The following is a 72089-nucleotide window of genomic DNA, read 5'->3' on the forward strand; positions in this document are numbered from 1 at the left end:
AACGCACGGTGGGGTTGAATTCGTGTTTTACGCAACCGTTAATTAACGACCCAACATGATGTGCGTAGTACAAAATTGAACAAAAAACTAAAGAGAGATTTGTAGAGCGCATTTATAGGCATCTTTTGGTTGGACAAAACAATACACTTTATTACGTATTTTTTTAAATAATAAGGGAAAACCCGTAGGAAAACACAAGTTTTAGACTCGTTTATCCCTAAAATGTGTCTAAATGCCGCTTACCTAAAGTAGAAATGACACTTTTTAAGTAGGACCAAGCTGTCCAATGGAGGCAAGAGTTTTGTGCTAAATGGCATAGTTTTCGAGTTAGAGCCAATTTATGGCAAGCATAGACCAAAACAGAAAAAGTTCAATTAGGCAGTAATCTTTGAGGTTTTATCATATGCATAGAACAATTTTTTTACTTCAAATATGGTCTTCTATCGCCCTTAAATTATTTGCACTAAGGAACCGAACACCCTGTATAAGGTCAAAGATTTCAGCAAAGTTGTTCAGTGGATCATCGACTTTTGGTTGGTGGACAGACGTTCAGAATTTTCCAACTCATATCTGTTAATTTGGTAAAGAATGAAAAATATAAAAAAAAATAAGATAGGCTCAATTACGAAGCCATGGCAGGGCTGGCAAATGTAATTTTCGATGAAAGATCTCACGCGATATTTACAGAAATACTTCAGTCACTATCAACGGATGAGAAAACGATAAAAGAGATTTTCTTCAAAATCTCATCGACGTTTTTGTCATGAGAGAACGGAACAGTATTGTAATTGTCGTAATTACTAGCTCATTTATCGCTATTAATGTTACTTGTACTGATGAAATCTTAATAATATATTCACCCCACTGATTACATACGGTTGCTTGCTTGAATTCATCTACATCCGTTAGAAATGTTGATGTCAAAACCGCATAAGAATTATTCTCATGAGTGCTTGATCATTATAAAATGATAGGACCTGTTTTCTCATTGTCACATGACGGCCGTGATATTTACCAGCTCTGCTCCTGGAAAAAACACTGGCTCACTTACTCTATATCTTGGGATCCTGGCCATATAGAAAGTTTCTGTCTTTGGTGAATTTGTTCAGTGGGTTAAGTACTTTTGGTTGGTGGACAGAATTTCAGAATATTTTCACTACGCGGTGCTAGCATAGAGGTAACTCTAAGACCAGAAGGTCCCGAAATAACGTGCTCAACTTGTTGGCTCAGCTCTGGTACTCTCTTCGGTCCCAAGCTAATCGAATCACCCCTCGAAACATAGGAAAAACCAATAACCCCTCATTTTAACTGTCAAACTTTCATAGCGAATTAAAACAAACATTGTGTAGTACTAGAATTTCGACTAGAATGTGATACGTTAACCGTTTGCTTGGGACCAATAGGCTAGTCAAGTAGTGAGCCAATTTAAAATCGTTAGTTTCGTATTGATTGTTGGTGCTAGTGTGCAAATGAATTTTCTGTATTTCACTACGCGGAGCTAGTACACAAGTGAATTGCCTCAATATTCTATTTATAGGATTTCTGGCCATGGAAACTAACGATCTTAAATTGGCTCACTACTTGACTAGCCCATTGGTCCCAAGCAAATCAATTAACGTACCACATTCTAATCAAAATTCTAGTACTGCACAATGTTTGTTTTAATTCGCTATGAAGGTTTGACAGATAAAATGAAGGGTTCGTGGATGGTCCTATGTTTCGAGGAGTGCATTGATTAGTTTGGGACCGAAGATAGTACCAGAACTGAGCCAAAAAGTTGAGCACGTTTCTTTGGGACCTTCTAGTCTTAGACTTACCTCTATGGTGTAAGTGTTTAGCGCCAATTCATCTCCATTTCTCGATGATCTTTATTTCGATATTCCTTCCTATTTGAATTGTTTCAGCAACTCTGATCACACAGCAAAAAAAAATGTCAATCATGTCGAAAATATTGTGTAAAATTACTTGCCAAAAAGGACAAAATTAACATTAATACAGTGCATGAACTTAGTGGGGCCTCATGGCCTGGTCAGTAAAGGCACGGTATTACCAAGCCGAAGGCAGCGGGTTCGATTCCCGGTCCGTTCGAGGGAATCTTTTGGGTTGGAAATTTTCTCGACCTCCCTGGGTATGGAGTATCATTGTGCTTGCCACACAATATACAAATTCATGCATTGGTATTGGCATCGAAAGCTCTCAATTCATAAGTGAGGAAGTGCATTTAGAACACTCAGTTGAGAGAAATTAATAAGCCAATATGCACTAAGCAATAAGCTTGAAATTAGAATAAGAAAAAGAACTGACATCACGCTAATTTAACTGCATTTGTTTATTTTTGTGGCCATAAAAATTACATGAGATTTTCCACATGACTGAAGCATTGAGGTAACTCTTAGACCAGAAGGTTCCGAAGAAACGCGCTCAACTGTCTTGCTCAGCTCTGGTAGGGGGATCCGTCGATGGCCCGGAGGCTTGACCGGGTACTGCAGCGGCAGCCAACTGTTGGTTGAGCGGGAGCGGCGGCAACACTGGAATTGGCCGTGATTGGACCGGTGATAACGGAGGAAAGTTCTGCGCGTTGTTTTCTGGAACCTTCTTGCGACCGGGCTGGTTGTTGGACGAGGCCTTCTTCCGGATCTCGGCGTATTCGGCCCGCTTCGGACAGGCCTTACTCGTGGCCTTGTGGGCGGCACCGCAGTTGGCGCATGTGGGAGTGGCTTCCTCGATGCTGTCGCAGTTGTCGATCTTGTGGTTTTTGCCGCATTTGATGCAGCGGCTGGCCATGCGGCAATTCCTGGTGCCGTGCCCGAACAATAGGCAGTTCGAGCACTGAGTGACGCCACGGTGGGTGGGCTTATACCGCTCCCACTTCACTACGATGTGGAACAGTGTGCGTGTCGTCTGGAGATCCTTCACGGTTGTGGAGTTCTTCTCCAGATGGACCAGGTAGAGCTGGTCACGATACTTGATGGCCTTGCTGCGGGTCATCTTGTGGACTTCGACCGGCTTGAGGCCGTTCGCCTTAATTTCGTCCATTAAGGTGGTGGTGTCCATGTCGTGGAGCCCGTGCAGCACCACTTTCAGCGGCTTGGTGGCCTCGATGTCGTGGGAGAAGTACTCCAGCTTCATTCTGTCCAAGAGGGCCTGAACTGCGTTGAAGTGTTTTTCGGCCGGGACCATCAGTTTGTAGCCTTCCGTGCACCGTTGAATGGTGCAGCGAAGGCCCTGCTTAATGTAGAAATCCAGCTGCTCCCATAGCCCGGGAGGGAAGCCCTTCACATAGAAGGGTGGCAACTTAACTTTTTTCGGCACCGTCTCAGGGTCCGACTGCGGCTGGGCTCCGTTCTGCAGGGCGGAGAACGGATTGTTGCTCAGCAGCTTTTTTGCTGCTGATGCGGTGGCGCTGCTGTCTTCAGGTCTGGGTCGTTTAGTTCCGGGAGGCCCCGGCTGCGGGTCCGCAATGCCTGTCGGGATGGGCAATGGGGTTTTCTTCTGCTTCTTCTGGGCTGGCTCGGTGGTCGCGCCATCTCCTGGGAGAGTCTGTTTTCCCGGTAAACCGGCACTCGCGTTACCGCGCGATTTCTTACCCATGGCTGGGTCAGCGAGAGCGTCACTACACAACGCGGAGCTAATTCGACTTGCGAACGAACGAACGAAACTAGAGAGAATTCAAATCGACTGAACTGCTCAACAGTCTGGCAGCGAATGGTGACTGTAAAACATATCTGGTGCCTCTATATATGCAATTATATAAACATACGAAGTCCATCCTTTTTTACATATTCTGCACAAAAGATACTGTCTGTCCCGCCCCATTCATTAAAAACGGTGGGAAATCCTGTCAGGGGCGGGGCTTAGAAAGTATTTTTTGTGCAGAATATGTAAACAAGGATGGACTTCGGATGTTAACCCAAATGTATATACCGTGCATCATAGAGAAAGAAGCTCTATCTACTGTTTCCAATTGGGTTCTTTAAGGGTATTGAGGTAAAGGCATATTTGTAATCTACATTCAACATGGAATAGAAAACCGAAATTTGATCAAAATTGGAGCACTGGAACTATTTTATATAAGTGCGATTACCTTAGCAAATATCACCATCTTAGCGCCCCTCAGTGGGACTTTGTATGGGAGCGAGCTGTCAATTTGTTAGTTTAGGGTCAAACAGTGAAGTTAATATTTTGCTTTAAACTTTGATTTAAAAATCGAGATGAAAGTCTACGGTTTCAAAAAAAAAAAAAAAAAAAGTTGTGCTCAAAAAACGACGCTCTTTCAGATGATTCATAAAAATCGACACACTTTTTTTTTTAATTAAAGAACCCAATTAGCGCAACTAATCAGGAATGCTTGTGTGATTACGAGAACGAGTTTCAAAAAATTCTATTTTGAGAACATTGTTCATTTTTTATTTAGTATTAGTAGAAACTAGAAAGAACTTTAGACTCTTTCACCAAACACGCATTTTTCATGTCCATATGTAATATTCATAGAAAAAACACTGCATACATTTAGAAGCAGTGCAAAAATGACATGAATAGGTCCAACCAAAATCCATTACCCTACACCGGGGCGTGGGGAAGTTGAAAAGGTAGATGTAGCTCTTAGCGGAAGTGAATAATAATTGAGATTATTTCTAATATACACACTTAGATTTTTTCGCCGAGGTGGGCACCACCGAGCAGCTCGGCATTTTATTTTGCTGGATCTCAGTGAAAAACTTGCCGAGATTCAGCTAACAAACGGGAATTTTGCCGAGATCTCAGCTAACAAACATATGTTTTGCTGAATTTCCAGCAAAATAAAATGCCGAGCTGCTCGGTGGTGCGCATCTCGGCAAAAAATCTTAGTGTGTAGTTTGCGGTAGTACACAATGCCTCTCAAAAATATTTACAGTGAATATTCACTTCCAAAGAGATATACGTACTGTTGCAACTTGCACCGGTGTACCTTTACTATGATGTTTACTATCAAAACATTAAACAGGTGGAGAACTTGTATACAAGCTTTTGCTCTGACTTTGAAATTCAATAGCTGAATCCCCTTATGTCCAATTAATGTTGTACTTAGCACCTACTTATTGGAAACCAAACGTTTATTTTGAGAAAAGTCACAGTATTCTATTTTACAATCATTCTATGAACACGCTGTAAAGTACTTAATGATGATGCATGGTAATTTTATGTTAGGGTTGTCCTCCAAATTAACAAAGAGGTGCTTAAACCCCTTATGATCGTTATACTCCTTCCTTCCCTACTTCGTTGACATATGAACCAACATTTTGTTCAATATTTAAAGTACCGTCTTCTGACAGGTAAAACAACTTTTTCAAAATGCAATCAAATATACACGGGAAAAAATCCGATTCCATTTTCATGAATAAAAAATCATGAAATGAAAACACTTGCCATCCCATGAAATCGTAACAATGATTCATGATTTCGTCATGGAAATTCATGATTTCATAATGCAGTGGAATCAAGACCGCTACAAGCGTTACACGTACTTGGCAAACCGTCTTTCTAAACCGCACTACATAGGTATCTCTTATACGCCTTTTGTCTTCCAACTTATACAAGTACTGATAGTCTAGTGGTGAATGTATGGGTTTAGTGATCTCAAGGTTCTTGGTTCGAATCCAGTCTGATGCGTTATTTTATTCTTTTTGCATTTTTTGGTTAAAAGTTAAACCCATGAATTTAGCTCATGATTTCAACTCGGATGATTCATAATTTTGGGAATATTTGCTGCGTTACGCAAAAGTTGCTCATGATATCATGAATATTATTCATGGTGTATTTTCATAACATGAAAATACGCTGTGTTCATGAAATCATGAGTCATTTTTCTCATTTTGGAGATCGGATTTTTTCCCGTGTATCATATTAACAATATGATCCATTCTCGCCTTTTCCACACATTGCAATGGTGACCCGAAACATACTGCTTCACGCACCATCTACCGTTGAAAAAGGTCAGCAGTAAGTATCCAATTACAATAAAGGGGCGCGAATATTAAACTTATTACAAACATAAAAGTCGAATTATTTTTATTAATTACATTTAGCATATTACATCAAAATTTGTCTTACGTGTCACTGTAGTCATCAAATGAAATAATATGCTAAAATCCATACATTTAAAATATTATTAAAAAAAATCATTTGGTTTATCCCTCGTAAAGATAAACAAATACATTAGTAGCCTTTTTGGCCACGGAGGCACTTTCATCGCTAAAAAATCGGTTCGCCAGCTAAGCGAAAGAGTGGATTATATTGTTAATATAATATATTTGATGCAATCTTCACTTTCTTCTCTGCTTCAAAAACCTAATTTAAAACTAATGATGGAGTTATTGAAAAAAAAAAATAATGTAATTTTTGGCAATTGTTTTATCCCACAACATGCATGGCGTTTTTGTGTACTATACTGAGGTGCAAATCAACAAAAAATGTGTGACAAAATGGTGTCAGATCCTATTGTAGTCGACGTCGATGTCAAATTTAGTGTATATTGATCACAGCAAAATAACTCAACATTGATCTACCCAAGGTAGTTATGTAGGGGAAATTCTGTCAATTCTTAACCACTACATTAAATTTAAATACATTATCTCATGCGTAAGATGAACCGTGGTCTGATTATGCTAACATGAATTCTCGCGAGTTTTGAACCATAACCGAAACATTGAAATACTATAAAATTTTGCGTAGTTTTACGTCATACTGCGGTCGTGTCACAACCTTTTATTTTTTTGTCAATGACAAAGATTCACCTGGTAACAAAAAGTGTAATTTCGTACATTCTGTGTTACATTTTTGTTATTCAAGCAGTTTAGGGCGTAGATGCTTGTTCACATTAACGGCTTCATGTAATAGTGTAGCTGAAGTCATTTCATTTCGATACAAATTTAATTAATATAAAAAATCTGCACATGTTGGTCACTGACAGCATTGTCATAGACAATTGACATGGGTTGCCTTGATTGTGACTGTTAGCTCAAATGAGTGACCAAAGCAGAATTGTCAATATCACCGTGTTTTGTAGAGATTTCAAAGATGTTATGCCTCAGAACATCCCGGCGGCGCAGACTGGGATTAAACCCAGCCCTGCTGGAGTGAGAGGTAATCACCCTTACCGCTACACCACCGGCGCCGCTACAGTTTGCTTGTAGAATGAGTAAAATTTTTCCGAGCCTTTTAAATCTTTTCGAATATAACGAAAAATATACACTGGAACCTCCATTTACGAACCAAACCGGGGGTTCGTAAATCGAATTAGTTCGTAAAAAAAAACCTCTCTATTTGGGATTTACTTCGTAAAAAGAGTGACGAAATCGTTATTTATATTTTTTAATTGCTGTTAACGTATACGGCGTAAATGGATGCATTTCCAACTCCAATAAGATTCCATTCGTGAAAAGCAGGTCTGTTTTGCTCGAACAAGACCTTTACTGGCATTTCAAATTTCGCATCTATTTTACAACCACAGCATCGTAGATATTAGAAACTCTGATTTCCGATGAGTCCTGCTTGCTCGAGGACACAATTATGTTACTATTTAATGACGATGTATTTGGGTCATAGATCCCATAGCAACGTTCGCACGAAGGCACAAGTGGGATCACTACAATTACTACACCTCATAGAATTACATATTAGTTGAAAATAAACATACTAAAACGCAAATGCAATTCATTATTGTCCAGCTAATATAGTTTCAATTTCCGATTCCAACAAGTTCCTTTGAAGCAATCATCTATCTGCACACAACGCCGTGATTCAAATTCACCTGTCCCGCCGCAGATGGCATAGTTTACCATCTTATAAGGTGTTAATTAGCAATGATTAAAATTAATCGCACATTTGTGATTTCCACGCACAAGCTCCTGCCGTCCTTCGGCACTATACAGCCATCCGGCCAGAACAACGGAACCTTCAAACCACTCGGCAAACATCCCCAGCCCAAAGGTGAAAGTAATTAATCACCACCCCTATTTGAGCACACACACTCACGGGGTTTTCAGGGTTGTGATGCAACGGAAAGCGTCTTTGCCGCTGCTCTCGTGGGATACCCAAAGATGGGCCCGCCACACGCTCACACTCGTTGATTAAGTAGTATATTTAAATTCGGATGATGTCAACCGGAGCGAGAGCGTCATCGGTGGCTGTAAGACAGCAGCAGCAGCAGCTCCAGAAACAGGTCTACTTGCAATTGAGCATATTTATCAATCGCGCTTGATTGATTTACGGTCAGGTGCGGTGCCAAGGTTTTCCAGCTCGACAAATCACCATCTAGTCATGTAGTTGTCGTCGTCGTCGCCGTCGTCTTCGGTGGTGTCGTAACGGTTGATGTCGATTCGAAAAACAGAAATCGGTACCGGACCAACAGCAGTTAATTGCTCGCTCATACGGAGTGTGTTTCTTCACTTTCAAGGAAAAGTGCCAGCGGTGGGATTTCATTCATAGGATTTACAAGTGATGAATGTCGAGGAAAATTCGGAACAACTGGAAAATTATGTGATCATATTCACGAAACTCATCGTCAGCAAGGTAACAAGCTACCAATCTCTGAAATGCAAATCACGCTGCTGCCAGGTCGGTGTCGATGTGAGCATTTCTTCATTATTCAATTAGATAAATCACCAGCCCTTGTTCTCGGTGGGAGCAACGATCTCCACGGTGTGGTAGTAAGGTAACACGCGGCATCGTTGTCGCCTCGTTGACGGCTGGTCCCTTGGAGCAGCAGCAGCAGCAGAGCGCGTTCAAGTGCCCATTTCAATCAGACTCGATTGTGCTCGGTTCCTGCAGGCAAGCATTTTCCGATGTGTAATCAATAAATTATCCCCCGGCTGGACGGGATACATCGGAATCACTTTGGCCTCCCACGCACAAACACCCTCACGTGTTCGTTCGCGTTCTCGTTCTCATGAATCCATCAATGCTGGGTGAAGCGCCCAAAGCACAGCTCTCTGGACAAGTGTTTGCAGCAGAAGGTGCAATGTGCTGTTTATGGGTGTCGACACCATGCGAGCTCCTAGCAGCAGCGAGTGAACAAAATAACATTATTGGTATGCTAATGAACTAACCCAGGAAGTAGCGATTGAGTAAGTGATGAATTCCTCAGAGATTGTTGCGTATCAGTTCATGACAAATATTTCCGTGGCTCTTGGATTGAGATTTGGTGGGATGAGTTGTAATTAATAATCTCTTTAAAAATAAATCTTGTTGAATGATTATTGGCCGATGTAAGCATTTCTACTTAAAGCCTAAAACCTCGACGAATTGTTATGATGTTTGACAAACAATTGGTAAGATAGTAAAATTTAAAAGGTGCTACAATCCATATAAGACTTGTTCTCAACCAGTTTCTGTTTTCAGCATTCACCAATATAACAATATATTATTTATTTATTTATTTCGTCAAGCAAAGTAGACTACATAGAATGGTTACAATTTTACTTACATACTATGCATTATTTTATTATGTTTTACTTGGGTTTAAATTTCTTCATTTGACATAGTGAAGCTAATGACTTCACAGTGTAGATTATACTGTCGCATCATTCGATTTGCGTAATTTACTCTGTGTGATTTTTCTGAGAATAATTTTCGAGTTTTTAGATGCCAAACGGATGTGTAGAAGTTTAATTGTGAAAGTATTTCTGATGATTCTATGCGATGTGAAATAATGTCATTTATGAAGAAAACCATTGAAAATTCGCGGCGTTCTTTGAGTGTTTGTAAGTTGATGAGCATACAGCGTGCTTCATATGATGGAAGAGGAAATGCGGTCCAATTCAATTTGCGAAGGGCATATAAAAGGAATAGTTATTGGACGGATTCTATGCGTTCCTCGTGTATGGCAATGTATGGATTCCATACTAGGTTATAGTATTCCAGAATAGGTCTTACGTATGTAATATATAATAATTTGATAGTGTATGGGTCTTGACAATTATAGCTGAACCTCTTAATGAAGCCCAACATACTATATGCTTTCGTTATGATTGTATTATAATGTTCTACAAAAGTGAGTTTGGAGTCTAAGATCACACCTAGGTCCCTTACAATTTTACATTTTTCTACTTTTTGGTTGCCTAAAAATATTTCAAAAAGAGGTGTTTCTGTTTTTCAGCTAAATACAATTGCGTTGCAGTTTTTTACATTGCATTTTTGTACAATATATTATCCAATAGCTTCAGGAAAATTTCAGGAACCTTAGGGAAGTTCCTAAACATTTAGGGAAATCCTCAAATAACGTTTGAAACATTTTTCGGCGTGAGCAGATTTCATTTGAATGAATATTGTTTGGATGATTACAAATGAGCAAAAGCAGTTAATTTAATTTTTAATACATCAAGAAATTGCCAACTTAAAAAATGGCATTCTAAAAAGAAGACTCATCTAATCAAGCCCAAGACCATACCGAAAAACCTTGAATAGTTGATCAACAAGCATACTAAATTCCAAATGTTTTCAATTACATCCTAAAAAGTAACTGTGAATAAAACCTTCTCAGAGAGACAAAAATCACGATGTATATATGTTTGTCCGGTACAGTATACGAAGATCAGAAAACTTCAGGGCAGCTCCGCTAACTTTAAGAAAACTAAAAGAACCTTCCCGAAGTTCAAAGAACTTCAGGATGTCCAGAGAGCATAAGGTTAATTTGAAGATGTTTAGGAAATATTAGAGAACCTCGGAATAAGTATGCGAACTCCAAGACAGATCAGATAATTTGTAGGAACTTTAGGGAATTTACGAAAAGTGAGAACTTCATGGCCGTTTAATTAACTTCAGAAAAAATAAATACTACGGTATTACAAATGTTCCACGAACAAAGAAGAAGGGAGTCCCATAACATCAAAGAGGTTTAGAGATTTTTAGAGAAGTTTGAGAGCAGTTTTGAGAACTGTAGGACTGTTCGATAAGCATAAGGAAAATTGTGGGTTAACTTAGAACTTCACCATGACCTTTTCCAAACTTCAAGAAAATCCTTGATTTTTTATATGAATTTTCCTAAGCATCCTGAGCGAAATAAAGTTCCTTAAACATCCAGTCACTTCTCTAATCAAACCCTGAAGTTCGAAAAAGAAGTTCTAAGAGACATACTGAATTTTTACAATGCTCTCTGAGGTTATACAAAATTACCTGAACTCCTACGAAGCTCCCTCAGCTTCTACAATTTTGACTGAACTTCTAAGAAATTCCTTGAATTAAAAAAAAACTAATATCTCTACAAAAGATATCAGAATACCTATGAAGTTCGCCAAACTTTTACAAAGTCTCTGTTAAATTTCCTGAAGCCCTACAGAGATTGCTGAATTTCTTCGGAATTTGCTGATATATTGTAAGACCATTAAACTTAAACGAAGTGTCCTGAAACTACAAGAAGAACTTTAAAGAAATTTCTTAAAATATACTTCAACAAACTTTTACAAACTTGCATAGAGTTCCCAATGCTACAAAGTTTTCTTGAATTTTAACAAAGCTCCCTGAATGTCTTTGAAATTTGAAGTTCTCCGATCTTATCTTGCATTTCCTCAATTTCAAAGGCCATCCTCTGGACATCTACAAAGTCCCTGAAGTTTTAAAAAGTATCATGGAGTTTAAGGAAAATCCCTGAAGTTTTTTTTTTCAAATTTCTGCAATAGTTGCTAAATTTCTCTTAAGTTTCTTTATTTTCAACAATTGTTGATAAAAGTCTACTAAGTCTCTGTATTTCTACACACTTAGAAATACCAAATCTTACACGTGACGGAATCCATCTTTGACATAAAGAATAATACGTAAACAAACATGTCATAATGAGAGAGAGAAGGATTAGTATTTTCCATTTAATTCCACTACTTTATTTGCGTATCCTTGACAGATACGCGTATTTCGTTTACAATGTGCAGACTTCTTCAGTGTCTTGTACTAATACTCGACTGGGACAACAAGACACTGAAGAAGTCTGCACATTGTAGACGAAATACGCGTATCTGTCAAGGATAAGCAAATAAAGTAGTGGAATTAAATGGAAAATACTAATCCTTCTCTCTCTCATTATACAGGTATTCCACTAAGACGCCCACATTCATCAGGAAACATGTCATGTAAAATTAAGTGCTCCGAGACGGAAAAGTTTGAAAGTACGTTTGATTGAGCTGAATTTCGCGTCTATTATGACTCAATTTTAAGTCAAAATTGACGCTCGTATGTGTCGGTCTCAAAGCACTTAAATTTACATAATTTTTTCTAAGCGTGTGCAGAAGTTTTATAAAATTATTTTAAGCTCAACGAAGTTCACTGAGCATCTACAAAGTTTGCTAAGCTTTCACAAAGTTAGCTGAACTTCTATAAAAATGTAAAAGGGAGAGGGGCGCAAAACTGAGAGTTCGCCTACTAATCAAAAATCCTGACTACGGATCTATCGATATCTTCAGGGCAGTTCCAATAATTATTTCAAGCAATGTTCGTGAACCTTCATGGAAGTTCAATTAACTTCAGGAACTTTGCGGGAACTTTACAGGAGTTTCCAACCATTATGGGAAATTTAATGTTCTTAAAGGAAGTTACGTAAAATTGAAAGCAGTTTTGAGAACTTATGATAAGAAAATTCCATTAGTATCAGGAACATTTGGGAAACGTTAAGGTTGTTTTCTCATTTTTGGAAAATAGTGGAAACTTTCAAAATCTTTGCAAAATTTAAATCGATTCTGAAGAAGGACTTTTAAGCAAATTGGATACATCACCGATGTTCACGAAATTTACGAAATACCAGAGAACTTCAGGGAAGTTAAGATCCAATTCCATTAATTTAAATGCAGGTTCACGAATATATACAGGAGAATGTTGAGAACTTAAACAATGTTTAGAAAACTTCAGAGATTTTAACGAAAATTGAAGAAACTTTATAGAAGGTATGAGGATTGAAATTTAGTTCCGTGAATTTCAGAGAAGTTAAATAAACATACTGCTTTTGGAAAACTTGCGGAACTTTATGGAAATTTCTAGAAATTCAAGGTGGTTTCATAAGCAACAGAGAAAATGCAGGAACTTTCAGGAAGTCCTTAAAATTCCAGGGATATCTAGAGAAACTAACGGACATCCAGGAAACTTTACAGAGGTCCGGGGCTGGCAGACAGGTCAAGAATCATTCGATCTTTAATATTCACACAAAATGTAGTTTTACCAAAACCTGACAATTTTGCTTTCTATGAGTCACAATCAGCGATTTACTGATTGCTGAGTGAGTGCATGAGTGAGTGAGTTTTTTTTTGCCACCGCTTGCTTGTTGGCTGACTGACCACACGGTGACACGTTGTGTGGGATTCTTACCGGACAAAAACCTCCTTGGACGCCTTGCCCTTTTCCTCCGGAACCACTTGTCGTATTACTTTGGAGGGGCTGTGCATTACGCACTTCCCTTTACCTCAGCTAACTGGCGCTTCTAGTTCGCTGATCGTCTCTCCAGTTGTGAGCCATTTAGCTCCCACACACTTAGAAATAACTATTTTTACACGAGACGTAATCCATCTTTGACGGAAATTATGGAACGTAAACAAACACGTCATGTCAAATTAAGTGTTTCCAAACCGAAATATACGCAACTCGACGAAAAGTACGCTTGATTAAATTGATTTTCTCGTTTCTTTCAACTGATTCTTATGTCATTTGGGCCGCTTGCATGTGTCGGTCTCAGGGCACGGAAATTTACATGACTTTTTCGTAGTGTGCAGCGTAGTCGCATTCTACTCAGCGGTGGATTCAGCCTACTCCAACGGAGAGTTCTTCTGGCTCCGTCTTTCACTTCGCACTTATGTGAGCACATTACTACTGTCTAGCTGGTCTTCTCACCAGTTTCGTTGCAGCGCTTATATGATCTGCGTTGCTGCTCTGCTGACGGCGTTAAACGTGCCCTCTCGTACAGCATCAAATCTAGGACATTCGAAGATCACGTGCTCTGGTGATTCTCACACATTCCCACACTCCGGACAGAAGGATGACGTTGTGTGTCCAAACCGATACAGGTACTTCCTGAAGCAGCCATTACCAGACAAGAACTGCGTCAAGTGGAAGTTGACTTCTCCATGCTTCCTGTTCACCCAGGTCGAAAGAATCGGTATTAGCCTGTGCGTTCATCTACCGTTCCTCTGGTATCTCTCCTCATATAGCCTCCGCCAAGGTAATGCCGATTGGGATCATACGCATACTGCCTCCATCGAAATGGTTCTGTACGCACTCACGACTCGCATGGCCATGAGCTGGAACGTACTGCTCAATTTCCTTTGGTTCTACTTCGTTTTCAGCGCTTTAATCCAGGCTGGACTTCCGTACCTTAGTATCGATGTGGACTCACTAGCCAGAAGACGCCTCTTGCTGCTGCTGGGACCAGAATTGTTCGGTATGGTTCTGGCTATTGCGTTGATGGCCTCCGCCGCCTTCTCGCACGCATATTCGACGGGGCTGTTGAAGTTCAGCCGGTCGTCGATCATCACTTCCAGGTACTTCAGCACGCGCCTCGTAACAATGGTGATTTCTGCCCGCTGCACTGCTTCACAGTTACTGACCAACATCACTTCTGTTTTGTGGTGGGCTATCTGCAGCTGTACTCCTTGCATCCAGTTACCAATCGCCAGCATTTCCACTTCTTCCATGGTATCACCTGTTACCGTCAAGATGACATCGTCCGCAAAGCCAACGATCTCAACTCCTTTGGGCATCTTGAGCGTCAGCACGCCATTGTACATCCCGTTTCACAGCGTAGGACCTAGAATGGAGCCTTGTAGATCTCCCGCTGTGATCCTTCCCCGTATCTGTCTCGTAGACCAGGACCCGGTTGTGGAAGTAACTACTTAGTATCCTGCCGAGGTAGTTTGGAACCCTTATATTATCTTGGCGATGGCAACCCAGCTGGCGGTATTGAATGCATCCATCGTAATCACGGCGCAGGATCGATCTCCTCTCCGCTACTGTTTGGAAGCTTTCTCGGCTCTGCCAATCACTGTCCGAATTGCATCCACCGTCGATCTCCCTTTCCGGAATCCGAACTGCCTCTCCGACAATCCGTGTTCACTCTCCGTGCATTTCATCAGCCTGTTCAGGATGATCCCCTCCAAGAGCTTTCCGACATAATCCAGCAAGCATATAGGCCTATACGATGCAGGATCCCATTTCTGCAACACCATCCTGAATATGTCCGGAAACGTCTGGATCGCCGCCTTCAACGCCACGTTGGGAATTCCATCCGGGTCGGGAATTTGATAGCAAAGATTACATCCTCAGACGAAAGGTTTGTGTATTTGTTCATTTTTCTATGCGTTGCTTCCACCTTCACTCAAGCGCAGCGCTACTGTATCTGTCGCTATGATTCTGGCAAAATTGCCAGTCTTCTTGATTTGATGTCTTCGATTTAACCCAGGGGGTAAATCACTCTGCCACCTTGTGTTAAACACATCAAAGACACTATTCGACACAGTGAAACCATAGAGGTAACTCTAAGACTAGAAGGTCCCGCAGAAACGTGCTCAACTTTTTGGCACAGCTCTGGTACTCTCTTCGGTCCCAAGCTAATCCATTCACCCCTCGAAACATAGGAACAACCAATAACCCCTCATTTTATCTGTCAAACTTTCATAGCGAATCAAAACAAACATTGCGTAGTACTAGAATTTCGAATAGAATAGGGTACGTTAATCGTTTGCTTGGGACCAATAGGCTAGTCAAGTGGTGAGCCAATTTAAAATCGTTAGTTTCGTATTGATTGTTGGTGAAACACCCTTCAACCATCATGAGAACCAATTTTTCAATCTTTTCTGGCAGCACTGTCTAGAGCCAAGACTGTTTACATTCGTTTGAAAACCATTTTTTGTTTTTGTTGTTTTTTTTTTTCTGAAGGAGACATCTCCCTCCAGCAATCTGTAGGATTCCACCGAGGATTCCACAGAAAACTGATCGGGACATGGAAGTAACACTCACTCCCGCAATTGAGACATTGAAAAAACAGACAGATTAGCTTCTAGAGCAAGCTAGAATATCTGCAACTGTGTATGAATGGAGGAGCGGATAATAATTATTTCGTCAATTATTGACTGATAGCTGAAGAGAGATATTTCTTTCTAATTTGGTAGTCATTCCATATACACAATACCAAATCAGAGAGATCCATCCTACTAGCTGCGGCGTACAAAAAACTTCGTATTCTTTGCGAAATTTAGAGCCAGAGATTGCTTAGAAAGGGGCATGCTCGGCTGGGTTATCAGGACTTGATTGCGACTGGAATTCGTTTGGGATGGATTCGACAAGGCTTTACTGGTTTCTCGACAGGTTTGAGCAAGGATCTCAAGCATGAGAATTTGACTGCTGAGAGAGTACTTTTTGAGATCGGAGTCGGACATATACAGCACACTCTTTTAGATAGGTGATACGGATGACGATCAGGGATGGGAATTTGAATTCTTTTATCCTCCTTTTTATAGCACAGACCTGTTAGTCCATATTAAATTTGAATTCTTGTAAGTTGTTTACGTTGACGTGTGCTTTTGACTGGGATTCCACGATTAAACTGTGCATTATTAAATTGGTAATTTTTTGGCGAGAGCAAAAAAAAAAAGAATTATGTTTGTAAACAAATGTGGATGTAATGGTTGCCAGTAATCATTAATTTTCGCTCAACGTTTTGACAACTAGGTCTACATGCAGAAACACGCAGAAACACTTTCCGACACCCACAAACACACAAGAAACACAATCAACACAGGTACAAAGTGGCAGAGCTACTTACCCCCTGGTTTAACCTAAAGATATATGATGACTTGTTCAACAGTTCAACGTTTGATTACTTAGCAATAACACCTCCAGCTACAATTCCAATATTTAGATGTAAATTCCTATATATGCAAGGATTTTTTTACGGATCCCTTGATACTTGGGCTTCGGTAATGTGGATACGATATGCGGTCAGCATCCTTATTATTCGAGCTCAAGCGTCACGGTATCCGGAAAAATAAATAGCTGCAAAATCTCTATCCATGAATAAGCATTCTTGACTGCAGGTAACACGTATTCATGCAGATATGACTTCTCACAATAATAATTTCTGGTAAGACCTTTTCCTTGATACATCACAACTATCGCCTATTCCGTGATTTTGGAAGAGAAATGACCGTCATAACCGTATTTCTAGATAAACATTTCTGCATTGAACTGGACGTTCTCTTCCATTAATAACTCAACTTCAAAAGCATTCCCTGCTGTGTTCAACGTTCTAAGAGCACCCTCACCAATGCGTTGCTATTCGGGCTGCTAGTTTGACAACTTTAGCCATTGCTATTTTAGTTAGCAACTTGTTTACGCACCGGTCGTTTCAATCACGATTGTGAATTTACGTTTTCGGCTTTCGCACCGATAGTTGCTAAACTTATCGTCGAACTTCGAACTGAAATTGATCACAGAGTTTCGTGATTGTTTTTTCGACAATATTGATATACCTAACCACGAAGACTGAAGATTGAAGGTTAAGATCCAACTACTGATCCAGGTATCGGTATAGCCCAGCGCTTTTTTTTTTAAATCACTTGTTGTGATGAAAAGTGGTCAATTCGTAAAAATGATCGAAATATCGATCTTCGTATGCTTATCTTATAAAGGTTGCATAAAGGCATTTTCGGATGCCCACCTGGATTACTAGATTACATATTTTAGTTTGTGAATTTATCAAGCTCGGTTGGTCGAATTTAATACGGTAGATCTATTAACATCAGAAAAAAAAAAACCTTTAAAAAGTTCTAACTGATAGAAATGTGGGGAAGTTAAAAGATCTTTAAGAGTAAGTTTTGACAGCTCCAGGGCAATTTAATAGATTTCAGGAAAATTTACTTCAGCGAAAATCAAGAGCTTCAGTTCCATTAAATTCAGGAAAATTTAAGCTTAAAGACCTATGAGTAAGTTACGTGAACTTCCGGTAAGTTCTGAAAATTTAAGGGCAGCTTCATGAATATCGGGAAAACTGTGCAGGGATGCCATTTTCCCCAGTGTAAGCAGGGTGATGAGTTGAAAAGACACCTCGCACTATGACAAAAACAAACTCACCCAAGAGGTTTTTATTTTGTTTTTACTTTCTACCGCTTCTCCCATTTCGCAAATACAGTTTCTGACGTTCGCACCTCCACCAGTCCAACACACCGGAGCGTATGAGTGATCACTAGGGAGCACCGTAGAGAGTTCTTATGCTTCACCGGGGAGAATCACCCCGGTGCGCGGTGAAGACTTCGGTTGTTAGTTTGTTGCATACAAAGATTTTTCACAGTATGTAGTCAATTATTTTAAAATTTGCTAAAATTATAATGTACACATTTTGGAAATGCGAATACGGGAAGTGCATCAGCGCATCGTTATTGAAATTTGCTTCAGTTTAGTCGACAGACAGACATGGGACAGAGATCGATTAGGATCACAGCGGGAGTTCCACAAGGCTCCATCCTTGGTCCAACGCTCCGGAACGGGATGTACAACGGCGTGCTAACGCTGAAGCTGCCCAAATGAGTTGAAACCGTTGGATTTGCGGACGACGTCGTCTTGACGGTAACAGGCGAGACGCTGAAAGAGGTGGAAGTACTGGTGACCGAGGTGATCGACATGATTGGTAACTGTATGCAAGGAGCGAAGCTGCAGATAGCCCACCACAAAACGGAAGTGCTATTGGCCAGTAACTGTAAAGCGGTACAGCGAGCAGATATCACCGTCACGGGCACGCCATAACCTCAAAGCGTGTGTTGAAGTATCTGGGAGCTCGCCTGGGAGTGATGATCGACTACCGGCTAAACTTCAACAGCCACGTTAAATATGCCTGTGAGAAGGTTGTATACGTTGATGTTTTCACTCACTCACGTTAAGTTCTGCCGGAATCTTTGGATACACAATACCACCTTTGCGCTTTCTCACGGAAAGGAGTGTATAAACAGACAAACAATAAACAGTCAACTCTCTCACTCTCTCGTGCTGTGTCTAACAATCTCTCCAATGGTGCCAGGATAAATCTCCGAGGAGACAAGCAGAGATTCACCCCAGAGAATGATATCTCTCTCACCCGGGTGATTCTCCCCAGAGAATTGTCAACCCTGACTGTGAGAACTCGAGGGACTTTCCTAAAACTTTAGATTTGTTCCGAGAACTTTATCGCCAATCCATTTATTTCAGTAAATTAGAGGAATCCATCAAGAAGTTCCAAAAATTTAAGGATAGTAAAAAAACTTCAGGGAATGAACTTAAAAACGTTTAGAAAGTTACACAGAAGATCCATGTTTAAAGGGAAATTTTAAGATCTTCTGGGCAGTTCCATTAATTTCTGAACAATTTCAGGGAACATCATCAGGAAAACATAAGGGAAGTTTCGTAAACTTCAGGAAATAATATAGATCTTCAGGAGAGTCTGAGGAATGAAAAGAAGTACTGAGAATTTCAGGAAGTTTCATAGGCAAACTGCGGGAACAAAAGGAAAGATCCGCAAAATTTCTGGAAATTTTTGTGAACTTCAGGCAAACTTCAGGATTTTTAAAGTGGTTCCAAAAGCTTCAGGAAACTGCAGGAACTTTTAAGAAAATTTAAGAAATTCAGGATCGAGAGAACTTAAGGGAAGTCAAAATAATTTCAGAGATGTGGAGATAACTCGAGGAATATTGACATGTTAAAGAACTTCCAAGTACCTCAAAGAAGTTAAACTAGAGAGCTTTAGGGAATCTCATTCAAGAAATTCCAGACTTTCAGGGAAGTTCGAAGATTTATATGCGTAAACTCCGATAAATTTGGGTCAATTCAATAAAATTAAAAAAAACTACGAGAATTTTTTCGACAGTTCTATTTTGTTCCGGGTAGTACCAAGAACTTCAAAAGAATTGAGAGTACTTCAGGAATGGAAAAAATAAATACATAAATAAATATATAAATAAATAAATAAACTAATTTCATGGAAATTAAAGAATGTTTAAGAAGTTCCAAGAAAGTCAGGAAATTTCCAAAACTTCATCAAAGTACCAAGACCTTTATTTAAATTTCAGAAACATAAGAGATTTTACATGAGCATGAGGAAAATGTGAGATCATTTTAGGGAAGTTCCGTGGTAATCAATGCAGTTTAAAGAACTGCAAAAAAAAAACTGCAGGAACTTCAGCGGCGATCATATTATGTTCAAGAAAATCGCGATATCTTTTAAAATGTTCAGAAATCTTCAAGAACGACTAGAGACCTTCAGATAAGTACATAGATTTTTTGGTAGTTTCATTATATTTTTGGAAGTTCCCGGAACTTTGTAGATGACTAGAGGAATTCAAAGGAACTATGGGATCCTTAAATTATTTCATGAATTTTGCGATGCTTCAGAAACAATGCGAGGTATTCAGAAAATTTTATAAATTTTATTGAAATTTCCGGAACAAAAGAAAAATTAATCAACTACAGGAAAGATTCAAAACCTCAGGGAAGTCCAAATAAAACTAGGATTTGACTACTTTTGTGGATGTTCAAAATCTTCCAGAGAACCACACCGCTACCTGATTGCATATGCTAGCCCCCTTTACGGATGTTCCGGATCTTTTGAAGGGCCGTTCTATGGCCATCAGAGTGCACATACTGGTTTCAAATCCAAATTCAATAATGCAGCGTAACAACAAGTTGATTAAAAAAATCTAGATACTTTTTTACCAATTTTCCACATTTATGGATGTTTCGGTTCTTGCTTTACTGTCACATTTTTGTCCCAAATACAAATTTATTCATATATCACAATTTTCAAATGAAAAAACAAAACATACATTTCATATATAGCAATGCTTGGGCCGGTTGCTATTGCACTGCTATATTTGTCAACCCGCTGTTCATCGAGAGGCAGATTGTTATTCCCCGCACTTGAATAGCAACCCCCAGTGCGGTTATTGCGTTATGGTGGAGGTTGCTAAAATAGGTTTAGCAACGTATTGGTGCGGGTGCTCTAAGCACAAAATATGAACTTCTGTTATCAAACTGTGTGGCAAAAATAGCACCAAATGCATTTACGTAGGCGTGGTTATCAAAAGAGAAATTCGATGAAGAGAATCGATCAAAGCAGATAGGACCATTTGAAATGTTCATTGAGATTTATGCTCGAAATGACCTGACAGATGTTAGTGATATTGCAAATGAGTGAGAAAAGCAAAATAACGATATATCACGGTTGTTGTGTCGTACTGGCGAGAAGTTTTACGGAGAGAGGGTTCTCAGTTGTTTTGATTGTTAACCGTAGGAATCTCTTTTGTCAATCTAAAGGCTGTCAGTACCGTGATGCAACTCAACATTGGATAACAGCTGACAATTGGTCCAGAAGCCGTATTTGGGAGTACTAAATGGTTAGCCATTAGTTAAAGGTAAATGGTGTCTTAGGAAATGTTTTATTACTTGTCTCTTGAATTGCACAAAATAGAGTGGTCCCTGTGTTTAATTAGCTATAACAACTATCTTGTTATAAAGGAGAGACCGGCATAATATTACAAAAAGTTCTAGACCATATTATTTAGAGAAACTTTTCTGAAGAAACCTTCCTTTCTTTCTCTAATGGTTCACTCTACAGGTTTTAAAGAAGTAACTTAGGGTGACCCATTGTACATGACGGTCAAACAATATTATTTGTTGGACAGTCTCAAAAACTATGTATAAATTTATCAAATGAACTTCTTAAGCCTATTTTATGCTTTAGCCGTGGTTGAGGTAAGCAGATCATCCAAGAAAGCTCGTCCCATTTATTAACTTTACGCAAAGACCTCCCCCAAAAACCATGGTGAAATCTGCTTAATATTCCAACAAAGCAATCAACAAATTAAAAGACGCTTCCTTTGAAATGAAATGACCCATTTCCGTTTCCACCAACATCATCACCTGATCATCAAAATCGTTAGACAATTTTGCCGCCATTCAAAATCAACCATGTGTCGCCGCTTACGTGTCACCAGATTTATGATCGACCAATAGTTGTGAAATCCCATTTGTTTTTCTCCATTCGTCCCAATCCATAATCAAACCCATTAGCGAAGAAACGCGGAAAATTGAAATTTCAAAGTCAGCACCTAGTGTCTTCACCCGTGCCGGCTCAGGTTATCCAACGGATAACCAAATTCGATAGTCCTCACGCGCCGGATCTCCTCCGGATCGCTCTAATGAGATGAATTTCTATCCAAAAACCAGCCAAAAGGGTATCCATCTGGAATTTTTTGGCCCGAAAAGCAAAATCGATAAATCACATTATTAAAATCGGTTTTCATGTCTCGTTCCTCAACATCACGTCCGAGGTTTTGGTGACGATGTTGGTATCATTTTCGGAGAAATCGGTCGCCCCTGAATGGGCGTTGGAGCAAATCATCCCACGATATGGGACGGAGGCAGAAAAAAAATCAAAACAAAACAAACAAATCACGTCGATCAGTTTCATTTCAGGTCCATCGTCGTCGTCGTCGTCGTCGTCGTCGCCGCCGCCGTCGTTTTAGGAATTAATGAAAGCCAATGTGATCACTCTACTAATTATGCAAATAATCCGAAGAGTTATGACTACTGGACCTGCCGCCACTGCTGCTGCTGGATGGTTGACATTCAGAGTGGAAGGTTTCTTTTTCTTACGTTCCTCGCGGTTGTCACTGTTGAGTTCGAGTTCGACAACTTGGCAAGAAGCAGCAGTGCGGGGGGTTATCACGACGACGACGACGACGGCTGTGACGACTGATGAAAACGCGCATAACCATTGGACAGAAATCGCTCTTCGGTGGCAGTTCAGACGCATAATTATCATAAAAACTGGATTATCGAAATGGCACTGAGTAACCTACATATTTCTTTTGGTTTGCAGTTGAGAGTATGGCGAGCCGGTCAAGGAGTGACTTGAGGAATCGATGTCCAATTTATCATTAGCATAGTAAATGGCTGTGGGATTCCCGATAGCCTGGTCAGTAATGGTGAGGCACTCCATGCCAGTGGCGGTGGGTTCGGTTACTCGATTTTTTGGTTGGGAATTTTCTTGGCAGCCCTGAGTATAACGTATAACTTATTGTAAACTCTTGTTTAACAAAGGTCGAAATTCTCAAAGAACTCTAAGATGACTCCACCAGGCATACACTGCCTATAATTGCATATAAGTCCCATATGGATTTTCTTCAATTTTAAGATAATAGCTCTATCCACTATCAATTGTCATCTACTTTCATATTACGTGATAAAACTACGGACTTTGATCATGAAAAATGTGAAAACAACATCAAGTCAGTTTGTCCCATCAAGCAAAGCAATCGAATATCAGTCCCATCCTGAAATTCAATCGTCCAAAGGTCAAGCTACGTTTCTGTTTCTTGAATCGCCATATTTTTCGTTAATATAACAATACATGCAAGCTTCATTGTAACTGATTTTAACTTGACAAAATTGTCGATTAATTTACTATGATTTTTTTAATATTCACATGGAAATTGCACTTCTTAACTTCAGCTGCCATTTTCTCAATGCCTTCTTTTTCCATATGGGACTGATATGGGGTTATAGGCAGTACAGTTCCAGTTGAGTTAAAGTCGAAAAGAAGATGATATGATGATATGACATTTTTTTTACTAAAATGTTGGTTTGTTTACATATCAAGCTGAACATTGCATTAGGTCCTAAGTAATATTGACCGATTCTCTTCGTCGACTTTCTCTTTCGTTAATAGCTTGAGCACATAATTGTTTCTTATTGTGTTTGTCATATTAGATGCTAGATAAAAGCTTCTTTTATCTAGCGGTGTTCCAAAAATACCTGAGAATACATGACCGTGGGAATACAAAAAGTAAGTCGATGAAGAGAATCTGTTAATGTTACTTAGGACCTAATGCAATGTTTAGCTTGATATTGTTTTGTGTTTTACAACTATTGTACATTTCAATTGATTTAGCCCGAAAACACTTCATCTTTGGTATGTAACAAGTAACTGTTTGATTTTTTTTTGCCTCGTAACCTGGGTAGATCACCTTTTCGTGGTACGTTACAGGATGTAAGATCTATCACCGATTCCTAGACCTGACTACTTCAAAATAGGGGAACAGGATTTTTCGTAATAAAAGGAACATATTTTAGTCCTTATTACATTTTATATCTTGCTAATAGTGATAAGTCCTCGTGTTGCCTGGACCGAGGATGATCTTTACACAAGGAAAAAAATAAGTTAGTTAGTCTTCATCTATGTGATTCCTAATCTTCTATTAATTTGAAATGAAGTTTGAAGTGGTTAAGACTAGCAATCTGATGCATGGTCATTATCGGTGTCATTCCTTAATTTTGTTGCTAAGGAATCCAATTTTGACTGATGTCAGCTGTTTTAGATACAGAATTGTTCCATCTGAAAATGTTTGTCACTCGAGTTAGATGATGAACAGTCGAGTGACCTTTACGGAAGCCAAACTGTTCGTCGAGCAACAAGTTGTTCTCATAAGGAGATGCCAGGATTCGGTGGTATAATGCCCTTTTGAACAGCTTAGATAACCCCGAGAGAGGCTGATGGGTCGGTAACTTGAAGGAGAGGACGGATCTTTCCCAGGCTTCCGGATGGGGATGACTTTAGCTAACTTCCAGCACGAGAGGAAGTAGCCAAGTCTAAGGCACTGACTAAAAATCAGTACTAGTTGGTTGAAGAATCTGGAACTCATGTGTTTGAGTTCCAGATTCAGAATGTCGTCGAAACCTGGGGCCTTCAGGCCAACAGTTTGTCAGCCGTAGTCTCAGATTTCACAAGAAAATTGTTGAGAATTTGATGGAGGTTGGCTGCATTTTCCGGAACCGCAGTATCATTTGGAGTATCCATTAGACTGATGCAAAATTTGAATTTTTCGCTCCACGGTGTTCAAACGGTTTCAAATCGGGTCCTGATTAGCCTCCGAAGGTTTAAACTCATTTCATAAGAAACTGACTTGGCACAAACTATTTGAAGTTTATATGGAAATTACTATGGGAAAACAAAATGTTTTGTTCATTGTCTTTTAGCCATTTAACATATTGTACTGTTATACATATTGCTACACTTCTTATGGGAATTTTTATCCGCTACAACTTTGCAGAAAATTGTTTTTTAGTGAAATGTCAAATTAAATACTTATTAATTGTTTAAGAGATTGATAATCTTATGGCAAGATTAAGTAACTGTACTATGTGCAACATTGTTTTCTGCTGTGTGACATAGTAGCCATGATTTTTATCCTCTATTCTACGCGCCATAAACACCAATGTTACCTGCTGAACAGCTGATTGAGCATAATCAGCGAATCCAAACACATAAAGCAACCAACGGTTGCTACAACTACCAAATCACTTACAAACTCGCTTTGTAACAAAACTCGATCAGAGTGCTAGAAGGATAACGATATATTGCTTGCCTGCTGTGTTGCAACATACATGGATGCTAGCTTGATGTGAATCGAGAAAAGACATAACAAAAAAATTCCCATTAACAAACGTGTATCATCTTCGGCTTTACTTTGTGAAGTAGCTTGCCAACAATTTGCTTGTTTCCTTCTACCGCCCCGAGTGAGCTGCGTCGCACGGGCTGTTTGTCATGAAAAAAAAGAATAAGATTATATCATTATTGCTTTCCACTTCTGACATAGCATCATCATTCGGTTCGATGATCGCTTGTCATTTTATCATTTGGTGATATTTTTGATTCCTTGAGCATAATCATAAGACATCAGTGACTTGAATCATTAATAACTTTTGTTCCTTACATTTGATCGAAAATTGGTCTTCAACAAAGTTGTAGCTGAAAATTTTTTCAATAAGCTCAGCTATTATTTTTTAAAGTAGAGTGAATTGGTGAATTTTGAGATACAAATGAACCGAAATTATGGTTTCTGCATAGTAATTACCATATAATCTTCAAATGGTTTGTGCCAAGTCAGTTTCTCACTAAATCTTCTTTCCTTTATTTAACGTCGGTCTCGGTTCCACAATCACCGACGGACATCGATTGCCATCCATTGACGGCAATCGAATGTGCAGAAAGGCAGCTTCCACACCTGCGTAGGATATCGCACCCACTCAACACACATGGGCCGGGACCAACGGTTTTACTTCCCTTCCGAAGGAACACGTGACTAGAGATTTTTATGCCTCAGAAAATCCCACCGACCTTGGCTGGGATTGAACCCAGACCCATTGGGGTGAGAATGCAGTCACGCTTACCACTACACCACCAGCGCCGGCCAATTTCTCACTTAATGAGTTCAAATTTTTGGAAGGCTAATCAGGGCCCAATTTGGAACCGTTTGAGCACTGTGGAGCGAAAATTTCAAATTTTGCATCAGTCTAGTAGCCATGTTCGGTCCAAGATTATGAGAGCTGACAAAGAGTTGAACTATAGCATCAGCCTTCTCTTCAGGGATTATCAGATGGACGACTGAAGCATTGGGTTGATTCAACGGCACAAGTGGTGTAATTAGCCTTGGCTTATTTTTAAGAATTTTTGTTAGTTTCAGAAAGGCTTGGCACAATCTGGGAGAGAACGCAACCTGCCACTAAGCTCGTCATTTCTGAGGTCCACCATTCTGAATAATTTTAGTTAGGCGTTTGCAATGGGTCTTCAAGGTGGTCTACGCAAGGCGTTACGGAGTCTTAAAATGGGCCTTATTACGGGTGTCACTACACGGTGATAATGAAGAGATACTCAGACTAAGAGCCGTGATTGCCGTACAAATCAAATGGGATTCACTTCACAGTGACGACAAGTGACAAGTTTTCACCGTGAAGTGACATCCGTAATAAGCCCCAATGTCTTTAGTGGGTCTATCAAGGTTCAGAGTAGTGTATTGTCTGGAAACTGGCACGTGTTTTTCCCTGGCTCGGGATATCACCTCCTCTATGGAACTCCGGCACCGGTAAACGTCTTCGTGGGTGTTCGGATGTTCCTCGTAGTCGACAGCAGTGTCAACGCAGCCTTGGAACTGTTCCCAGCTAACGCGATGGTAGTTGCGCCGGGATGCTTGTGACCTGTTGGCAGAGAAGCCTACTTCGGTCACCACCAGGTAGTAGTCAGAGCTCAGCTCCTCGTAGGCCACAGGCTGTGAGGTTTTGTGGCCCATGTTGCTGATGAAGATGACGATGGTTGCGTGAACTTCGCCAGCGTAAGGCATGCTCTAAACCAGCTCACAAGATCCGCAAAGACATCAATTCTTCCTAGACGTTACAGTACTATTCCGTGGTCAACTCTATCGAAAGCTGAAGTCAAATCAGTATATGAGGTGTCGATCTGAGCACCTGCACCAGTTTTGCATATGTAAAACGAAGCAAACTGGACGAGATTTGTAGATGTTGATCATTTTTGGTAGAAGCCATGCTTATCCGCAGAAATGTAAATCTTGCAGGAGTCAAAAAGTACATCATTTATTATGATTTCGAAAACCTTTGAACAAGCACACAACGAAATTACTCCTCTGTAATTCTCGATATTCTGTCGATCCCAAGGGGTAATCAACTCTGCACACTGTGCCGAAACACAGCATGGCACACTGTACGGCACGTTGAAGAACACGTTGACAAGTATGTCACGAACAATATTATATAAAACCACAACACTGTTGAGCGATGATGTTTTTCTAATCAATATACCCGCTGCTAAGGTTTGTTTGCTCCCAAGTGACAAACAAAATATTCATGAATACAGGTCAATACTAGAGATGGAGAGTGAATAATTAACAACTAATTGTTTATAGGAATCGGATCATCGACCTTTCGGTCTGTTATCAGTTCGGAAATAGTAAGGATTTATAATGAATCATCATTCAATTAATAATACACAGTCAGATCAGGAATACCGAATCCGTAAATAATATTCCCATTTACATGAATATTTACATCTACGACAATATTCGCATTGCAACCTGCAAATGTTATGTGGATGTGACAAATATTTTAATGAAAGATCCTTTACAAAAGTCCAAGTTTAACAAAGGTTACGTGATCCGATGAACAATTACAAAGATCCGGATCATCTATATGGATGAACCGGTTCTGAGCCGTTTACCTAAGTGATCCGTTTTGCCCATTTCTAGTCAATACTGGAGACATAGTGATTAACATTAGAATCCAAACAAATGCTAGAGATGTACCAAGCTTCTAAATATTTCTAAATGCTTCTAAATCAAAAAAAAATACGAAATATAATATACAAACTTACTTTTAGGTGCATTTTTGGAAACAGTTGGAGCTAGAGTATGAAGTTTATGCCTACAGTCCCTGAAACACCTAACGAGGAGAATTCATAGGTACACTACATCGAGCAGCAGCTGAAGTTGGAGATCCTCTCCATGAACTGTATGGGGCTTTGAATTCTAAGCAGCCCCGAGCTCGAGTTCCTGTAATGGAAAAGTGGTCCCAAGTAACAATGCAAGTTTTATCGAAGTTTTAAAGTATTCTACAAGTTTAAATCATGGTCTTCAGAACCCTCATAAAACCAAAAAAAAAAATACTTGGGATGTGCCTGCTCGATTTACACTGTAAAATATAACGCATGCATCCCACACGTGTTGTTATGTTTGTAATTTTCACATTTTTTAGCATATTAATAGTATAAATAGGTGTCCTCCTTGTCTTGACTTGTTTCTTCCATGACTTGGTATGGGTTTACACTCTTTAGTCTGGTTTAGTTCAGTTCAGGAGGCCGTACTAACATCCTAAAAATCATGAAATAAATGGCATCGTCATTTGTGTTTTTTACAGGAGCCGAATGATAGTTTTTCTACTTCTGCCTTTCCGAGATGAATCTACCTTGAACTCGTAATCCTTGCTGTATTTTCTGCTGTGATCGAATTTGTCGTTCCTTAATGAAACACTCGTTTGAAATCGTTAAACCAAGAGAAAGGAATGACTCACGCGTGTTATTTTATGCTCATTTTACTTTCAACAGGATAGGCACTCGTATTTCATATGCACTCCTATAGGTCGTTAAATATTGCAATATATGTACACAACTTTTTTACTTCGTTTTACAATGAACCGTCCAAACGGCGGTGCCGGTGGTGTAGTGGTAAGCGTGATTACCTCTCACCCCAGCAGGCCTGGGTTCAATCCCAGGCGGCGCCGCTGGGATATTCTGAGGCATAACATCTCTGATCACGCCTTCCTTCGGATGGGAAGTAAAGCCGTTGGTCCCCGGTTCATGAGTTGATGGGTCGATAGGTAGGGTCCAGGTGTGGGAGCTGCCTCCCTGGCACGTCGGTAGCATTGGTGCTCAGCACGGAAAACAAACCAAAGAAAAAAAAAAATGAACCGTCCATGAAAGCTTAAAATTGTAAACAAACGATCTCAAAAGTCAAAACTGCAGGGTTGCCAAACTCATGGGATACTGCGATTGAAACCTTGATTGCACTTTTCCAAGCGGAAGTGGTGACTGTATTGCCCAAAAACATCTCAACGCGTGACCCATTCTCCTTCTGTTTAGAGTTGAGAAATTTCCAAAAATGTCGTGGAAGTCTGCGTAGATTTTTCTGAGTTCGTTTGCAGTAGCGTTTCCCAAGTAACAATTCAAGCTGAATAGTAAGAACATAAGCTGATTATTGGTTGATTTAAGGTGTGAAAAGCTGATTAACATCAGGCTGAATATATAGTTGATTTGTAGTGCATGAAGCGAATTGTATCCCCTTAATCCACCCTCAATAAGTTAGTTGATCTAAAGATTGAGCAAGCCTTATTTAAGCTTAAAACTTGATTTGTTAAATGTCATCAGTATCTGTGTCACTCGTTGCAGTTTTAGCATTTTAGTTCTTCTAAATTCCAGAGACGAACCAGCCAACGGCTGAAAGTCTCTATAATAAAGAAATCAATCAATCTTCTAAATTCACTGCATACCTTTTTTATTACAAGCAGTGGCAGCAGTAGAGACAAGAAAGAGGAGATTTTTAGGAATAGCTACAGGTAAATGTGGGCTGCAACGATGTCGGAATTATTAACATTTGTATTCCTGTGTTTTTTGTCTGTTATATTGCACTGAAGTTTCAGACCACATTCCAAAAATTTTGTTCGAATGTGGCACTAAAATATCATCCAAATGGTCATCGAAATATATCACGCACTTGTTTCCACATTGTGTTAACTGCACTTGAAAATGAGAGGAATGTTTTACTGTAACCAGTTGTTGTTTACAATTCTGCATTGCTGTATAATACTCTTCCGGTTTCAGTTATTCAACCTAAATTTGACGTGCTTCAAGTCAATGATCAAACCTTTTGCCAGACATATGCTTAAGTTGACGCCTGGAAATCAGCGCCTGCCGGTTCGAATCCCGAAATGCAAAGGTAATTTTTAGACGTATATTAACAATATAAATATGTAAATCAAATTCATCAGCAACAAGTTAAAGCAGTTCCATATAACTGCATAAGATATGAAGCGATCTTCCATTATTATTTTTGAAATAAAACTAGAAGGCTGAACAAAGGTTGGAAAAGACTGTTATGTAATGCCTTAAAAAGCTTATAATGTATATTTCTGTTAAACTTTTGGCTGATTAAAATCACCAGATTTAGATGTTTGAAAGCTGAACAAAGGTTAACGTGGTCTATGTACAGGAATTATTGATGATGATGATGGTCCCACCTCTTACCCCTACAAAGGTTTGAGCTGGACGATTTATCTTTAAGATAATTAAATATGACATTTTAACCAGGTTGGCAAACAAAATCGAACTGGTTTCAGTTACAGATATAAATTCCCTCTAGAGTTTACAGTTGCTTCACAGCGATATAAATGTTGAAAAGCTCAGGCGTCCACCTCTTAGTTCGCCTTTTTGTCCACCTAAAATATTCATAAGTATTACAAGCAATCAAGAGTTAATGAACAATCAACAAAGCATCCTATTACACTAGTAACCCCGCAATCTGATGCTATCATAATTTTCAGCAATGTCAGGAATGCTCACGAACCCCCAACATTTGCCAGAAAACTTACTACTAACTCAAGGTATCTTCCAAATAAGCTTCAAAATTGCATTTTTTTTTTATCAAATGTTAAATTCAGTCCTCTATATCCGTAATACGCGCGCGAGGCTCAAACCTTTGTAGACTACTATTTTTTTTACTACTACTATTAAATCATATATCAAAAATCCATCATCACCATCGTGGCGAACAAAATAGTTTTTGCAGTGCTACAATAATTATTAAAAAGTCGTTATGACAGCTATCCATATAAAATAATCCGTTAGAGATAACTTCGTCAAGATACATAATTTGTCAATTCATAAAAAAAATCACTGGATAACCGTTCAAAAGACAGTTTTAACGTGTGAAATGCAATGTCTCTTAAATTCTGCTAATGTTGTTGAACGTTTAATGTGTCTAGGCATCGAATTGAAAACATTAATTCCTTTAAAAAATAATGAATTATGTGAAGCACAAGTCAAGAAATGTGGTGTTCTTATTTCATCCGCGTTTCTAGTATTATATCTATGATAGTCACTTCCTCTTTCAATTCGATCACACAAATATCGAGGCAGCAAACCGTTAACTACTTTAAAAATGAACACCATAGTCAAATATACAATTCTTTGCTTCACCGACAACCATTGTAAGGCGTCTAACATCAAAGTTGAGGAAGTGAATCTATTACATCTCAAAATCAAACGCATTATTTTATTCTGCAAGCGCTGTAATCTCGATATTTGTGTTGCATTCGACAGAAATAAAATGGATGGGCAAAAGTCTAGATGAGGAGAGATGATTGATTTGTATAGCTGTATTTTACTGGCAATAGTTAAATCGTTTTTCAATCGACATAGAATTCCATACTTCTTGGCAATTTTCTTGATGACATTGTCAATGTGAGATCTTTATTCAATCTAAAGTTGAATTAAAATCGATTAAACACTTATTAAGCATCAAATGGTTACATGGGTTGTACAGATAACGGTTATACGTACAATAATTGTTACTAGTACGTGCGCAATGTTGCTTGGCAAAAGGACAACGAGACTGGTAGTAGATTCGGAATGCTTTGGATCTTAGACGTTTGAGTCGTTGTAAATGTGTATTCCCCAAGCTGGTTTTGAAAATGACCTGCGCAGTGGAACAAAATCAACCAAGTAACTCTTTAACACACTGTTGAAGTACTCTATAGCAATGTCAATATCTTCAGCGGATTCAAGAATGTGCCAGTCAGTGTGGCGAGACGCTTCAAGTAATTCTTCAAAATCAGCGCGGTCATAGTAAGGTCCAGGTTCATCCAGGAAACTCTCAAATTCTGTAGGCTTTGAGAGACTAATGGTGCATTCACATCTGAGCGTGCATTAGAGGAGTGGAGCAAATTTTGCGTTGGCATTCGAGAGACAACTAGTACTTTTCTCCTTTCGTACCTTCGCAAAATCTCACCCGCGCGTGAAATATCGCGCAGGACGGAATCTACCTTAATAGTTACTTCAAAATTGGGATGATCAGCATCAAGAATAGAGAGCGATTGCTTCATTCATCAAAGCGATATTCAAGTTTTGAATGTTCTGATTGTGAGCCTATGGATATGTGAGGAGCTCGGTGCCTTAGTAGTAACCATTTCTGCTAACTGAGCAGAAAATCGCGGGTTCATTTTGGTCTCCTTAGAGTTGGTGCAACTTTGTTAATGCAAAGGTGAATGCGAATTATGGAACTCGGTCGTGGTCGTGAGAAAAATAATGGAGCTCTCAATGAAATGTGGCGTATGATTTATTCCAGTAAGAAAACATAGTTGAGTTCTGCCGGGGAATTGTAGAGTACGATTGAAACACGTCTTTATTGGTTAACGTTATACCGTGGAATGAATTTTATGTTATATTTTCTCTTTACAACAGTGACACGGATTATCACAATGCAAAACTGTTGTTGTTTCTGAACGGCTAATGGATTTGTGAAACCATCAGCTGGTTGCTCCATGGTCGGAATGTACATCAGCTGCGTCGCTCCTTGTTGTAGGCTATCGTGCACAAAGTGGTAGCGAATGCTAACATGCTCCGTGCGAGGGTTGTATGAGCCATTATTCGCGATGCTGATTGCAGATTGGTTGTCACAATTGATAATTACTGGCCACTGCTCGAATATCTGCGACCGCAAGTTGTTCCACCACATTGCTTCCCAAATTGTTCGTGACAGGGCCATATACTCTGCTTCACAGGATGAAAGAGCAGCGGTGGGCTGCTTTTTTTACGTTAAACGATATGGCTCCACCTTGTAACGTGAACACGTAACCCGTCGTTGACCTTCGGTTATCTGGATCTCCTCCCCAATCGGCATCGCTAAATCCGACTAGTTCCGATGATTCTCGCTTAGAATACTCCAACTTCTTCGTCGATGTTCCTTTCAAGTACCGAATTATCTTCTTGACGGCCTCCCAATGCTGACGTCCTGGATTGGCGCTGAACTGACTAGCTGCATTCACCGCAAAAGCGATGTCCGGACGAGTCACTTGGGCTACGAAAGACAGACATTCAACAAATTCTTTGAAAGGAACATTCTTCATCTCCTCGGCTTCGTTCTGATTTCTTGGTCCCATGTATTTGTCCAGTCTTAAACTGGGATCAGCTGGCGTTGCTACAGGATACGATTCGGTCATTCCAAAACGCTGAATGATTTGCTCGATGTACGCTTGTTGATCGAGCCAGAGCTTTCCTTCTGCTTGATCCCTCGTAATGCGGATGCCCAAACAATACTTGGCATCACCGAGATCCTTCATCTTGAATCGTTCGACTTCAGCTTTCGCTTCAGAATCTGATCGTTGGTGAAGATCAGAAAATCGTCTGCGTAAATAGTGACAAACATCAGTTTGTCTCCACACAACATCCAGTACAGGCAACAATCTACTGAGGAACGAATCAGTCCGAACTTCTGAAGCACGCCATCCAGCTGCGCATTTCATACTCGGCTTGATTGCTTCAAGCCGTAAAGAGCTTTCTTCAAGAGGCATACCTTTCCATTTCGATGGTCTATCCCCTGCGGCTGCAGTATGTAGATCTCCTCATCGTTCAGCTCTCCTTGCAAAAAGGCTTTAACTGCGTCCATCTGATCGATGTCCAGATCGTATTTCACCGCCAACGCCATAAGGTAACGAATCGTCGCATACCGTACTACGGGAGAGTACACCTCGTCGTAATCTAGTCCTGGCCTTTGCGAGCATCCTTTCACGACGAGACGAGCTTTGTACCGCTGAATGGTTCCATCAAGTCCACGCTTCGCTTTGAACACCCATTAGTTCCGAATCGATTTCCGCCCCTCAGGCAGATCCGCAAGCACCCACGTGCAGTTCTCGCTCAGTGACCTCAGCTCATCGTTCATCGCTTGAACCCAATGATCTATGTCAGGCCGTTGCAGAACTTCTTCGTAAGTCGTTGGATCGTCCATCGCACATTCACCGTTAGTTTTATCAGGAAAAACTGGGGGGAAATGGTATCACCAGAATATGCTCCCATCAGTCGCGATGGGAGCGCGTTTTGAGCTGCATCCGTAACCTCTTCGATGTCTTCATCTTCGGCATCAGAAGAAACTACAACGACTTCGTATTACTGCTCTTCATTGCTTCCATCAGCAGCGCTGATAGGTACCAACAGCTCTTGGAAATTCAGCTCTATGAACTCCACTGGCTGTGCATTTTGATCACTCGTTAGGCTTGGACTTGATTCACCTCCTGCTAGGACTACAACATCTCGACTGATTTGAAACTCACCGCTGTCAGGATCGTACAAACGGTAGCCTTTGGTGTCCTTCTAACTTCTTCCGCTTCTCTTTCGGAGTGTGTGCCATCACTTGAGATCCAAAAATCTTGAGATGCTTGAGGTGCGGCTTCTTTCCAGACCACGCCTCTTGTGGCGTTATGTTCTCCAATGACCGCGTTGGACATCGATTGACCAGATAGGCAGCTGTCGAAACTACTTTCCCCCAAAACTGCTTACCAAGCTTTGCATCGTTGAGCATGCACCGTGCTTTCTCCACCAATTCATGCGCTCTGCAACACCATTCTGTTCAGGCGTATACGGACACGTGGTTTGATGCCGGATACCTTCACGTTCCAGAACTTCACGGAAACTTTCGTTGAAGTACTTCATCCCATTGTCTGTACGCAAAATCTTCAGTTTCTTTCCGCTTTGTCTCTCGGCTCTAGCTTTGAATTTCTTGATTGCTTCAAGCGCCTGATTCTTTCTTTCAAGAAAGAACACTACTACCTTCTTACTGGCATCGTCCACGAAGGTAATAAAGTAGCGACTTCTTCCAAACGATGGCACCTCCACGGGACCGCGCAGGTTGGAATGCACCAGTTCTAGCAAGTCCTTCACTCTTGAACCACTGGTAGGAAACGAAAATCGTGCCTGTTTGCCCGTGAGACACGATACACAATTGGAAAGTGCTTCATTCTTGAAGTCGATTCCGCAATCCACTTCCTTGAGTTTCTTCAAGCTTCCTTCATTCAAATGGCCAAGACGTCTATGCCACAACTCGATGCTGTTAACCAGAAACGATTTTTCCGGCCGATTGACACGATAAAGACCGCCTTCTTCATCTCCGGTAATGACAAGCTCGCCGCTTTCATCACATACTTCGCACTTCTTATCTCTTATTCGCATTTCAAGCTTATTGCTTAGCGCATATTAGCTTATTGCATGCTCTCAACTTAGTGTTTTAAATGCACTTCCACAGTTATTAATTGAGAGCTTTCGATGCCAATACCAATGCATGAATTTTTATATTGTGTGGCAAGCACAATGATACTCTATGCCCAGGGAAGTCGAGAAAATTTCCAACCCGAAAGATACCCTCAACCGGACCGAGAATCGAACCAGCCGCCTCCAGCTTGGTAATCCGTGCCTTTACTGACTAGGCTATGAGGCCCCTTCGCACTTGTTCGCCGTGAATACTACCTTGTTTCCTCACTTACAGATGGTGCTGACCGATAACAGGTTGATTGCTAAGTCCGGAATTTTCAACACATTAGCAACTTCCATGCTTCCTTCTGCAGTTTCCACGGAAGCCGTTCCTTTTGCAACGGCCTTCATGTTGCTGTTGTTTGCTGTTCCAACGTCATGGTCCATGGCAACCGCGTTGACGAAAGGTTGATCCGAACGTGCCATGTAGCTGGTTGCACCGGAATCCAGATACTACTCATCGGTCCTTACATCTCCAATAGCGAAAATACAGCACAGTCCTTTTGACTTACTTGGCTTCAAAGACGTTTTTTAGCTCGCCGGACTTCTTTCGGCTCGTTTTTATGTACAGGGCACCTTCTGTGCTGCTGCTGACCGGACCGCGATCCAATTTTACGTCATGTAAAATTTTAGCCTTCACTGCATCCGCTGTAAGGCCGTACCGGACGCTTCGAGTCCCATGATCATGGGCTCGTACTGCTCAGGAAGTCCCATCAACAGAATCGCCGCCAGCCAAGAATCGTCCACCTTGAATCCCAAGGATGCGAGCTTGTGACTTGTGCTCATCAATTCGTCCACGCACGTCTCAACGCTAGCACAATTGATTAGCCGTACTGACGTGAATTTTCTGAGCAGCCCAATTTTCCTGGTTAATCCGCTGTCCTCGAATGCAGATTGCAGCTGAACCAGGCTGTAGTTGTAGCTCTCCAGACTTAGGCAGATCGTTGCGAGAGCCTGCAACTTCACGTCCTCAGGAACATCTTCACCGTCTCCGTTAATGGCAGACCAACTTCCTTCACGTATCAGCAAATGCCCACGTCGTATAATTCTCTCTTCTTTTCAGCTTTTTAATGGCTGGCAGCGCAACGGAACTTCTCACTTGAACGCTTCCTGATTCAGTCCTGTCTCTTCCGTTGCCATCTCCATTCCCTTGACCTTGCTGCCCGGATCCCGAACTTCCGCTTGTGGACATACTGCTGCTTCAATGAAAAAATCTTCTGAATCTTCCGGTTAGGGATTCTGCGCCCATAACCAATTGTAGAGTACGATTGAAAAACGTCTTTATTGGTTAGCGTTATACAGTGGAATGAATTTTATTTTATATTTTCTCTTTACAACAGTGACACGGATTATCTCAGACTACTGCGTTATTCAATACCGGGACATAATTCCATTTAAGGAGCTTCATGTCACCTGGGCTTGAACGATCATCAATCGTTGTAGATTGCTGTGATTCTGAGGGCTCGGTGGCCTGGTGGTGACTATTTTTGTTTGCAAAGTGAAGGATCTTAAGTTTTGTACCAGGTCCCTTTACGTTACTGAGTTGAAATGGTCGCATAATTTGCTTATCAGGCTTTAAAAAACAATGATAAAATTGGAGTCGCTGGAACTTGTACAATGCGAACTAACGGTCAATTCCATCCCCATCAGTTGATTAATTGTGCTATTTCACTGATTCTGATCAATCAGAAGTTGCAACCATATGTGCAATGGATCTAGGTCAGCCAGTTAGGCTAATCCAAGCTAGTTCGTTGCACATGTTTAATTGTTTCCCATATTAAAAAAGTCCATTAAATGCTTGTGATATTCGGAATTGATTAATATCCAATCGGTGACCGTAGGTTTCGCAGCAGCCCTGAAATTAATCCATATGCATTGCAAAATACTTCAGCCCTCCCTTCAATCAACCACTCGGAGCGAAAATGTGTGTCATTCCTGCTCAACTGACACGGAAAACACGTCATTCCGCTTTAAATTGAGTTACGCTTGTTACCCACTACTGCGCTGCTGCTGGGCTGATGGTTGTCGAGACATTTTTCACCTCATCACAACAGAACAGAGAGCCGAAACGGTGTGCGGCGACGAGACGCTCTGGCAAGTTAGCAGGCAAGCAACCAGGCAGGCAACCGAAAGCAGTTAATCTCTCACTCGTGCTGTCACATCACAGGGCGGAAAAATTTCTTGTCCGGTTTATGTTTTCCACCCATGTGAGTATGTGTTTCATATATTTTTTTTTTACTCGCATTCGCTAACAGCTCTTTCATAAATTCTTGTGTGCTCTTGTGACAGCCACTCTCTTGGTCGTCATCATCGTCGTCGTCGGAGTGTCGCCCCGATTTCCACTCACTCATCCTGGACAGTGGATTGGGTGTCGTCGTGGGTGAAGGGACTTCGTTGGTCTGGACGAGGAAGCAGCAGCGGTATGTTTTGGCCAAACGTGAGCGAATGTTTGCATGTAACATTCCCGCTTTGAAGCGAGACGTGTGACGCGAGCTAAATAGTTGATAAAGTTATTTTAATTTAATTAATTTCGCTGATGAAAAGACACCTAAGCCCGCACGGTTTGTGTGAGCGCGTCAGGTGACATGTTGTTGCTCAAAACGATGTGTCACCGCAGTGTCTGTGGTTGGTCCATACAGTCAGTCAGGGAGATGACTTGTGACGTGTCAGCAATTCGTAACAGCAGTGTCAGCTGATGGCTCTTGGGATATTACGGTCATACCTGATGGAGAAATAACGCAGATTTTAATAGACGCCAATCCGAACCTGCTATCAATCAACCTTTTATGAGGTGCGTACTATTTACGCCAAATTTCAAAACTCAAGGTTCACAAATCACTGAATACCCTTCTTATAACATTCAATTAACTTTTTCCGCACGGGTGCCGAAAGGAACCGAGAAAAATTCATCCAATTCTTTTCCTAACTTTCGAACAGTCGATGAAAAACATCAATCCCCATCACCGAGAACCATGTTTGTCTGCGGGAAAATTTGTTCATCCAAGGAAATTTATCCCTCGTCCTAGGTCACCGGGTAGATGAAATACATATTTATGGGTGCTGCTGCTGCCTCGCTGTCTGTCAAGGTCGCGGTGCTTGAAACCGGGGTTAATTTTTAAAATTATTTAGCTACGGTAATCTAACTAGAACTACTAAAATATTACCCCACTTAGAGGGCTACTTATTGTCGACATGCTTTTAACAAATAACTCCATATCATCACACCGCGTCCCAAGGATTGAAAATACATCGTACTTTGGGCTACTTCCTTCCCGGTTTTGCTGAGTGATTCCTACCTACCTTTCCTTCGTTGAATGTTTCCTGGTTTTCTTCTCAATTCAGTTTCGGATGTTTGGATTTGGGTGTAACGCGTGGCCTCGCGTGCAAGCTGCGTTGAGTTGGAAGTGGGGGGCAGCCGGCAAAGGATCCCAAGAAATCAAAATGATAGATTTATTGATGATCTTCCTTTCGTTATTTGAAGAATTTATGTTGTTATATGAACCCATATCTTCAGACTTGGCAGGGCAGGGGGGATAACAGTCGATATTCGAGCTTCATCAAAATACACACAGCCCGGTATCGGAACGGAACGGAATGCTTCTCTCTTTCTGTGTGTGTGTGTTGAAGATGAGGCCCACGAAGGGAAGACGCATAAAATCCACTGAGTGATTCATTCAGACAGTGAAAATGTCTTTTCGTTCGCAACTTTTGGTCTTACTCGATTTACTGTGGGGCTTGAGGTTGGGTGCGAGGGGAAAGGTTGATTTGGTAGACCCTTTTTCTGCGAACTGAGAGGGAAAAAAATGCCTGGAAGTGTCTGGAGTTGTCTTTACGCGTTTCTTATGTTTGACGTTTGTTGCCACCCCTTTCGTGCCGTCGTCGTCGTCGTCGGTGCGTCCTTGGCCTTCTCTGCCGTAGACCGATGAATACCTGGATTTACAGGAAATGGAATCCCACTCAAATCTGTCTGGGTTTATGTAAACAAATCATCATAGAATGTTCATAAATCCATAACTGACTGCGAAGGCTTAGTGATATTCTTATGAAGATAAGTTTAGCTTGTTTGACTGACTAAAGAAATGTTACATGTGTTGGAATTTTGTAAGAATTTTCAGAATTATGTATATCGTAAATGACCAATATTTTACTAAAACTCATGGTCAACGAGCGGTTAAGATTAGAACAGTTTAATGACAAAGTATTTTTGAAAGCTTCGTCGTCTGGAGTAGATATTGAACCTTCAACTGGTACATACAATATGCAAAAATGACTGATGCTTACTACACTTAAACGATATGATAAAACTAGACAATGAATACATTTATTGAAAAATTAAGGGAAAGGGATTAAAAGGCCAAGTTAAACTCAAAATTATACAAGGGAGATTTTACGTGACGAATAAAATTCATCATCAGAGATTCCCTTGCTTTAGGTCAGTCTCAACAGGAGTATATTCGAAGTACTGAATCATGAATATATTGGAGTACTGAAGCACGACAGACAGCGCTGGTGGTGTAGTGATAAGCGTGATTGACTCTCACCCCAAAGGGCTTGGGTTCAATCCCAGTCAGTGCCGCCGGGATGTTCTGAGGCATAACATCTCTGATCACGTAGTAAAGTAAAGTAATATAAAGTAAATAGGGAAGTAAAGCCGTTGGTCCCCGATTCATGAGTTGATGGGTCGATAGTTAGGGTTCAGGTGTGGGAGCTGCCTCTCTGGTGTCGGCAGCATTGGTAGTCAGCACGGAAAACAAGATCGACGGAAAACAAATCAAGGAAAAAAAAATACAAAATGACGGTTTAAAATAAAATTGACTAGCGCAAAGAAAATAGTGACCGATAGCATTTTCTGTTTTTTTTTTCTTTTCGTTTTCCTGTTTGATAGTAATTATGACTGTAGAATGTGTATGTTGACTTCGACAATTAATTGAGGATTAATTATAGATAAATTGATGCAAGATTTCGATCATGTAACGATAAGCACTGTTCATCACAGACCACCAGACAAAAAAAAACTTATTTTCTGTAATTCACCATTTTTGTAAATTGTGAAATGCCTTAAGCTATGTAACAATTATTTGTAGATTCCATGAAAAAGATGGAATATACCATTGAAACGTTGGGAGTAGAGGAAAATCATCGTTTCACTCGCTGAAAGACAGAAAGCCGATAAAATTTATTTACAAACAGTCCACCAGTCGAGAGCATTGGGATAATGATAGAAATGACGAAGCGATAATATTAACTTTTTTTTTAAATATGTAAATTCATTTTTTAAGGGGTGAACATGGAAGAGCGATTAATTTTGAGATTATGAAATATTAAGAGACCGGCTCATTCTGATGTGGGCCTTTCCAGTTATTTGTTTAAACTTAATTCAATATTAACCAAATAACGTCTCGAGCTCGGCTAGCTTCATGGCTGCCACTTTTCGTCTGTTTAAGACGTGTTGATCGAAAACCCATATCAAATCCTTCTCAAGAACAGTTGTTGTCGTCGTCACCACCGGGACCAAAATCTAGTCGCAGGTTGAACGGGAACTTGATCGTAATTTTTGTGTGATACAAGGAGCTCTATGGCCTAGTGGCAACCGATTTTACTTTTGAGCAGATAATAATGGGTACAAACTCAAACTCCCTCACAACATAGAGTAAACATGATTTTTGATGGTTCCCTGTTAGGTTCTCCTAACTTCTCCAACACGCTTTTGTCACTCGACATCCAATTGCGGATATGAAATCCCGCGCGCCTGTGCACCTCGATTACTTCCTTGGCTACCTCGTACGCTTCTTCCACTGTATTGAAACTGTCTACGTAGTCGTCCACATAGTGCCGCTTTGTAACGGCTGCTGCTCCTCTCGGTAGTTCCCATTCTTGGTCCGATGCGTTCAGGTTCTTTATGTACTGGGAGTGCGCAGGAGAGCAGGCCGCTCCGAATATTGCCACGTCCGAAACCATGATGCTCATTGGTAGCTCGGGTGAATCTCTGTAAGGAAACAACAAAGCGCTGCGGTCCTGTTCACGAATCAGCATTTGCAGGAACATCTCTTTGACGTCGGCTGACACTGCAACTTGGCGTTCCCGGTACGGGAACATTACGGACAATAACGGGGTTAGGAGATCCGGACCTTTCAAAAGCATTGAGTTTAGCGAAATGCCTTCAACCTTCGATGCAGCATCCCAGATAACTCTGACTTTCCCAGGCTTCTTCTCATTCAAAACTACTCCGATAGGAAGGAACCAGGTTCGACGTAGATCAAACCCTTCCAGTTCCTGCATGGTCGGTTCATGTATGTAACTTTTGGATTTGAAATCTGCTATTTGACGACGGACGCTGTCGTATAGATCCGGATTCCGAGCTAAGCGCTTTTCAAGGCACTTAAAACGACGCTCCGCCATTGGTCTGCTGTCCGGAAACTCAATGTAGTCGTACTTCCAAAGCAAACCAGTCTCGTACTTCCCAGTACTGGTACGGCGCGTGGTTTCTTCCAGGATCTTATATGCCCTCTGCTCTTCTACCCCTTTCACAGCAGGAACAACTGCTACCCCTAGGCTCTCGACATCAAAAAAATGCCGGACGTAATCGTGGAGATCTACATCCGATGGTCCTGCACATATGTGTAGTTGTCTATGTAGCATACCTGTTTTTGGCTTCCCCAAGCTTCCACATACTGCCCAGCCAATTCTAGTTTTGGTCCCGATCGGCTCATTCAGCTTTCCCTCTCGGAGTTTCAGAGTGGCTAGCAGATGGGAATTACTAAGCCCTATCAGTATTCCTGGTACAGCGGATTCGAAGTTCTTCACCGGAAGTTTCCTTAGGTGAGCGAACCTTGATGAGAGTTCCTCGAAGTTCAACGTTTGTTGAGGAAGTCCTAAGTTGTCCACCGTATACACATCCGATACCTTGAACCGTTTGTTTCCGCCAGCTTCTGATATCTCCATGTTCACAACCTCCGATCCAGAAATCTTCTTGTTAACGCCTCCTGTCCATTGAAGATACAACGATTCCACTCTGCCTTCGGCACCCAATTCCTCTGCGATCGACCGTTCCACGAGCGTCACTGAGGATCCGTCATCTAGAAAAGCATATGTGTTGACCTGACTTCTTTGACCGAATAAGGTAACATGAAGGATCCGAAAAAGGGTTGATGAGGTAATCTGACGATGTACTGTTACCACCGCACTCGTAGATGCTTCGTCCGATTTCGATTCAACCGGTGGCTCGAAGTGCAGTAAACGGTGGTGCCGCTTCGGGCATTCGTTGATCCCGCAAACTTCACCCTTACACGGCCAACGTGCATGCGATGTGAGACAACGTGCGCAAAGTTTGTTTGCCTTTACCGACTTCCAACGACCGTCCAAATCGAGTCTTTTGAAAGCTGCACAATTTCCAATCTGATGGCCGTCAACCTTGAACACCGGACAGAATTTGCTGCGTGTACGTGAATACTTCGGCTGTTGCGTTTCTCCTGCCGCTTTCTCCCAATTTCTCGTTCTGGTTGGCTCTTCGCGATGCTTCAATTGCTCCGTTTCCGTTGCGATGTGCGCGTAAAAGAAATAATATTCGAGTTTAAGGAAAGACGTGTTGAACGTAATCTATAACAAATCCTTCTCAAGAGAAGTTTTTATGTTACTAACAAGAAGTTAAACAGAGACTTAGTTGTAATTGTTTTGTAAGGAACTTGGTGGCCTTGTGGTGACCGATTTTGCTTGCTGTGCAGAAAATCGTTGGTTCAGTCCCACGGTCCTTCTCATTGTAGAGATATACTTCAAATCGGCTTTTTTTCATAATACGATGTAAAGTGTAAAAAAATTCGGTTGGAGGGCCGGGTATGTAAAAGAAGTAAAGGCTGTCCCACATCAAATTGCATCACGGTAAAAGCGCTGTAGAAAATTACCTAGTTGACCGATCCTTTTCAAACTTCTAGACAATAAAATATAACCCACTAGCTGAGTGTGCCCGGGCTTGCTCGGGATTCAATATTAGCTTGAGTTTATGCGCCAATTAAAAAAGCAAGCTATATTGTACGTAGGTCCCCCCGACCCCCCCACCCCCCCTCTCTTATCTAAGGGGCTCCCCCTTACGACCTCCATCTGCCAAATTTGGTTCCATTTGCATGATTAGTTCTTGAGTTATGCAGAAATTTCTGTTTCATTTGTATGGTAGCACCCCCTTACAAGGGGGGGGGGAGGTATCTCGAACCATCATAAGAACCTTTTCCTGCCCCAAAAAACCCTGCATTCAAATTTTCACGCTGATCGGTTCAGTAGTTTCCGAGTCTATAAGGGCAGACAGACAGACAGACAGAAATTCTTTTTTATATATATATAGATTAGTAAGCTTTTGGAATATTTATTTCATTCAACTTCAATACCATAACCGTACGCTCGCATCTTACGCTTAACTCCACTCATTAGGTTCTGTACAACATCTGACTGCAGCTTCTTCGGTACGGAAACCCACTTTTTCTTCACGTCTTCCTCAGATTTGACCTCCTTGGGATGCTTCCGTAGTGCCTGCTTTATAATAGCCCAGTATTTTTCGATTGGCCTTAATTTCGGTGCGTAGTTTGGGGGGGGGGGGGGGGCGTTCATCTCCTCGGGTACGAAAGTGACCTCGTTGGCTTCGTTCCACTCCAGGACAACATTTGAATAGTGATACGAAACTAGATCCAGCCGCAAGATCGTAGGGCCCTCGTGTTGCTTCATCAGAGGAAGCAGACGCTTCTGTAGACACTCCTTGAGGTAGATCTTCCCGTTTACAGTACCGGTAGTCATAAACGGCGCACTCAGTTTGCCACATGAGCAGATCGCTTGCCACATCATGTGTTTCTTGGCAAACTTTGAAAGTTTCTGCTTCCTTACTTCCTCCGTAACATCAACCTTGTGCTGGGCGGTGAAGAACAGTAGCCCCGGAAGCTGCCGGAGGTTCGTCAATGATGTTTTGTCAGCATCTGGGTGTACAGTTTCCGGGCCCGTGACTTTCTCACCGTAATTTGCCGTTCGTCACGATTTGGAGCCTTCTGCACTTTGTAGGTATGCAGTCCCTCCCGGTCCTTGGCTCTCTGAACGAAAAACTTGGCCAGATTCAACTTTTTGGCCACGTCCCTGACCGAAGCATTGGGATTCCACTTAAACGCTTTCACGACACGCTTGTGATCTTGATCACTAATAGAACATCCATTCTGAACTCATTTATCCTTCCGTTAGATGCACAGAGTTTCGTAGTAACGTTTAATCACACGACTCACCGTTGACTGCACGATTTCCCTTTGATCCGTATCCTTCCTTAGTCATTCAAAGACCATCCTTTTTTTCTCGCATGCAGAAGACAACACGTCTTATCCACAAAATACCGTTTATTTACAAAAGCACAACATTGATTTTATTTACTACACTACATTTATTCTTAATACTAGACAAATTATTGTTCCGAACGAGGTTCGCACCCGGTCGACCGACCGATTGCTATTTTGGACTAACTAATTTCTTATATTTACATTTCTATCTCTTAATCCTACTTCCCACATTCTTCGACGGGAAACTCTCTCCTTCTCCGTGCAGTTTGTGCGTATTAGTGAATGACCGCATCGAATCGGTTCACTGCCACTAGCCACCACACTCAACCGATTGGTAGCACCATGGAGTACTTAGATCCCAGTCAGTGCGTTTTAATTGGCTGCATCCGCTGTGTTTCTTGTTGCTCGCAAACAATACCCTATGGGTTATTTTCTACAGCGTTTCTTCCGTGATGCAATTTGATGTGGGACACCCTGTAATATTTGAGTTCCAGGAAAGACGTCATGATCGGAAATCCATATCAAAACGCTGCCGGGATAACAACAAGTTGGACGGAAACTTGATCGTAATTTTTTTGTGGTATAAGGAGCTCGGTGGCCTAATGGCGACCGATTTTGCTTACTGGGCAGAAGACCGTAGGTTCAATCCCATGCTCCTTCGTGCTATTGAATCGTTAGGACATCAATTCAGCACATCGTTTACCAAAACGAATCCTGCTGCAAACCCAACCCTTTTGTCCAACATCCCAGTGATTTCTCGCGGAAGTGCAGAGGTGTTTTCGGCTTTCAATAAAGCTAGTATTACGTCAACATATTCCAACCCATTCCTTTCTTGACCGGACGTGGCCGGCGCTGGTATGGCCTAGTTTAAGATCACCAGTATTTACACATTGGGGATGATTGCTAGTCCCAAGCAGAGGTGCCAGATTTACAGACATGTCTGTGAATTTACAGAATTTTATTTTTTTTCACAGACTTTGTTTTTCGTTACAGACTTTTTAGTTTTTTCACAGATATTTACAGACTTTTGTAATCAAGAAAAAAAAAAAATTAAATTTATTGTGTTCTCGATTGTTACACGCGCTATGTATTTTGCAACACGCATTATAAATTCGCGCTTTTTGAAATTCACCACATGAACGAGCTGTCACTTTTATATATAGACACTGTCAGTGAAAAAGATAATGAAATCGAGGGGGAATAAAGTCCAAGTGTGGAGTTGGATATCGTCGGCTTCTTCCGCGGGGTATTTGGAGTTATAGCATCGAGGGATTTGAACCTGTTCAACTCTAGGTAGAACTTGCAGCCATGTGTTCCATTTTTCGTTTGCATTGTCGTCGATTTCTTCGTCCCATTGCACACCGGACCGCCAGATTTGCTGGAGCAGGATCTTCAGGAACGATAGAAAGTGGGAAAGCAAGCCGAGCGGATCGAAAATGGTCATTAGAACACGCAGCACTTCCCGCTTCGTCGGACGTCGTTGGCCTTCTAGCAGAGCCGGGTCGTAGCGGCTCCATCCGACTTTGTAGGTTAAGACGTCGTCGCTCGTGTTCCACCACATGCCTAACACCTTCTCAGTGGCCAGCTTTGGAGATAAGTCGAGACATTTTTCGTCGGTGTTTGCCTCCTGTAGCGATGAAAGTACTTTTCTCGAGTTACATACCCAATTTTGGATCTCAAAGCCACCCTGCTCGTGTACATGCTTAACGTCTTTCGCCAACTGGATCGCTTGCTATTCTGTATCCACACTGACGAGCATTTCATCTACGTAATGAGACTTCATGATAGCTTCGCATGCAGCTGGATATTTGTTCGCGAATCTTTCCGCATTGGTATTTTTCACGAACTGTGCAGTGCTTGGGGAGCAGCAAGCCCCGAATGTCATAACCTGCATCACGTACACTACTATGGCTCCATGGTCGTATATCCAGAAGAAACACTGACATAACTGGTCTTCGGCTCGGATCAGTACCTGGTGGAACATTTCACGGATATCACCAGTCAGTCCGATGCGGCGTTCCCGAAACTGAAGTAGAATTGCGAGAAGTGAGCTCAACAGATCCGGTCCTTTTACCAGCGCTGAGTTCAAGGACATGCCGTGAGCGATGGCTGCTGCGTCCCACACAATTTGCACCTTCCCAGGTTTGTTTGGGTTGGTTACGGGAAAAATTGGCAAATACCAGCGTCGTGGAATCTACTGGTTGATTTCTTCGTCTGTAAGCTTCCGGATGTACTCCTTCTCCACATACTAGGTTATCTTTGATTGCAGGATCTTTGACATTTCCGGGTCTTTCTCCATCCGTTTCTTTAGGCACTGCAATCGACGCAGCGCCATTAATCGACTGTCTGGCAATCGGGTGTCATCGTATCGCCACAGCAATCCAGACTCGTATCGATTATCTTTACGACGGGTCAGCGACTGAAGCAATAAAAATGCTCGTTCATCTTCAACGGATAAAAGCACCTTCTCCGATTTAGCCACCCCGAGACTGTCTAATGAAAAGTAGTCCTTCATAGCCTGGTGCAAGTCCTCGTCTGACTTCACACTACAGGGGCAAACGTGGAAGGTGTAATGGTGTAGGTTGGCGTCGCTCCCGGAACCCCATCCTCCGCATACCGTCCATCCGAGGCGTGTCTTTATAGCGATTGGTTGACCGATTCCCCCTTCACGATTTTTCAGGCCAAGACTGAGCTGGGCGTGCTTCATCCCTATAAGAATGCGTGGACGAGCGTCGCGATAAGATTCGATCGGCAGATCTTGGAGGTGTGGATACAACTGTGACAACTCAGCCATGTCCATCGTTTGCTGGGGCAACAGTAGCTCTTTCACCGTCCTCACGTCACTCAAGAGGAATTTCTTGCTTTCGTTCTTAACACCACCAATGTGAAGATTGTAGATGCGAGAATCCGCCTCGTGTCGTTCAGTTCCTCCAGTCCACCGGAGACACAGAGGGCTTACAGTTCCATCAAGCTGAAGCTCGTTAGCAAGCTCCTGATCGAGCAGCGTTAATGCAGAACCTTCATCTAAGAATGCATACGTGCGTATTGCTCTCTTGTTTCCGTACAACACTACTGGGAGATAACGGAACAAGACTGAGCTGACGGTTGTCTGATGGGTGTTGCATCCAGACTTGCTAGTGCTGGGTTGCGGAGATTGCTCACGCCTGGCCGTAGTTTCGGTGCTTTTCGGCTTGTCCTTCGAATCGTTGTGCAGCAGCTCGTGGTGCCGGTAGGTGCATCCGTCTTTGCCACACGGTTTCGCTTTGCAGTATCCTTTATGGATGCGCAGACATGTACGGCAGTAGCCAAATTCCCTTACGGCGGCCCAACGCGATTCTCTAGAGAGCTCCAGAAAACGATTGCACTTATCAGCCGACTTGCAACTTCTCCGGCAGATTGGGCAGGCTTCCTGGTACGATGTTGATTCTGCCGTAGGTGGTTCTTTGAAGTCGCTGCTGTAATTCTTTTTAGGATGAAAGGTTTCAGAATGGGCGTTAAGGTACGTGTTTCCTTTCTTATTCCCGTGTGCATTTCGAGTTGGCTTCTCGTCTTGAACCGCCAAGGGGAATACAACAACACTCGCTGCTTCCGCCAAGCCATAAATTCACTCACTGAAGGTCGCCAGGTTGACCGTTGACAGTGTTCGACGATGCTGTGCCCAGTTGAGTTTAAGCGACGGTGGTAGCTTTCCGACAAGCTGGTGTAGTAAAGTGACATTATACATGTACTCCTGCAGTCCACACGCGTCTACAGTGGCACAGAAGTTTTGAACGTTCACCGCAAAGTCCACTAGCGTTTCCAGCTTGTCTTCCCGGATTAGCGATAAAGAGCCCACCTTACGAATCAGCGATTGTATGATTACTTCGGGCTGACCAAACAGCATCTTCAATGTTGATAAAATGCCAGGAACGTTTCCGGAATGCATCAGCCGACTTTTGACAGCATCATAAGCTCTTCCTTTCAGGCTTTTCTGTAGTCGAACTATGTTTTCATCCTCCGTAAATCCGCACATCGTAGTCGTTCGATTGTACATGGATATGAAAACTGGCCACTCCTCGGGATCGCCCGAAAACGTAGGTAAATCTTTGGAGACTGCTTGTCGTGCTGCAACTTGAGAGCGGGAAAGCTGGAACTGGTCATCATCATCCACAATAGAAGAGCTTATTGATTGCCTCCTACTCTGTCTATCGATAGGATTCGCAGCTGACCTATGCGGGTAATCCAATTCTATCGGATGAAGCTACGTCGACTGCCGTAGGGCATCTGGTAGGAATTGACCAGGATGCCCACGCATCGACTCTCTGCAGAACCCTTCTTCCAGATTCTCCGGTGGGGGGTTGAGTTGTGGATCTGGCATCTGGTTTGCCAGAATTATATTTCCCGGTCGTCGCATGACCCTTTGATCATTCGCTAGCTGTTGTTGTTGATCGCGTAGAATTTTCTCCTTTTCCAACTGCTGTTCCCACATTCGATTGATGGCATCCGCTTCCTTCTTTAACTCTTCCTGTTGCTGTCGCAAAAGATTCTCCTGGCGTATTTGCTCCTACCGCTGATGCTGTTGAAACTGCCGAAATTTTTGCTCTCTCTCCAACTGCTTCTGTTGCTGCTTTCGTAGATGTTCTGCGTGCGACCGTTGTTGCTCTTGAAAGGCTGTTTCCTGGTGCTGTTGTTTCTCCTGAAGCTGCTCTTGACGTAGCTGTTCTTGCAAGCCGTCATGCTCACGGGCTTGTTCCTGACTGGAGGGTTTGGCTATCTAAGGGTGCAGGGTTAGTTGTTTGCACTCATTCTTCAACCCGACGACGAGAGGAGTTAGAGCTCCGACTCGATCCTTTTTCGCTCGCCAGGTCCTCCAGAATTTTATACTTGTTGTCCAGATATTCCTTATACTCCTGGGCTGCCTTTTCCTCAGCGAGTCTTCGGTGCTCTTCTTGCTGCTGCTGAAATGCTCGTTCTTCCTGCAATCTCATCACCTGAAGCTTGGCGCGGTTTCTCGCAGATTTTTGTGAAGAGGATATGGAAATCTCGGAAAACGCCTCCTCTGCAACGATTACTGGCACATCTACGCCAGGCAACGATGACTTCTGCTTTGGTTGACAAAACACTGAGTCTAAAGGCGCTGGCTGCTGACTGGTTGACGGAACTGTCAACGACTTAGCTGACTTTTGTGATGCTGAAACTGAAGGAATCACTGGATTGCCACGGGTACTTGTCACGATCTTCCCGATGCTTAGATCTTGCAGCGATTTCCGATGTTGAATGACGTCATCCCTTATAGGTGCTCCATCCGAAGCTCCCTTAGTTCGCTGGATCCATTTCGCAGTCACGCAGTTTGTACAACTCCAGCTCTTGTCGGCAACTTCCTCCGATACGCCTACACATGAAAAGTGGTGCCATCCATCACATACGTCGCACTGGACCATTTTGTCGGTATCAGAACCTTGACACGTTCTGCAGGGATGTCCTTCCACAGTTTCCTCCAATGTCACCACATCCGGATTACCACCACCATCACCACCAGTAGCATTTACTCCTTTCATCACTCCACTTTCATTAGATCCACTTCGAAAGGCATCCGTTGCATCGGATTTACTACCACTTCGCGACATAACTTGACCGACCGTACCGTTTCAATAAACGAAAATTATATGAGCCAGGCCAGTCCATGAAAAATCTGTGAATAATTTCGAGTGAATCCTGCAGATAGTTCCAAGATAAGAATACTGAGAGAATCAAATTTTGAATGAAATTCCAAAGGGATGTTGAGAAAAATTTCAATGGAGTTCCGAGGATAACTTCAAGTGCATTTTGGGAAGAATTTCTGGAGAATACAGAGGAAATTTTTCTGAAACTTTAGGGGAATTTCAGTTACAAGGTGGAACTGGAGCTATTTTAAATAAATACGACTACATTTGCAAAAATCACCTTATTAGCGCCCCTCGGTGTCCCTTTATATGGGAGCGAGCTGTCAGTTTGTTAGTTTAGTGTCGAATAGTAAAGTTATTATTTTGCTTTAAATCTTGATTTAAAAATCGAGATAAAAGTGTGTGGGTTCGAAAAAAAATATCGCTGTGCTCCGAAAATTAAGCTCTTTCAGATGTTGTATGAAAAACGATACATTTTTCAAAATTAAAGAACCCAATTCAAAGAAAATTCTGCGGATAATTTTTAATGCATCTTGCAGATAGTTCCAAGATTATTTCGAAAAGAATACCGAGAAAATCAAATTCAGTGCCAACATTTCAAAGGGGCGTAATTGCTTTTGTAAACAATGGCTTAAGCCGTCAATTTCTCGAGAATGAAATCTCACTCCTCCAAAATAACAATACTAGCTGATAGAGGAAGCATTTCTGTACCTGTTGGTGTCATTATTTTTCATGAGTGCGCTTTAATTCACGAGAAATCGAAACCATTGTTTACAAATGCAATTACGCTCCTTTGAAATGTTGGCACTGAATTTTGAGTGAAATTCCAAAGGGATTTTAAGCAAAATTTCAAGCAAATTCCGAGGATAATTTTTAGCTCATTCAGTTCCAATGTGTTCTGAAAAAAAACCATGAGGATTTCTAAATATAATTCCAGTGGACTTCTGAGAAGAATTTCAAAAGAGCTCAAGGAATTCTGAGGATCGACTTTTTCACAACTGTACAAAGTTTAAAGATAACTTTTGGATTCCCTTGAAACACCCTTGAAAAGTGGGTATTAGTTTGCCATTGAACTTTGATCTAACTAAAAATCTCGGGCTTCGAAGAATGAAGTATGGCCTTAAGGGTGTCCGCAGCTAAATTGCATCACTTAGAAGAACTCACCAAAAATAAGACTCTCAACCGATTGTCATGAAATTTTCAGGGAATGTAAAACGACAAAATGTTCATTGCGGTTTGGTGCTTTCTGAACCTTGAATGAACGTTGTCTTGCTCGTTTCTTGGCTTTCTGCACAAAACTTTTTGTCAGGTGCAGTATTTTCGCGACGTCCCGAACGGAATAGTTGGGTTTGCGTTTGAAGGCAGCAACAACTCGCTTGTGTTCTTCAACGCAGTTTGGAACACTTTTTCTTGCACTCACTTGCATCCAATCGACAGTTAAACGTTTTCCGAAATGTTTTATGACACGAGAAACAGTAGGTTGTTGGATTCCCAATATCTTTCCGATGGCTCGGTGCGAAAGATGTGGCTTGTTGAGGTGAGTGTGCAAAATTTTCTCGTGCACGACTTCGACTCCATTATCAAGTCAAACTAGACATTTCACAATGAAACTCATGCAGTGTAAACAATACACTCTAAGACCATCTCACCCAAAATTTCGTTAAAATTATCCCAAAGGACAAAATGTTACAGCTAATTTGAAGTGATGATACCCTTTACACTGGTCGAGTTTTGCAAAATAAAAGAGTTTGATATACTCGAAACATGTTCGGGATGACCAATATACCCGTGAACTCTCCAAATGATCTCGGTGAAGTTGATACGCCACATGTTGGAATTCAGTGGAATTGGCAATTTACCTCCTCCCCCGCCCCCGGAAGCATCGAATAATAAGGTTTTGGATATGGGTAATCTTACCTATATCATATATTAATAATAACTTATGTGCTCAAATAAAGTTAGAGATTTGGCAAGCGTCATAAGTCATGAGGAATTCATGTTGACCTGCAGTTCGTATAATCAATACAAATCCCTCACTTCTGCATTTCCCACGGCCACCTCCTCTATCCGAAAGTGGAAACCGACTGACGCAAATAATTCCATTCTTCTGGACAGCAGAGAGCAGTAGCACCGGATTGCGAAACAAAAGCTGTCACTTTATGTTAATGTTGATGAAGTACATTATCCTCATGAGACAGCAGCAAATCACCTTCCAACTAAGTAAGTTGCAGCCAACCCCTTCCCAGCATTGTCTGGGACGCAGGGGGGCAGTGTCGCACTGACTGTGTGTACCAGCAGAATAATGCTGGTTGGCGACTGTGACAGATTGCTTTGACTTTCTTTTATGCACCGAATCCTCGGCCACGACGACGAACCGACCGCCCACCCAGCACGCGGACTCCGCCAAACGGCTCCGGTGTCCAACACCACTGACTGGTCCGGTTCCAGTTCACATGCGACGACGACGGCTACGAGGAAAAGGCGAAGATAAAACTTGCAGCATAAATAATTTCCACCGACCTCGGACACATACGTATACAAACCGAATAGCCACTGTTCTACTTAGAGCGGGCGAGAGTGAAAAGTGAATACGACTACGGTAACTCAATTCCCAGGCCAGCGGGTCAAGGGTTCACCTCGCACCCCCGTGCAACACACCAATAAATGGGGACGACTATGAGGAAGTTTATCGTTCGGGAAAGATCTGAAACGGATCCTCAAACGGTTCGTCGGAAGTATTTTTTTTTATGTTTTAAACTATGGGGCTTTTCGTCCTCAATTAGTAATCTGCTCCGTCCGGTCCAGACTGAGCGAATGTCACCGGAGCTGACAGTCGAGTGACAGCTCTGTTCCTATCTGTCCACCGTGTCTACTGCCATCCGGACACGAATGCAGTTGAAACTCCCTCGTAAGCAGCTGACACAGTCGGATCAATCGGTTTTGTGTGACGAATAAATGCTGTGCCAATCCGCTACTCATATCAGGTGGTAAATATCATATTATTTTCAAACTCCGCTTTCCGGTTTTTCAATAATGATAATTCCCCAAGTGCATCCCTAAAATAAAAAAAAATAAAAAAGGAGGCACAACCCAAAAATCCTTCCATTTTTAGGCAGTAGCCAACTGTCACCGGTCAAGAGTGGTGAGCAGAAAAGGTGCAGATTGCACTTCTGCTGCTGCTGGAGTTCCGTCTTTCGCAAGTGGGCACGGAATGTGTCCACATCACCGTCGTTGTCGTCGTCGGTCGGTCGGTACAGTAGTCGTCTTGTCAGCTTTTTCTCTGTGACTTTCTTCCCTTCCATCCAAAGGGCAGCAGCAGAACAGGAGGCGCTGTCACATTGCAAATTGCCACAGTAGTGCGGGGACAAGACAAGAGGACAACCGAAAAACTGGACAGCCAGATAGATATCGGTGACAGTTCATATGGTTGGCGGTGGTGGCGGCCGGCGGTGGCGTCGTGGCAGCCGAAAGTAGCAACCGTTTTGTCACTCAGACTTGGCTTTGAGCTGCTGATTGGCGATATGTTCGGCTCGAGAAAGGAAGAGGGAAGCGCCTTCCAAATTGATATTCCCGAGCTGACTGAATGACTGACGTCTGGCAACAAAACTGTGATGTCATTGAATTTTTGGCTGTCAGCTGAGACAGATGGAAGAAGCATGTGGAAGGATTCTCAATGTGGGGAAAATGAAATGGTCTCAATTATGGGATGGTGATTAAATAAATGGATTAACTGAAGTACGTGGAAAAGATTAAGACTTCCTGAACAAAATGCGTATAGTTTAACTGTGATCGATCCATTATACCTAATATATAGACTATAAACTATACACCGAGATTGGCATCATCGAGCAGCTCGGCATTTATTTTAACTCTCGGATCTCGGCAAAATTCCCGTTTTTTAGCTGAATCTCGTGTAACCATTTGCGATGTATGCTCGAGGTTCAAGTAAAACTCGGTGGCTTAAGTGCCACTCCCTTTACGAGAGACCACCGGTCGTGTTTTCTTTGCCCGACTTAGAGACTGATCCTCAGAGGACCACCCGAACGGTATGATTAAAAACCCTTCCTCAATGAAATTCAAAACATCAGGGAAACCCGCAATCTCAAAGAAGTCCACAAATTATAGTCCCAATTTTCATTAGACCTAACAAACCAAGCTAAACCGAATGTGTCTGATGCGAATTCAAGACGAGCCCAAGAACTCAATGGCGAGCGAGTCAGCTAAAAAAGCGTTGCAGAAAAATTAGTAACGCAACGAAAAAACTTCAAATTTCAATCTATATTCACATTCATTCGGGTTGGACTAAACTCGGTTGAAAAAGCAAACTAGTCATGGTCATGAAACGAAAGTACGGACATACCTGCGCAGGTTTTTTCGATGCGATGCGATGCGATGCGATGATGGCGACGGATGAATCGGTGATGGCGACGGATGGAGCGGTAATGGCGGCCGGTGACCTTACCAAGGTCCTGGCGATGATGACTGTCGACCTTCCGACGACCTGTGATGATGGCGGCGGTCTCGGAATGGCGCTGATCAAGCTGCGGAAATGGCGTGCAGCGACGAAAAGTGACCCGTGTGCGGTATGGCCGAAATTAGAGGTGCGGAGGTAGTGGCGGCTGGACGGAAGGCTTCCGATTTGCTTCCAGAGAGCTGAGCATCGACGGAGTCGAGCATTTCCCAGGAGATTCGCTCCGCGGAAGAGACAGACCAACGTACCGTCGCACGGCTTCGCGTACTATGTTTCCGCTATGACCGCCCGAGATGAAATGTAATCTTCTCCTTTTTGGTTAAAATCCGAACCTAGGTACGCAATTGGCTTCGTACTTCTGCGGTCCGAGCTCTCGAATGTCACGGTACCCGGGGTTGTAACGTAATGGGGACTCTACCAACGGCTTTTGGCGACCCTTGGGGAAAATTTCGCTTAGCAAAACGAGCGACTTCACGACACTCCGTTTATCTACCTACAAGAGGCGGACCTTCGCAATGCACCCGGGTGTTGTCCGAATCCAACGGACGGAAATTGCGGCCAAGTTGACGCCACGACAAACCAGACGGTCCGGCGACGATGGAAGCCGAACACGCCGAAAATTCCAGTCCGTACAAAAAAGCCCGTTGAACGAGCTGTCCAACGCGAAATCACAAAATTTCTCATCTAATATATAAATTTGCAAAATCAATTAAAAATTACCTTTTTGTATTTAGACACACTATCTACACAGCGGTTTGAAACGCAAACTACTTGCTTCAGGCAAGAAAAATTTAAATGTACAAAAAGAGCTATCGAATTAATTAACTGACTCGAACACTTCTTTTAAATTAATCACCTTTATCTTTTTGATCGAAGTTCACTGAGTTCACACTTGACTGACGAACTTGAAAACCGCGTCAAACACCACTGCTTTCCAGCCGATTCGTTAGCGAAATAGCAGAGACTAGCATTTATTTTTCCCAAGAAACCACGGAATTTCTTGACTTAATAAAGATATAAAAAAAAACGGAATTTCTTAAAGATAAAAGGATCGGACATAGCGCGAAAAATCAATGTTCGGTTTAGCCATTTTACTTAGGTGTTCATTTGAATCCTATCTCTTTCACGTATTTCCCAATCTATAAACAAAAGGTACATCTGCTAGCTTGCTATAAAAGCTTCATATCTACAAGCTCACTTTTGACGTAGGACTACGTCTTTGATTTCAATATGGGGGTACACTTTGTGAAAACCAAAAATGGAACATGTAACAAATTAAGAAAGATTTTGAACGTTAATAACTCAGCTGCCCCTGGTCCAATTTCAATAATTTTATCACCAATCGATCAGAAATATGGCTACGCATCGATAACAATGCTTCCGAATGTTGATTTTTAACAAGAAACTATTGAAAAACTGGTAAATGTCCAGCATTGTCCAAAAGCGTCGAATTAACTAACAAATCCACCAATTACCTACATGCATATGCTGCTTCCCCAGCACAGTCGTCAGAGAGTAGTAAGTAGACGAAATAAGTCGAAGTGGCATTCGCCTCCGATCTTCGGGCGCGTGCGAATAGGGAGGATGGAATTGCGTAATATTTTGCACACTCATCGCCATTTTAGAACCAAACGCAAATGCTTCAAGATAACCACCATCGGTTGTCTGGCTCGCCGTGGCGGTGTCTGACGTATCTCCGGTTTGCTTTACGAGGTGTGCTGAAGGTGTTCCTGAAAAATGAGATCCGTGATGCTGTCACCTACACTAAACACGCCAAGCGTAAGCGGCCATGCATGTCATCTACGTTTTGAAGTGACAGAGACGCACTCTGTTTGGTTTCGGAGATTAAATCATGTTTGGCAACAAAACGGCTCTTTTCAGGGCCACCAAGCTTATTACAGTAAAGAGTAGGAATAGAATTCATCTGCCTGTTTGTCCATAGTCAGAACCAATGACCACACAAAATGCTCATGTAATCAAACTGGGAGCAGGGGTACAAATTATTTTGATCAACCTTGATCAACTTTGAATCGCCATGGCCGGATATTTTCGATGGAAGAAGCAACAATCTAGCATCTAATTCGACGAAGACGGCAGGAAACATTTGTGAAGCCGAGTTATTTACGTAAGAGAGTGTCGATGAAAAGAATCGATCAATGTAGATAGGACCTATTGCAAAGTGACGCGAGATTTGTTTTCCGTACTGAGCTCCAATGCTACCGACGCCAGGGAGGCAGCTCCCAGAGATGTTATGCCTTAGAACATGCTGGTGGCGCCGACTGAGATTGGACCCAGGCCTGCTGGGGTGAGAGGTAATCACGCTAACCACCAGCGCCGAAATCTATCACGGCGAATGAGAACAACCCAAATTTGAGTTAAGTTATCTCAGAAATAAGAAATAAAGTGCTGGAACTCAGCGATGAGTAAATTTGCCTCATGATTTTCCAGGGAAAAATTCCCGATTTTGAGAAAAGTAAAGATTGAACTCACTCAGTCTATTGGTACTACCAACAATCAATACGAAACTAACGATTTCAAATTGGCTCACCACTTTAGTAGCCTATTGGTCCCAAGCAAACGATTAACTTACCCTATTCTAGTTGAAATTCTATTACTATTCGCTATGAAAGTTTGACAGATAATATCAGGGGTGTGTGGATTCATGCAGAACATGCAGGGGTGAGTGAAATAGCTTGGGACTGCTTGGGACCGTTGTTTTGGTACTGAGTGAGCCAAAAATAATAATGATTTTCTTCGGGACCCAGTGGTCTTAGAGTTACCTCTATGGTACTACTCCGAGACTGATAAAAAATATTCGTCAATTTCCTCATTTTCTTGCAGACTTTTTAGGTTTTCCACAGGAAACCATAAGACAAATTTTAGTCATCGCTGAGTTCCTGCACTTTTGGCGATAATGAGTGAACTAAACTCAAATTTGGGTCGTTCTCATTCGCCGTGTACACAAAAAGAAAAGAGCCAGTGTAGCTACTTGATAGCAAACTACTGATAATGGGAGGAGTCTTTGTAGCTTTTATACCACTTGGTTGCACATCATTCTGCTCTAACCTAAAAAGATATAAAGCAGCGCTGCTGTCTGGTATCAGCTCATTCGCTGCCAGACTGTTGAGCAGTTCAGTCGATTTGAATTCTCTCTAGTTTCGTTCGTTCGTTCGCAAGTCGAATTAGCTCCGCGTTGTATAGTGACGCTCTCGCTGACCCAGCCATGGGTAAGAAATCGCGCGGTAACGCGAGTGCCGGCTTACCGGGAAAACAGACTCTCCCAGGAGACGGCGCGACCACCGAGCCAGCTCAGAAGAAGCAGAAGAAAACCCCATTGCCCGTCCCGACAGGCGTTGCGGACCCGCAGCCGGGGCCTCCCGGAACTAAACGACCCAGACCTGAAGACATCAGCGCCACCGCATCGGCAGCAAAAAAGCTGCTGAGCAACAATCCGTTCTCCGCCCTGCAGAACGGAGCCCAGCCGCAGTCGGACCCTGAGACGGTGCCTAAAAAAGTTAAGTTGCCACCCTTCTATGTGAAGGGCTTCCCTCCCGGGCTATGGGAGCAGCTGGATTTCTACATTAAGCAGGGCCTTCGCTGCACCATTCAACGGTGCACGGAAGGCTACAAACTGATGGTCTCGGCCGAAAATCACTACAACGCAGTCCAGGCCCTCTTGGACAGGATGAAGCTGGAGTACTTCTCCCACGACGTCGAGGCCACCAAGCCGCTGAAAGTGGTGCTGCGCGGGCTCCACGACATGGACACCACCACCTTAATGGACGAGATTAAGGCGAACGGCCTCAAGCCGGTCGAAATCCACAAGATGACCCGCAGCAAGGCCATCAAGTATCGTGACCAGCTCTACCTGGTCCATCTGGAGAAGAACTCCACAACCGTGAAGGATCTCCAGACGACACGCACACTGTTCCACATCGTAGTGAAGTGGGAGCGGTATAAGCCAACCCACCGTGGCGTCACTCAGTGCTCGAACTGCCTATTGTTTGGGCACGGCACCAGGAACTGCCGCATGGCCAGCCGCTGCATCAAATGCGGCAAAAACCACAAGATCGACGACTGCGACAGCATCGAGGAAGCCGCTCCCACATGCGCCAACTGCGGTGCTGCCCACAAGGCCACGAGTAAGGCCTGTCCGAAGCGGGCCGAATACGCCGAGATCCGGAAGAAGGCCTCGTCCAACAACCAGCCCGGTCGCAAGAAGGTCCCGGAAAACAACGCGCAGAACTTTCCTCCGTTATCACCGGTCCAACCACGGCCAATTCCAGTGTTGGCGCCGCTCCCGCTCAACCAACAGTTGGCTGCTGCCCAGTCGGCTGCCGCTGCAGTACCCAGTCAAGCCTCCGGCCCATCGACGGATCCCCCTGCTCCGGGATTGGCCGGTACAACCGGTGAAGCTACAGACGATTCTCCGCTGTCAACGGATGAGATCGTCACACTGTTGGCCCAGGCCATCATCATCAAGCGCACCTGCGCAACAAGAACACAACAGCTCCAAGCTATCATCTCCTTCGTCGCTAATTATGGACCGTGAACCCATAAAGATCGCCAACTGGAACGCTCGCTCCGTAGGGGCGAAAAACATTGAGCTTGCAGACTTCCTCCGCAAGCACGACATCGACGTGGGCCTCCTCACCGAGACCCACCTCAAGACCGGTGACAGCTTCTGGCTGCCCGACCACAGCATTGTCCGGCTTGATCGCACCAGCTCCAGGGGGGGCGGTGTCGCGGTCATCATCAAGAAAGGCATCAAGTACTGCACCCTACCCCACTACCGCACTTCCATCATCGAGGCCGTCGGCGTAGAGGTGGAAACATCGACCGGAAACATCCGGTTCATCGCCGCCTACTGTCCCCGGCAATGTACCGTTAGCAATGGTACAGCACAGCAGTTCAAGAACGACCTTGCCATCATAACCCGCACCAATGCCCGCTTCGTAATCGGAGGGGACCTGAACGCCCGGCACGAGGCCTGGCGGAACTACCAGCAGAACCAGAACGGCCGCCTGCTATTCGACCATTCCCAGCATGGTCTCTATTCCGTCTGGTTTCCGGACGAACCAACCTTCACATCACCGACGGGCAACCCATCGACGCTGGACCTGTTCTTGGCAAACACCAGATTAGCCAAGCCGGTTGCCGTCAACGACCTGAGTTCGGACCACCAACCGGTGCTGACCGAGCTGGGCTACAACGTGGCCCCTGCACCGTGCCAGCGGAAGGACTACCATCGAGTCAACTGGGTCCAGTTTCGACGCGTGGTCGACCGCCACATCGACGACAACCCACCGCTCGACACAGTGGAGGACATCGACCGGGCCCTGGAGGGTCTCCATCAAGCCATATCCGTGGCTGACGAAGAGTGCGTTCGACGAGTTCCTGTGAGGGGTAAGTTTCAAGCAATTGATTCCCACACCAAACTCTTGATTCGGCTCAGAAATGTTCGTAGACGCCAGTTTCAGCGGACTGGGGATCTGCAGCGTAAATACGAAATGGTCGATCTGAATCGGCAGATCGCTTCCAGAATGGTCTCAATCCGGAACGAGAGTTTCGGGCGGCTCGTTCAGAACCTGGACGACCGTTCCAGACCATTCTGGAAGGTTGCCAAGGTGCTGAAGTCTCACCCCAAGCCCATTCCACCACTTAGAGTCAATGACGAACGGCTTATCACCAACGAAGAGAAGGCCAATGCGATTGGGGAGCACATTGCCCAGTCGCATTTGCTTGGCTCTAAAATCCCAAGTCCACTCGAGAACCAGGTTGCGCAGTGCGTCCTGACGTTAGATGCCTCCCCTTGTGCCGTCCCTCCAGAAGAACGGATTACAGAGGAACAAATTTGCTCAGCGCTGAAATACAGTAAGAACATGAAGGCTCCCGGGTTTGACGGAATATTCAACCTAGCGTTGAAAAATCTCAGCCCGAGGGTGCACTCGCTGCTAGCTGCCACCTTCAACAGATGCTTGGAGCTGCACTACTTTCCAAGCATCTGGAAGGTGGCAAAAATCATCCCGATCCGCAAACCTGGGAAAGACCCTTCACTACCGTCAAGCTACAGACCGATTAGCCTGCTCTCAGCGCTGAGCAAGCTGTTCGAAAAATTGATCCTCAGCCGACTAAACAAGTTTGTGGAGGAACATGACATTCTTCTTCCGGAACAGTTCGGGTTCCGTAAGGGGCATTCCACCAATCATCAGCTAGTGCGGGTGATGAATAACATCCGGAGTAACAAAGCTGTATCCAAGTCCACAGCCATGGCCTTGTTAGACGTCGAAAAGGCGTTTGACAATGTCTGGCACGACGGACTTATATACAAGCTTTGTAACTCCAACTTTCCACCATACCTTGTGAAAATCACCCGTAACTATCTCCAGCAAAGGTCGTTCAGGGTGTCGTTGAATCGTTCCCTTTCGGGACAATTTCCGATCCCAGCAGGTGTTCCGCAAGGGAGTCTGCTGGGACCACTGCTTTACAGCATCTACACGTCGGACATCCCTCCTCTAGGAGACGGTTGCGTGTTCTTTCTGTTTGCAGATGACACCGCGATAGCCGTCAAAGGTAGGATGCCTCGTGAAATTACGAACAAGCTCCAACGATGCCTTGACACCTTTACTGATTATGCCACCACGTGGAAAATCAAAATCAACGCCTCGAAAACCCAAGCGATCATGTTCCTTCACAGACAATCATTAAAACTTAAACCGTCTCCCTCCTGTACCGTAATAATGGATGGTACAAGGGTCGAGTGGTCCACTGATGTTACTTATCTCGGGATGTTGTTCGATGAGAAGCTCCTGTTCCGCTCGCACATAGAGAAAACCCTAGTTAAGTGCTCCGCCTTGGTTAGGTGTTTGTATCCGCTCATTTGCCGCAGATCCCGCCTCTCAAGGCAAAACAAACTGGCTGTTTACAAACAGATCATAGCCCCCGCGATCTTCTATGCCGCCCCGGTGTGGGAATCGTGCGCTCAGACCCACAGGAACAAAATCCAGGTTGCACAGAATAGAGTGTTGAGGATGATCCTAGATCGTCCATTCGACACAAGAATAGCAGACCTCCATCAAGAGGCAGAAATTCCCAAAGTAGATTCCAAAATTGATGATATGACAACTAAATTTATTCAAAAATGCAATCTTTCTGAACATGCTTTAATAAGCAATTTGTACATAGTAGGTTAAGTGTATATAGTAGAGTAGGTTAGTTTTAAGCTGTAAATAGTAGTATTAAGTAGTTTCTCTTCAAATTCTAAAAACAAAACAAACCAATCCCACCAAGGTGGTCGACCGTGTACTAAGTCTAGGACTAATTCTGTAAAACAAATTTTGAATTTTGCCCATACCTAAAGATGAAGAAAGCAATTAAATCACTTAGTAAAAAAATTATATGGTAATCGTCCAAGTTAAACTAAAATAAAGATCATTTAAACTAACTGGTATCAGCTCATTTTCGCTTCGGACGGCGTGGTCAGCAATAGCAGCAGTAGGAAGGTGGTTAATCCACTTTTCTATAACCCAACAAGCAACAATTGACTGATCGTGGCAAAGGAGGTGCCAATCGTCATCGTAAATTCTTCGAGATAACCACCATCCATCGTCCGGCTCGCCGTGGCGGTGTTTGACGTATCTCCAGTCTGACCTACGAGGTGTGCTGAAGGTGTTCCTGGAAAATGAGGTCCGTGATGCTGTCACCTACACTTAACACGCCAAGCGTAAGCAGCCATGGATGTCCTCTTCAATAAAACGGCCATCAAGCTTACATCAGTAAAGAGTTGGAATCGAATTTATCTGGGCTTGTTTGTCCATATTCAGAACCCCAAGCCCCTAACGACCACACAAACTTGGAAGCAGGGGTGCAAGTGATTTTGATTGATTCTCGTAATCAACTTTCTCTTTGAGAAAGATTACTACAAATTTGGTACGCCTACAATTCAAAAACGGAAAGAGTTAAGATAATAGATAATTGATCAATTAAAAGAACTTAATGCTCTTCACATTTATTCCGTCCACTAGCGGTCCTACGTAAAGCTTCCGTTCGTGCCCCTAGGCACAGACCCCTCTACTTTTATCTTGCCATAAAAATCTCGACAAATTGCATTGAATTCTTAATTAATTGCAAGATTCAAATACTAACCATAGTTAGTCTAAACTAAACTTAAAATTGAAACGAAATAAACGCACGACTTTACACTCGGCAAGTTTTTTCTAAAAGATCCAGCAAAAAATGTTGAGCTGCTCGGTGGTGCCAATCTTGGCAAAAAATCTATGTGTGTAGTACTATTTTTTTTTGGGTGCGTAGAGTTCAAAGGGTAAATTCAACCCTATAATTTCCATTCTGAGCAGAACTTCCATTCCCCATAAAACTACTAGCTGACCGGTGCTCTAACGGTCTAAGCAATACAAACCTAACAATTATTCATAAAATATTCTTCACGTTTGCGATGACCTGATGAATGAACAAATGATTCGATCATTGATCTCAGACGTATAGTGATTAAGTTAGGTTTACTTTAAAACGAAAAGCGTAGTGGGTGATGCCGTCCAACCACCGCAATTTCTCGGCTGTCTTCAATTAATCATTTTGTTCGACAATTTTCCACAGAGATGGCGCTGTTCCGCTGGTAGGAAGTGATAAAAATCCCCATATAGAAATTGAGAGAAGTGGGAATAATTCGCTTTCGGTGCATATTCAGGTCAAACAAAGTGAACGACAACCTAAAGAAATGAATCAGGGACTTTGTGGTTCAGGTTTTTCCCGGAATTTATTTTTAAACAAGCTACAATTAAATAAAAATGCTTTTTCCCCATACAGTTTTACCTGATTTACTACCAGCTCCCAGAGAGCCAAAAAATTCAAATTTGAGAGAGAAAATCTGCTCTCACGACCTCAATCTCTCAACATGCCATGTATTTTGTTGACACTCGATTTGTGATTTCCCTTTCACAGATTACAAAATAGAGTACCTGACACTACAAAACATGTCTGGTACCTCTATATATGCATTTGCTTTAACATTTGAAGTCCCTCCTTTTTTAAATATTCTGCGCAAAAGATACTTTATGCCTCGCCCCATACATAAAATTCGGCGGAAAATTCTGTGAGGGGTGAGCTATTTTGTGTGCAGAATGTGTAAAAAAGGAGGGACTTCGAATAATAATCTAAATGCAGGTATATAGAGGTACCAGACATGTTTTGCACTGCAGTGTCCTCTGTGAAAAATTATAGGAAAACAGATTGTGTCTAGTTTCCGATAGATGTCAACGTAAACAACAGCTGTGACATCTGATGGAACATGAATTCATAAGCTTGACAAAATGATCAATTGAATTAAGCAGATTTTTGGTATATGATTAGGATCAAACATAAACTTGTCACCGCAACTCCTGCTTCTTCTTCTTCTTCTACGAATTTCAAGCGTATTGTTTATCGCACATTAGCTTATTGCGTGCTTTACACTTAGTGTTCTAGATGCACTCCAACAGTTATTAATTAAGAGCTTTCGATAAGTCCGCATCGTGCTCTCTTGCCATGCAGATCTATTTGCTTTTCGCTGAAAGAAGTGTTGCTATTACCTAAAGCTTTAACAAATTTAAACAGCACTTTTCAGTGCTCAACCTGTAAAACTTCTACCATGTTCGAATCTTATTCCTCTTCGATCCTTGTTTGGACCCTACTCGAGGGTATCCTTCTTGGATATCGATTAGGAAAAATCCTCTTCGATCCTTCAGATTATTACAGTAATCTGCTTGGAGGTCGATTTGGATAAACAAATACTGCCGCCAAGGCACCTGAGCGCAAAAGAAAAGGGCAATCGCTTGATCCCCCTTCTGATGAAATTAATTTGAGCAATCAATTTGATTTGTTCACGGATGATGATAATGATCCATCAACCAGGCAAAACTCCACAAAACTTTCCCAGCTTAATTTCAAGTTTTCACTACAAATTGGACGTCAGGGTGAATTCAGTGTATTGGCTGACATCTTAGACGGATTCGAATGTCTTCTCAAGTATCTTAAAGAGAAGCGGCAAAATTACTTGGAGTTGTGCCACTCCAAGTAATCAAAATGAAAATGAAATCCCGTCCTGGCGATTCGCGCAACGGGATTTCTAATGATTTTTATTTTGTTCACTTCAAGTCTAGTGAACTAAACAACCTTAAGGCCTTAGAAAAAGCTAGCCTTATGCTCCATGTCCGAGTGAAGTGGGAACACTTCAGGAAGACTGAGGAACCTCACTCAGTGCCGTAAGTACCAGGGATGGGGTCACGGAACTAAAAATTGCTACATGCCAGCTAAATGCATGAATTGTGGTGATTCCTCTCACGCAAAGGACGACTGTCCTGTGAAGGAAGATCCTAAGAAATTTAAATGTTCAAATTGTGGTGAAAACCACAAATCCAATTTTTGGGAATGTAAGACTCGCAAAGTGATCCTACAATCTCGTTCTAACCGCCAGGTAGGAAACGCTCCACGTTTCCGGTCAGGTACAAATTCCTCTGCTGTTAACAACGGTCAGCGAGGAACAAATTCTACATTCGTACCCATAGGTACAAATATCACCCCTGCTTCAAATTTTTCATCTATACCTACTCCCCTCGCTGCTAACAGTGTTCAGCGAGTTAATGGAGCTACCTATGCTGCTATTGCACCGGGTAGAAATCAAAATACTAACCAACGTAATTCTAACGGAAATTTTGACAATTCTGACTTAGGAACCATGTCTGCTCCTTAAATAGAATTTTTACATAAATCATTAATTGACATGATTTCTGATATGCTTGAATCTAACTCCATGTTTGATGCTATTCAAACTGGAGTAAAATTTGGTAATAATATTGTCATGACTTTAAAATTCAGTAATGGATTTTAAAGCTTTAAATATTTTAATTTGGAATGCTCGATCTCTTAAAGATAATGAAGACGAGCTATTTAACTTTTTGAGAGTTCATAGCGAGCATATTGCCGTTATAACTGAAACGTTCCTTAAACCTGACCATAAGGTTAAAAAGGACGCAAATTATTTGATTTATAGAAATGATCGTCTTGATGGACCCTGTGGTGGCGTTGCCATCATTGTTCATAGACGAATCAAACATAAAATTCTTTCTTCATTTGAAACCTGGGAGTTTCTGTTGAAACAAAATTTGGACAACTTACGTTTATAGCTGCCTATTTGCCATTCCAATGCGTAGGCCAGCAAAAGAATTTTCTCAAGGGTGACCTTCAGAAACTTACCCGTCATAGGTCTAAATTCTTTATTATTGGTGATTTTAATGCAAAGCATCGCTCATGGAATAATGCTCAAAGCAATTCCAATGGTAATATTCTGTTTGATGATTGTTATGCAGGTTGTTACACTATTTAATATCCAAACAGCCCAACATACTTTTCTTCAGCAAGCAATCCCTCAACTATTGATTTGATCTTAACTGATTTATGCCAACTTTGTAGCCAATTATCTACCCAAGCTGACTTCGGTTCTGATCACCTTCCAGTAATTTTTGAAATATTTATCCCAAGAAATAATTTCTAATCCCAACAGTTCTCTTTTCAACTACCAAAGAGGTGATTGGGAGCAATATTGAACATTTATGGAATATAACTTCGATCCAAACATTCCTTTGCAAACCAAAAATGATATTAATTATGCTCTTGAATCTCTGACTATTTCTATATTTGAAGCAAGAGCTGCCTCAGTACCAAAATGCGAGGTTAAATTCGATTCAATTATAATAGACGACGATCTTCAGCTCTTGGTCCATCTTAAAAATGTCCGTAGGAGACAATATCAACGAACACGTGATCATGCCATGAAAGTTTTCTGGTGGGATTTGCAAAAACAAATTAAAAAGCGATTTTCTAGCCTGAGCAACAAAACTTTTGAAAATAATGTTTCTAAATTAGACCCGAGTTCCAAACCCTTTTGGAAACTCGCAGTTTTTTTTTTTTGGAAAAACCTCAAAAGCCTTTTCCAGCGCTTACAGAAGGTGATCGAAAATTTGGAAAAAGCTCAGAAACTTGCTAAGCAATTCAAAAGTTCCCATAATTTCAATTTGGGTCTTACTAGTCCTATTGAGAATCAGGCTGCTCGGGATGATCTGAATATTTTCTCTCGGAAAAATATTTTTGGTTTGGGCGAATTAAGATTTATAACTAAAAAAATCAAAATATGAAAGCTCCAGGTGATGATGGAATTTTCTATATCCTCATAAAAAAAACTCCAAGCAAAATTATTTAACAGATGTTTCCATTTGGCATACTGTCCTGATTAACGGAAAAATGCAAAAGTTGTTCCGATTTTGAAGCCGGATAAAAATCCAGCTGAAGCTTCTAGTCCAATAAGTTTGCTTTCTTCAATAAGTAAACTTTTTGAAAAGATAATTTTAAATAGAATGATGCTTCACATCAATACGAATGAGCAGATGAGCAGTTTGGATTTCGCCATGGGCATTCAACTGCTCATCAACTCTTAAGAGTTACCAATTTAATTCGTTCAAACAAATCTGAAGTCTGCCCAACTGGAGTTGCTCTTCTAGACATAAAAAAAGTATTCTACAGTGTTTGGCATGAAGGTTTGATTGCTTAATTGAAAAAGTTCAATTTTCCACTCTATATTATGAAATTAGTTCAAAATTATTTAACTGACAGAACTCTGCAGGTAATTTAACAAAATTCTAAATCTAATAGACTACCTGTTAGAGCAGAAGTTTTCAGGGTGGCATTCTTGGGCCTATATTGCATAACATTTTCACTTCGTACCTCCTTGAGTTGCCTCAGGGTTACCAGAAATCTCTGTTCGCTGATGACACAGGCATTTCCGCTAAAGGAAGAAGTCTTCGTGTTATTTGCAGCAGACTGCAGAAAAGTTTAGATATTTTCTCTTCTTATTTACAAAATGGAAGATTTTTCCCAACGCTTCCAAAACTCAACTTATAACATTTCCACACAAGCCTAGAGCTTCGTTTTTGAAACCTAGTAGTAGTCACATAGTCACTATGAACGGAGTTCCAATTTCCTGGACAAACCAAGTGAAATATCTTGGATTATTATTTGACCAAAAATTAACTTTTAAAGATCACATTCAGGGCATTCAAGCCAAATGTAACAACTATATATAAATAATGTTTGTATCCTCTGATGAACAGGAAATCCAAACTTTGCCTGACGAATAAACTTCATATTTAAACAAGTTTTTAGACCGACCATGCATTACGCTGCGCCAATATGGTCTAGTTGTTGCACTACCAGGAAAAAAGCACTTCAAAGGATTCAGAACAAAGTTCTGAAAATGATTTTGAAGATGCCTCCCTGGTACACTACTACCGAAGTACATAGAATTTCGAATGTTGAGACTTGAGAACAAATGTCCAACAAAATAATTAATAATTTCAGGCAAAAATCGTTGCAATCCCCATTTGCAACGAAGAATTCCCTTCATACTTAGATAAGATTTAGTTTTAGTTTTAAGTTTTAAGATGCAAATAGTTATACTGACATGCAGGTTATAAAAAATCTGTTCAAAATACTGAAATTCCAAGGCAGAAACAATGTAAAAACACTTAGATATATATCATTAAGGCTGGTAAGTTAATGTAGTATCTGGAGCACCTAGGTTAAAATTAAATGTAATTTATTTTGAACAAATAAAAAGTTAAAAAAGAGCTTTTTATGCATGTACCATTTCTGCATTAGTATAATTGTGTGGCAAGTACAATCATACTCTATATGCCCAGGGAAATCGAGAAAATTTTAAAACCCGGAAAATGCCCAGACCTAATTAGGATCGAACCCAATCACCTCCAGCATGGTCTTGATTTGTAGCTGCGCCTTTACCGACTGAGCTATGGGAGGTGAGATGAACGTTCCATATAAACTTCTATATGACAGACACGAAGTCTGCATAATAAACTTGCTTCATTGCGAAGTGTATTACACTGAAAATTTAAGATCCTCACCATCACCTAGCTCATTTCTCCAATAAATCAAAGCCACTTTTGCATTGACGGGAAACAGAACCATCATGAACCGGCTTCCCGTCGCAAAAAGCACCATCACCTGAACTAGAAATAACAACTCCCCAGTGAGAATAAGCACCAAGTGCACACTCATGTACACACATTCACACTCATATATCACACACGCAAAACTGTACCTCTCCAGTCGCCATAAATCTCGGTTGAAAATTATAAATTTTCCAACCTGCTAACCACCCGCAGGGCGCCAGGTATGTTGCTAAATAAACCTTAAGTATTATTATTATTATTATTGTTGTTGTGTCACGATACTCGCCCTTACCGAAGCGGTATGTGGTGGTGGTGGCGTTCGGTTCCCAATCTCGAGAAAGCCCCCAGAGTGGGAGATTTCGAGGGCCTCATGAACATGTGACTCCACCTGACTCACCTGCAGAGATTGTTGTAAACCGAAACCGTTCACATGTACCGTGCTTTGACCGTGTCTGGGCCGGGAGGGGAAACGGGGGATATTCCAAAGGAGCATAAATATAAATCGAGTTATAAATCTGCGAAAACGCGCACACATAACTACCCCGCGTCGTCGTCGTCGTCGTCGTTGTTGCCGCAATCTCCACTCGGTTCGGTTGTTTCAAACTGTGTGACACCAGCGTGTCACACATTCAATACGATCTGCGGTGGTTACTGAAGTAACAAGGGGTGGGGAATATTACCGGCTTCTTAGCGATCGACGTGGTAATGAAGAAATAAACAAGCTAGTTTTGGCGAGTGATCCTGCTGAATGGAATGTTCGTTTTGGGGTTTCGTGTGCACCACCGGGGATAATAATGATTCAAGGTGTGTGCACACTGTTTTTATGATTGGGAGTGCAATTTATTTCCTTCTGGCCGGTGGCGAGGGACTAACACTTGCCCGGGAGTTTTATGAGCCAGGTGACCGAGATCGATATGCAGGGCTATTAAATCGCTAGAGTGCTGCTTTCGGGTCAATGGTTCTGTAATTGGATTAGCAACGTGAAGGTTGCAATGAAATGGGACGTAATGAATGTTACTTTTTAGTAAGTAATTCAAACATTTTAATATCAGGTTCATGTAGTTCTGATGTAAAGGGAGCATTTCACACCAAAATTAAAGCAAAGTGAAACTGTTTATGATTTCGAATCATCGTAAAAGATGCTCAAGTCCTAGAAGCAAGGTGCCTTTCATTCAATTTGGTTAAAAAAAATGTTTTATGAAATAGGGAATAATAAGATATTATGATAATATTTTGTTTTTGTAAGCAACAACAAAATATTTTGAAAATTGTGTTTGACACATAGTACCTGCCAATTTTGCTACATGAGAGTCGCAATAGGCGATTTTGTCAATAATCTCACGCACTTTTCGCAAAGAGGCGATCAGAAGTCATGATAATATCTTATTATTCCATAATTTAATTTAAAAAAAAACATTTTAGTCAAAGTAATAGAAGGCACAAATTTCTCATATTGCCAATGTATACTGTATGTGCGATAATGTTTGCACCATTGAGCAATGTCAAAATTAAAAAAAAATTCTCAAAAATTTCGTATTCGATTTTTTTTTTTTTTTTTTTTTTATTCAAAGGGGGATGTTTTGACGTAGGACTACGTCTTTGATTTCTATATGGGGGGTACACTTTGTGAAAACCGAAAATGGAACATGTAACAAATTAAGAAAGATTTTGAACGTTAATAACTCAGCTGCCCCTGGTCCAATTTCAATAATTTTATCACCAATCGATCACCTTCATCAAAAGCCACAACATAGATCCCACTGCGTCCTAGCAAGAAGTACGGTCGACTTGTTTCGCGCTCCGTTGTTTTGGAAGTTTTTTCGGTATTCGCTTGATATAATTTATCAGTTTTTTTCTCACTAACTGACTCCTGGCATAGTTCCCGGTAAATTGATCGAAAAGTGAGTTTTTTTTTTAGTAGAAAGTGTCATTTTCGGAAAGATTAATCCGTGCTATTGGAAATTCGCAAACAAATTTGGGCATCATCGTTGCGTGGTCACGCATACGCGCTTACGCATACCCGCTCACGTATCATCATCATCGAGTGTGAGCACCCGTTTCTACATCTACATCGTTCATCATTCATCGTGCGCCTGTGTGCGCTGAGTGCCGCGCCTCGATCAAGTGCACCACAGCGAAGGTCATCCACGCTGCGCGTCGCTTCCCAGCCATCTGTGTAAACGCCTACACATATAACGCTCGGTGGTAGTAGTATAGAATTATCAGATAAGTTTTTGTTTTTTTTTTGTTTCTTTTCCTCCCCCATTAGTTAAATTTTCATTTTGTATTTCTGTGTTTGTAGTGTTTTCTGTGTATTGTGTCTGTGTGTTCAGTGGGAGAGCGTTTTGCGCTCCCACTAGTTGAACAAAATGGATGTTTTGTCAGAAGACGACATGGATGACCATTCATCTAAGAAAAATGATGATGTCATCCATGGTTCGTCGTCTCAGTCTGTCAATGAGCAGGCTGAGAAAAGCTCCAGATTGCGGGCCTACCCGAATGACTCGACTGGCCCATGGGTTGTCTATTTTCAGCCCAAAAACAAACCCTTGAATGTTGTTCAGATATCTGATGATCTGACAAAGCGATTCTCTGCCGTGACCGAAATAACGAAGGTTAGGCACAACAAACTTCGTGTGACCGTCGCTAACCTGAAACAGGCCAATGAAATTGCTGTTTCCCAATTTTTCACACTGGAATATAGGGTGTACATTCCAGCCTCTGATGTGGAGATCGAAGGCGTGGTCACTGAGGCGAGTCTGAACCCCGAGATACTGGAGAAGCAAGCGGTTGGCCGATTCAAGAACCCCTTGCTTCCTCCGGTAAAGATACTGGCCGTTCATAGAATGAAGTCAGTATCGCTCAGCGAGGGTAAAAAGAGTTTTACCCCCACAGACTCGTTTCGGGTGACCTTTTCTGGATCTGCCCTTCCTCAATACATCGAGCTGGGAAAACTTCGTCTTCCTGTGCGGTTGTTTGTACCTCGGGTCATGAACT

The 72089-nt window shown here is 42.1% G+C and overlaps 1 protein-coding gene across 1 annotated transcript; it reads right to left on the reverse strand.

Moving 5' to 3' along the window:
- Positions 1-33141: 33141 nt before the first annotated feature.
- LOC135701818 (uncharacterized) lies at positions 33142-33705 on the reverse strand. Its single transcript, XM_065222750.1, has one exon. It carries the CDS (start codon positions 33703-33705, stop codon positions 33142-33144), a length of 564 nt encoding a protein of 187 aa, XP_065078822.1.
- Positions 33706-72089: the final 38384 nt, after the last annotated feature.

The sequence above is a fragment of the Ochlerotatus camptorhynchus genome, unplaced genomic scaffold (assembly GCF_037179485.1).
Source record: "Ochlerotatus camptorhynchus isolate MF236.1 unplaced genomic scaffold, CSIRO-AGI_Acam_v1.1 ptg000015l, whole genome shotgun sequence".
In the NCBI taxonomy this organism is placed as follows: domain Eukaryota; kingdom Metazoa; phylum Arthropoda; class Insecta; order Diptera; family Culicidae; genus Ochlerotatus; species Ochlerotatus camptorhynchus.

Bases quoted from the DNA above. Each gene is read 5' to 3' on its own strand.
- LOC135701818 (XM_065222750.1), bottom strand. From the start codon at position 33,705: ATGAAGGATCTCGGTGATGCCAAGTATTGTTTGGGCATCCGCATTACG.